Below are 72,089 nucleotides of genomic sequence, written 5' to 3'. Positions count from 1 at the left end.
ACAAGCTTGGGTGGACCAAACTGTGGAAGGATGGTGGTGGGAATCTAGGGAAAGGGGGGCATGGAACACTGAACCATCTGTCAACTCTGCTGAAGCCAGGGACATGGGAACAGCAGGCACCTGCCATCCCAAGTGATGGGAGGAAGACCTGGTTTTTGAAACCTATAGTACTCCAATCTATGGTCTAGCTTTGGTACCCACACTCTGCTTGACAGACCTCTGGCTGAGACTTTGAGGATCTGAGCCATGCCATGGATACATTCAGAAGGGCTGGGAAGAATATGGCAGAGATCAGCTCTTAGTTGGAGCAGAAAATCTCCCATGGGTGGGCAGAAAAAGGTACTACTAGGCCACCTGTTCTTCTGGCAAACCAAATACTACTTGTTTTGTTAAATGATTATAAATCAAGTTCTTTCTTTTATTTCTCCTTTAGGATCATAATTTATTAGCAATTCAGAAGATTTGTGTGGGCTTGGCTTCCCCTGTAAACATTTCCCTTCTTTAATGTATTTCCCCTACTCTACAAATTAAGAGAACTGCCACTTAAAGCCTGTAAAAAATAACCGTGTCAATTAACTTTCAAGGAATCATAGTGATAAAACATTAGCTAGTGCTAGACAGGAATTTGGAGATCCTTTATTGTCACATATAGGGAAATTGAAACCTGTAGAAACGAGTGATTGCCCAAGGTCATGAATGGCAGAAGAAGGGCTAGAACCCAGGGCTGTGGTCTCAGGCCAGAGCTCTGCCCACTCTGGCAGGTTAGCTTTCTTCTCTGATCGTATCCTGCTTTTTATTTTAAGTCCTTAAACTTAAAGACTTTCTTGATTAGCCAAAGATTTTTCATTAACCCTCTAAAGCATGATTTTCCCTTTTCTAGGAAAACACTTTTTTCTCTGGCTAAGAGTTTTGTGACCTAACTTAATTTTAGCAAAAACAAAAACCCAAAATAACAGGGCTGTGCTTCAGGAGTCTATAAAAATGCCATTGCCTCAGAAACTGACAATGGCTAAAGCCTGACATGAACCCTGGAAGGGAGAGAAGGCTGAAGAATCTGAGGGCCCCACATGACCCAGCTTTGTAACTGGAAGAGCTGACATGTTTACTGATGTGGAAGATTCTGGTAGCTGCTTGTCCATAGACTCAGAAACTTCTTTGGGCTGGAAGAAACCTTGACAATTATCTATGAGGAAACAGAGCCTCAGTAAGGAGAAGTCTTGTGACCACGGTCACAGGGCAGAGCTAGAACTGGATCCCACGCCTTCCAGCTCTTAGTCAGATGATTGTCAGTGACAGAATACTATCTAGAGTCCAAGGATGAGGCTTTTAAGAGAAACAAGTGCAAATTAGGAAGTCATGTCAAAAGTCAGAGTTCACTGGCCATGGTAATCACTATTGAGCCCTTATTACATTCCAGGCACTGTCTTGAGGGCTTTGCATGGATTCAGTACTTCTTCACACCAGGCTATGAGTCAACTCTCACCAGGCTATGTCACATCAATACCCCCAGATCTCAGTGGTGTGCAGCGTCAGAGGTTGTGTGTTGGTTGTGATGGGTGAGCCATGCTCCACATGGCTTCTTTAATTTAGGAGCCAGGGTGAATGAGAATACCCTGTTGGAGATATGTCATTCTTGTGGCAGAGAGGAAAGGGCACAATGGCCCTGAAAGCCTCTGTTTAGTGATGGCATGTGTCACTTTCACTCAAATGCTACTGGTCATGGCAAGTCACATGGCTAAGCCTGATGTCAATGAAAGGAACATCTCACATCACACAACAACAGCCAGGGATAGTGCAGTGGACTGAATGTTTGTGTTCCCCCAAATTGATATACTGAAATCCTAACCCCCAATGTATGATATGTTAGTACTAGTATTAGGAGTAGGGCCTTCAGGAGGTGACTAGGTCATGGGGTGGAGCCCTCGTGAATGGGATTAGTGCTTTATAGAAGAGACCCCAGAGTGCTCTCTCCCCCTATTTCTGCTCTGTGAGGACACAATGAAAAGTCAGCAGTCTGCAACCCAGAAGAGGGCCCTCACTCGAACCCATTGTGCTGGCATCACAACCTCAGATTTCCAGCTTCCTGAACTGTGAGAAATACATGTTTGTTGTTTAAGCCACCCAGTATATGGTAATTTGTTATAGCAGCCTGAACTGACTAAGACAGATATATGCCACAGGATTTTTTCTTACAGGGGCTCTGTTTCCTCATAGATATTTTGATATGGTTTGGATATGATCGTCCCCCCAAACTTTGTCCCCCCAAAGCTCATGTTGAACTCTGATCCCCAATGTGGCGGTGTTAGGAGCTGTTTGGGTCATGGGGGCGGATCCCTCATGAATGGATTAATACTCTCTGGTGGGGGAGAGGGGGTAGTGAGTGAGTTCTCGACCTGTTAATTCCCAGGAGAGCTGGTTTAAAAGGATCCTGGCACCTCCCCTCTCTCTTTTTTGCTTCCTCTTGCCATGTGGTCTGCTTGTACCTGCTAGCTGCCTGCCATTTTCCACCGTGAGTATAAGGAGCCTGAGGTCCACACCAGGTGCAGCTGTCCCCGAATTGTGAGCCAAATAAAACTCTGTTCTTTATAAATTACCCAGTCTCAAGTATTCTGTTAGCAACACAAAAACGGACTATCAAAGTTCCTTCCAGCTCAAAGAAGTTTCGTGTGTGTGTGTGTGTGTGTGTGTGTGTGTGTGTGTGTGTGTGTGTGTGTGTGTATTAACATGAAAGGCAGCAACATATGTGAAACTATATTGCAAGCTTCCACAATGGGAATCACCACTTCACATTTATTAGCTCATTTGATCTTTACAGAAAAGCCTATGAGGTGTGTAAAAATATCTTCCGATGTCCAAAGTTTATGCCACAAATAAGACACCGAGCTGGTATCTGAACCTGAGCAGCCTGCCTCAAGACCCACCCTTGATCAGTAGGCCACGCTGCTCTCATGATTTGCTACCTTGCATCTGCTAACCCTCTGACAGCCACAGTCCCCCTCTCCCCAACTCCCTCCACCAGCTGGTAAAGTCAGCCCAATGCCCAGATTTTAGCCATCTGTTATTTTTACCTGCATTGCCACATTTATTTATTCAAAAAATATATATTGAACATCTGTGGGCACAACGTGATAACAAGCAGTAGGCGGAGAGCGGGTACAAAAGATAAATCAGAAATAGATGATGGGCCCTGCCCTCAAAAGCCAATTGAAGACATGTGTAACTAAAATGCATGGAGTGAAATGATAAATCGTAAGCACCTGTGATCCTACAGCTAACTTGCTATGGGGAGGCTGCAGGGGTGAGAGAATTATTGACAGGGAAACCCTAGAAAAGGATGGGAGAGGGGTATGTAGCCTAGTCTTTGAAGGGTAGGTTGGGTATGAAGATGGGCAGATGGAGGGGAAGGAAAGGGCTGTATGAAGAGAGGGCCTGGGGCATGTGGTGGGCAGCAGAGCCCTAGTTCCAGGCCACACATTCAGGAGGGGCCTCAGAAGAGTTTATACTCTGTCTCAGTAATGTAAACACTGGCAAGAGTGAAGACCTTTGTCATTTAAACTGGTGTTTCAATACTGGATCACACTGCCTATAGTGACTAGGAATGAATATTTTCATAAATCCTTTTATTATCTTTGAATAGAGCAATTATATTGCCTTGTGTTTTGTAAATATTGAAAAGCATTAATTTGATAAACATCTTCTAAAATATGTCAAATTAAAAAAATCCTCTTTTGGCTTTTCTTCATTTCTAAAAAAATCCCAGTAGTTTCAAGAAATGAAAGCAGATTTTATGTTTTTCAATATCTCTACAGTAAAATATGGTGGAAAGAGAGTACAATAGTTTTGGCTAGAAAAATTGTTTTATTCATTCATTCATTCAACAAGTACTTAATGAGCACTTACTACACGCAGGGCATAATTGCAGGTGTTGGGGATGCTGCTGTGAACAAGAGGTACTCGTTCTGCCCTCGGGGAGCCTGCATTCCACTGAGTATGCAAAGAGAAGAAGTGAGAACTGAAAAACCCAGTTGCACTTTTATGAGAGAAGCAGACTTTGCCTGCCAGGCTGACTAGTACCATTTTTCTTCTGCAGACAGTGGGGAGTCATTGAAGGCTTTCTGCAGGGACACTATAAGAGCTAGGCTTTAGGGGGTTAATCAGGCAGCATTGTGGCAAGTGGGGGTGAACTAGAAAGGGACTCAAGTAGAAGAAGGGACATCCAGGAAACAGTTCATGCTGATGTCCAGCAGGTGGAAAATTGCTCCCGAACCAGGGAAGTTACCAGAATGATTGCAAAGGCTGGACGGGATGTGAAAGATTCCCATGAGGTGGAACAGCAGGAGAAGAATTTCTGATTGTGTGAATGAGACCAAGGGAGAAGAGAAAATCAAAGTGCCTGGGTTTACAGTCTAGTCTCCAGTAAAGGATAAGGGGTCTAGCCCAGAAGTTTAGCCCAGAGCGGGCTTTGGCATCAGACAACCCTAGCTTCGCAGTATGGTCTGACATTTAGCAGCTGTGAAACTTCGGGCACCTATAATTACCCACCTATAAAAGTGAAAAATGATCTATAACTGCAGGATTAAATACGATAATAAGTATAATGCACAGAACACAGACTAGGCTCTCAGTAGCTTTTTGTTGTGATTATTATGGTTACATAATAAATGAACTGGCTTGGGGCATGCATTTGAAGTAACTGCAGGACATCCAGAAGGAAGAGTTGAGTCACAAAGATGGGAGCCTTAGATGATTCTCTATATCATTAATAGTAACAGTATCTTCCTGCAGGACATCCAAAGAGAGATGTCTAGTGGACAGTCAGAAAGACGGGAGCCTTATATAAGCATCTATCCCGATTAATAATAATGTTAACAATTATTTTTTAAGCATTTAATGTGCTAAATATTAGACAAGGCTTAGCTCAATTAGTCCTCATAACAACTCTATGAAGATATGGTTGTCAATATTCTATTTACAAAGCTATTGAAATTTAGTAATCTTAGCCCAGTCTAAGCCCTTTACTCTAAAACCTATACTCTGGGCTGGCCAGGTAGCTCAGTTGGTTAGAGCACAGCCTTGTAACACCTACGTCAAGGTTTTGGAACCCCATACTGGCCAACTGCCAAAACAAACAAAAAACCCCAAAACTTATACTCTTAAAACCTTCAGGGTTCCAAGGGGCAGACCCGAAGATGGCACTTAATTTAATTTAAGAACTCCAACTCCCCCTGCCCATCCATTCTCAGACACCTCCCACGTGGCTGGCCCCATTCTCCTGCTCTGCTTATGAGGGAATGGGTTCAATCTGAAGGGAACCCCCTTCTGTGGACTGGAGCAGATTTTGCTGCTTCTGCTCAGACACCCACCTATCAGCCTAATCATGGTCCCAGACAGCTCTTTTGGCTCTGGGAAGGTAGCCACTCTCCTTCTAAGTTTACTCTGCCCTACCTGGTAATTCTGAGAAAGCTCCCTGGGCCTGGGAGTTCATGTGATGGAAACACACAAACCCAGGATTCAGTACCCAGGTTCAGTTTGGACCTGCACCACTTGCTGCCTGTGTGATTTTGGGAAAGTCCCTTGTCCTTTTGGAGCTTCTTTCTCTTCTTCATTTGCAAATCAGAAATAATGTCTCGAGGCTCAAACCAAACAGGGAAACGAAGGCAGTCAGCAGAAGGACTATGTAGATGACACAACCAGTGGCTCTCTGTGCAGTACCCTGTCCTATCAGTGCCCAAATGGAGAAAGGCCTGGACTCTTGCTCCCAGAAGATGACAAGGGAGTCACGAGCCACGGAATGCTCCCAAGAGGAACATCTTGCCTGACCCTTTAGTTAGACCACCTTGAACTTCTGTAAAACCTATTTTAATTCTCCTTTTGTTTCCCAAGTGCAGTCATGTTGTCATTTTTCACTCTAGAAAAAGTGTTCCATCCACAGATAGAGCTCTGCCCCTTCTATGTTGATGGTAATTTTAGCATTACCTGTGTGGATTACAGGTTTCTGATCTAAAACAAGCCCTGCTTAGAATAGAATGGAGGCAACTCTCTGACTCACTCAGTTTAATATCATGCGTGTTAATAGCTTTGCCATTTCTCAGTAAACAGATTCTAGCAACAAAGACTACTATGGTGTTCTTTCCTAACAATTTTCTGTGTGTGGATCTGACAAATTGGCTTTCAAATATCGATGGCACAAAGATGGCATTTTCTAGCTAGTATTTGGGAAGAATTTGATATTGTGGGAAGAAAGTGTATGCAAATCCTTCTATATGTATGTTAGGGGAGCTTGACTTTGCTTCTTGTTCTAAAGTGATCCCTTTAGAATATTAACTCATCCCGCCAAGCAATGACCTTCCTTTTTATTAACATTCACTTCTCACTTACACTGCCTCACAAACAGGCATTTTCTTGTTTTTCTTTCCTTTTCCTTTAATGTACGATTTGGCCTGTCTAAGGAGACACCAAAATGCCAGAGCAGTTGAGCAAATAATCGGCATTCACTGTGGGCTCCGCCACATTTTCCAACCAGAAGGACGGCAGAGTTGAATGAGTGGGGGTCTCTTCGCATGTGGCTCTGTGCGGCGGGCCTGCCAAGCATTGCTATTCCAGCCCTTAAACCTGTGCCAGACTGTTAATGTCTTAATGCTTATTCAAGTGTCAGGGAGTGCTGGCAGATGTCAGAGAGAATGGGAGGCTGTCAATAAGGAAATTACTTACATTCACAGGGTGATTGCAGCAGTCTGTCAGGTAGCGTTTGAGAGGATGTCAAGCTGAAAAGAAGGAAGCAGAGAAAAAAAAAAAGAGGAGGGTCCTTTTTTTTAAAAAATAAAATGTTTAGAGATATTTTCTTTTCTTTGTATTTTTAGAGCTAAACTCCAGATACAGCAGTCATAGGTCAAGAAATAAACAAGAAGGTGTTTCTATTTCCTGTTTCTGGAGACCTTAAACATAAGAGCTGGGTGATAGGGGAGAGGGGGTGAGGGGGTTGTTTTTGACACCAGACAAATAATTCAAGCTCTTTCCTGAGAAGGCAGCAGGATTCAGTTCCCTGGTCAACCTGAAACACATATGGTTTTACATATGTTATATATTTCATTCAACAACTACTTACTACCTATCATGTGCTAGCCGTGGTAAATAACATAGAAATGTACACAGGAAATATTTTCTAAAGCACATTTAAATTCTAGGGAGGAAATGGCATCCTCTTTGTTGTGCAGTTTTAAGATTAAGAATTTGAATGACATAGAATCTCACCCATGTCACTTGAACCACGCCTGCCTTCCTTGCCTGTGTGGTGAGGGGACTTGAATGAACTTCTGGAGGGAGAGGCCTGCAGCAACCCTGCCTTTAAAAGCCCCTCTTAGTTCCGGGTTTGCCATGGGGATTCTACTTACTGCCTCCTTATGCCTGTAAAGCTCTATTCCTGTCTCATTTCTATTTGGTCTTTGTACTCCCTACCCCACTCCTCCAGTGCATGTAAGTGTGTGTGTGTGTGTGTGTGTGTGTGTGGGAGAAGAGTGGGCAAAAATGCTGTAGTCAGATGCAATGGTCTAATTAGAAGGGAAACAATGCATGTGTAGTTATAAAACTTACCATTTAAGTGAAAGGTCAGGCCCCTCAGAATCACCCCGGAAACACGAGGCACCGCTAATGTTTATCCCTGACGATGAGAAAAACACCATTGCATTTAGAGGGAGCACGGCAATTCCAGTCGTGGTAGATGGTGGCTTTTTTAGGGCTGTCAACAGTTAATGTTCCACATCTTCTATTATGACATAGCTCTGTTTCATATTTTAGAATTTCTCCCAGAAGGATTAAAAGAGAGGAAAATTTAGGCACATTTGTTAGATAGTTTTAGACTAGACAAGGAAAAGTAAATATTTCACTGATGGAAACTCCAGGGCTAAAGGTGCCCAAGAGTATAGGAATCAGGGACATGGAAACTTTTTACAGGGTACAGGTATGTGCATACATACAGGGTACGTGACAAATGAGTCAACCAAACTCCAGAAAGATGCTGCTGCAATGACTTCTTTCTGGGGATAAAATCAGCTGGATTAAATGGGGGGTAACAGCTAGAGTCCAGACTCAGCTCAGAGAGATTGTCTACCACCTTTCCTGTCCTACACAGTCCTCTGTCCTCCCCTAGATGAAGAGATGTGGAGTTTGGATTCTGGGTAAGAATGTGCTCATGTCCACACCAGCACAGCCCTCCCCTCCCCTCTCCCCCTCACCCCCTGCCCCCCACACCCGTGAGCACCCACCCGCCTACCTGCTGGCCCGACTGTGTGCTCATGAATTTCCAGGCACATACCTCCATTAGCTTAACCCTAGTCATGGGTGAGGCTCCAAGCCTTTTGAAGTGTCCTCTGAACCTTTTAAGTGCTCTTCCCAAGGTGCAATAAGCAAATTTCTGTCGGAAAAATGTAGCTGGACTTAACCCTTCTCCATAGGGATTCTTCCAGATTCACCTCACATTGAAGTGTAAATAAGTTTCTGTGATGACAACTCACAAGCCTTTCCTTTTTCTCACTAAACTGAAGCAGAGAGCAATCAGATTGGAAACTCTCTTGATGCATGTATATTAGATTTGAAGTATCTTTCATCTTTATAGTATAGGTTTTCCGCCCCCACCCCTACTGCCCTTGTATAACCAAGTACAGTCAACTTAACCCCTTCTCCTATACACTGTAATATTAAGCTCTGGGTAAACGACAGAGCACATAAATCAATCAATCCAGGACTAACACCGAAAGAAGTATTTAAAAACACAGAAAAGCATACTATAAGTAGAAATTAATACCAAGACAAAGTCCTGGGGAGGTAAGAAAAACATTAACAAAGCACTAAATTTCCCATATGCATTTATTTTCCCACTTGGATACTTACAATATACTGATCATTTTACTGAATAACTATTTTTTATAATTAAAACCCATTGGAATTACTCTTTTTAAAAAATTAAAATCCATAGTATTTTCAAAATGTTTTCTATTTCTCCCCTTTCCTTTCTAATATTATGACTGCTATTATTCTAAATACATATGTTTCTTTTAGCTATTCTCTAACTGGATAATGGTCAAAGGCAGTGAGAAAAATAATAATAACAAAGCCAATGACGATTTTTTATTAAGTACTTACTAAGTACTGGGATAACCTCTTTGCATTTATCTCACTAAGACTTTATGACAATTCATTACGTCTATTTTACAGGTGGGGATTGAGGTTTAGAAATGTCAAACAACTCAAGGACCCTATATTAGTATTATTACCAGTTCAGTGTAATAATACTAGGAACTGCCACCCTCTGCTAGGACATAATCCTCTTTAAATGCTTTTATAATCTTATAATATTATAACATCTTGTGTCTTTTCTTCATGTAAGAGTTTTTCATTTTACACTTATTTGTATAATTATTTGTAAGTTTTCTCTTATGAGAGTTTGTAATTTTACATTTATTTGTGTGATTATTTGATTTAAGTATATCTCCCCACTAGACTGTAAGTTCTAGGATAGCAAAAACCATGTGTACTTTTGCTATTACTGTGCCTGTTACATAATAGTATTATAATATGAGTACATATTGAATGAATGAAATGGCTTAATAGTTAATTAATTAATAATAAATGATAAATAAATAAATGATCCTCTACCTGTCCAAGTACAGAATTTGAGAGTTTTAGTTTAGGCAGCAAAATTGCTTTTTAAACTAAGTCTGAGGTGAGGGAATGTGCAAAGTGCTATATGACATTAACGCTGAGTAGTGCTAGCCAAACCGCCTGGATGTAAATCCCAGCTCTACCACTTTTTAGCTGTTTGATCTTGAATGCGTGGCTTAACCTCTCTGTGTCTTTGTTTCATTTGCAGAATGGAGGTAATCATAGAACTCACCCCATACAGTCATGAGGATTCACTGAATGTGCAACCTGTCATAACAGTGAATGGTACTTAGAAAGTTCTGTGTATGTGTTGAATCTAGAAACTTGCTATAGAGAAATAAGATATCCCAGGCTAATTTCATCTAGAGACTCCTACATGATAGCTTTTATTTATTGACTCAACTCCCTTCTGGTCCTTCTTATAGGAGGATCCTGAAGGCGTTATATCTTAAAGTAGCCCCAGATCTTTTCACTCCTAAATGGAAAACACCCAGCCTGAGTTCATCTTGAGATTTTTACTAATCTTTTACCCTACAAATTCAGAAAGGAAATATTTAATGAAGATAAGTTATTTTTAAATTTTGAATATATGTTACTAGCATTCCCTAAAAAATCTCTAATACTCTCCCACTGGGCCCACATCCTCTATGATTTTTATCAATAATCGTAGAATGAGGCAGACAGAGCCACACTGTCCTAGAGTTCATCACTTCCGTGCCACCGATTAGCTACTTCCTGTCTTGTTCCCTCAAGTAGAAGACGGAAATGACATTAATTAGACTGTTGGATGGTTAAATGAGGTAAAGCTCTAAAAACGCCGGCAGAAATGTCTCATATGAAGTTTTCTCTAGCACTCCTCCCTTTATATTCCTTTTCACAACCATCCCAACCAAGACTTGGCACCACTTGGCTATCTTTTGTGCCTTCTCTAGTCACTTCCTCAGTGTTCTCCAACCTTCCTATGACTAAGGTCATTCAATGGCCCTTCTTCCTTCTCATGTTCCCTTCTCCTTCATTTTCCATGAGCTCTTGAGGCTCAAGTAATAGAAATAAAGTAGTAAAAAAATGACACATTCAGTCAAAACATCTGAATGGGAATTTGTCTTCACTCTGCTTCTGACTGACTACTGGATTTTGAGCAAGTTATTTAACCTGTCTAGGTTTCCTTTTGTTCATCTCTAAAAATGAGACTAATTCTCTATGAAGCATATTGGGGAATCATTTCTTTTTCCTTCCTCTGTGCTATCTGTTCATACGTGTGTCATAATAGCAGTAACAACATTACTATTTTCAATGGACGCTTTTCAAAATCTTTCACATTTATTGTATTATTTGGTCACCAGGTCAAAATTGTGAGGTAGTCAGGTTAGGCACTGTCACTCCATTTCCAGACAAGAAAATTGAACTAAGACAGGAAAGATACATAACTTGGCAAGATCACAGACACCCTAGAACACAGACATATTTTCTGCGATCTGTCAGACTTTTATGATGCACCTATTGTATGCATTGCACTGGGCAAGGTGCTTGTGGTAGGGTAGCAGTCCCATATATCTAGTTACAGAACACACACACAAAGATATGTAATAACCCAAAGTAGCTGGTGCTAAAAGGCAAATGAGTAAAACACAATTACTTTTCACCTTATCGATTTCCTGTGAAGAAAGAATCTCTTCTTCTTAGAGATAATTTCCCCACTATTCTGTGAGACAGTCCCCCATCTCTTGTGTATTTCATGGAGAGCTTTATGGAGAAAGAGATTAATTTTACTTGGACAGCACTGCTTTAATGTGATAGCCTTGAGGTGGATATCTTTCAACAATGGTCTCTTTGGACTTTAACTCTACATAGTACATGTTTAAATGTGATCTAAAACTTTGAAATTCTGCAGAACAACAAAAATCAGGATTTGAAATTATCATGAGAGGTTTTTCCCTGAGTCCATGTTTTAGGACTGGGTGTATGAGAAGTATGCAGAGTTTCAGTTTCAGTTTTAGTGAAACTGGAAATTAACAGAATTGATTCTGAAACTCCACAAGAAGAATAAGGGCTATTAGCATATCTGGGATACTTTCTATTTTAAACAAAACATTTCCCAGCACTATTGGGGGGGGCTTTTAAGAAATATTTAAACTGTCAAATATGTGATGTGTTCACACAGCTCAAACATGATAGTATGAAAATGTGTCTTGTGAATGTCTTGTGAAAAGTTTCCTTCCTGTCACTCCCTCCCACGTCTTCTACCCACCAAGTTTCCATCTCCTCCCACAAATAGTTAACAATTTACCAGTTCCTTATTTATCTGCCCAAAGATTTTTTTGTGTATAAAATAATACAGTACAAATATATGTTCCTTCCTGTTTCCTCTTTTTATATATGTATTGTAGAATACATAATGTTCTGTGCCTTTTTTTATTAAACATATGTACATTCCCTATCAGTACATAGTTTCCTTGTTATTTTCAATTATACCTGCCAAGTGTTTGATTCTATGAGTGTATCAAAACTTATTTATCTAGTTCTCTAATGATAGATACTTAGTTACTTCTAATCTTTCACCATGAGGAAGTAACTTTGTTCATGTTATTTCACATAATGAGTGGAGTTTATCTGTAGAATAGTTTTCCTGAGCTGGAATTGCTTGAACAAAAGCATATATATTTGTAATCCTCCACAATACAGTGTATTTTCACTAATCTAATGAGTTAAAGAAAAAGATATCTCAATAGAGTTTCAATTTACATTTTTGTTATGTGTGAGCGTGAGCATTTTTCATCTGTGTAAAAGCCCTTCAGATGCCAACGGTGTGTTCATGTCCTTCACTGATTTTCTGTTGGGTTGTTAATTTTCATTTAGTAGCAGTACAGTAAATAAATATATGAGGGTACTTCAAAAAGTTCACAGAAAAATAGAATTAAAAAATAGTACAAATCTTTTCATGAACTTTTTGAAGACCCCTTGAATATTTGCATTTCCGAAGTTTGCTGTGATATAGGCTTCTTCCTTAGGAGAGAATGGCCATTCTTATACCCTTTTTATTTGAAGCTACAGGTGGTTAGTTGTGGCAAATGCTAAACCCCTTTTTATTCCATTTTTAAGATGTGTCCAAACTTGAATTTGAACAAATAGAAGCATAACTATACCTAAAGTCATTCTCTCTCTATAGCACTCCTCCATGTGGTTGGAATTCACTCAATATGTTTGAAAAAAATAACAATTACAACGAAGACAAACTCTCTGTCTTTCTTCCTCTTTAAATAATGTAATCACTGGTGAAATGATTTAAAATTAAGAACTGGAAGAACTGGTAATGTGAAAAGAAAAAAGAGAGAGAGTTGTCAGCAACAGAATTGATCTAATACTACAGCTAAATGATTGTTTGCTCTTTTTTCCTTCTTTCAGATGCTAGAAAATGATTCTTTTTCAATCAATATATAGCTTTCAGAAATTTAGAAAATTGTGGCCTTATTTCTCTAAACATGCTATAAAGTTAACCTATTGGCTTCATAGTGCACCATTTAGTAAAAAAGGAAAAGGAGGAATGAGATTATCTATATGCTGAATTAATTAATTGTTAATTAATTAATTAACATACTGTATTACTGTGCAGTAATTATGAGCCAGGCATTGTGCCGAACACTGACTATATGTAGTAGTAAATCAGAAAGGCGTGCCCCTTACCTTCTCAGGCTTATATTCTAAACCAATCGCTCTTTACCTAGGTTACACGTGAGAATCACTTCAGGGATGTTTACAAAAATATCAATGCCATTGCCCAAGTCAAGAATCTCTCTCTGGGGTGTAACTCAGGAAAAATTATTTTTAAAAACTCCCCATGTGATTCTAAGTGAAGCCAGAGTTGAAAACCACTGGTCTAGCCATACCCTGGAGATAGCTAGGAAACCACAAAATATTTTGAAGAGGAAGTGGTTGTGGAAATTTGGGTACAACATAGTATGAACTACATTAACATTGTCTTTGAAGCGTTTCTGCCATGTTTATCTTAAAAGCAATAAAGCCTTAAGACCTTCCAATTTATAGATAGCACAGAGAATAGAGGAATAAGTTAAAGGCACCTTGAGGAAAAATATCAGACAAATCAAGAAAGCGGTACTTTCTCCAACACAAATGGCCTGGTTTCTTTAAAAAGGGCAATGTCAAGAAAAGTTGAAGAGGGTTGAGAGTGGGGTAGGGACTGCTACAGACTAAATGAAAATAATTTAAAAAAACCCAAAACACCAACCAAATATAACACATAAACCTGATTGCATTCTGGTTCAAACTATCCTTGGGGACAATTTAGGAAATTTAAGTATGCACTAGAAATTAGATGATATGAGGAAATACTGTTGATTTTTCTTAGGTAACTTTGATATCATAATCAATGTATGAGAATGTTCATATAATGGCTGGCTGGTTAGCACAGTTGGTTAGAGCACAGCCTTATAACCTCAAGGTCAGAGGTTTGGATCCCTGTACTGGTCAGCCACAAAAAACAAAACAAAAAAAGAATGTTCATATTTTTAATAGATGCACACTAAAGTATTTTAAAAGGTGTCTGGAACTTTCGAATGGTTCTTCAACAACACAAAATTAAATCCCAAATATAGAGAAGTAAATACAGTCACACTCTTTAAAGGAGTTTGGAAGAGGCGGTGGTATTAAGGATGAAAGAGGCTGCTGAATATTGATAAAATTAACTATTTATTGAGTTAGTTCTGTTCCGGATACTGTGTTAATGTCTTTATAGGCATGATTTAATTTCATTTTTAAAACAAACATTATTATTTTAATCTTACACATGAGAAAACTGAAGCTGAGGATGATTCAACAACTTGTTCAAGTTCACACTGAGCCAAGAATTAAACCAAGTTATTCCTGTTTCCTTTAAGGGTGATCTTGACCATTATGCAGACGTGCTCCCACCCCAAACCATAACATAACCACTTACAAGGCAATGGAAAGCACACAAGCTTTGGATTTACTTCAGTCACAACACTTATTACAATGCAGGTCCATCTAATTGTTTATGTGCCTGTTCTATAGATTGTGTCCTCCTTGTCATACAAAGAGCACAGTCTTTGGAGTTCAACCCAGCTGGGTCCAAATCTTGGCTCTGTCATTTATTAGATGTTTGTTCTTAAGCAATTTTTAAAACCTTCTCTCAGCTTCAGTTTCCTCTTCTATGAAGATGGAGATAACATTAAGTGCTTTATAGGATTGTTATGCAGATTAAATAAATATATATATAGAAAGCACTTAGCACAATCCCTGGCACATAGTAAATGCTCAATAAATTTTAGTCACCTCTCCCTTCCCCCGCCTTCCCTTAAATTTAATTTGGATGGCCACAAATGATTTTTTCTTAAACAGAAAAACTCCTGATATTTAAAGTGATTGCAAATGGTGGATCCCTCAATCACATCCATTCACCATCAATTTGTAGCTGGGACCATGGCTTTGAATTCCTAAAACCTACAACAGCATTCGACTAGTGTTCAGATATATGGGTTTGTTAATGTTAAATCGTCAGTATGATGGTCATTATATTTATTTATTAAGGCTGTGCCAAGTATTAAAAGTTTTCTCCAGGAACTTAAAATGAGTTTTTTAAACCCAGGCAGAAACAGTTATTAGTAATCTATTTGGGGACTATGAAAGTTTATTCCAGATAGATGGAACGTTAGAAGGAAAGTCATAGAGATGGGAAGACTTAGGTTGTTTTTTCCCCAAAGATAGACAGTTCCCTCAACTGGATTATTGTGTGCGTAAATAGGAGATACGACTCGAAAGTTTGGTTGAGGACTTTGATTAAATATGGCAAACCACTGTCAGTTTTCAGAGCAAATGAGCAATTCAAGTTCCTGACATAGCACATATCAGAGGTAGTCTAATCTAGCAGTATGTTGTATGTGTATCTCTGTGTGTGGCAATCAGGTGGTCATTTCTCTAATCTGAATGCAGTGGGATCAAAAATGTCAAGGGAAAGGGAGGAGAATTTGAGGAGTACAAGTCAAGAGCATATACCTGATGACTGGATGTGGGCACAAGCTTGAGTGAGGAAGTCAAGCAGGCTCTGAGGTTTCAAATTTGAGCTGCTAGGAGAATAAGTGGAAGAGAAAGTCATAAAGGGGAGCTGGTTTGGGAGAGGTGAGAAATTTCCTGATGAAAATGATGAGTTTGTTAGATCTTATCTCTGTGCCTTTTTTTTTTTTTAAATTAGTCACACTACAACTCACCTTTAGATGCAGGTAATCATAAAGCTGATGGCTTAAAACTATGAGATTTATCTCTTCTTGACTAGGTAGCAGAACACCTAACATCTTATGAGTCAATACATAGGCACAGAGCAAAGGAAAGGGCTTAAAAAGTCTGTCTTTGGGCTAGTAGGCACAGAATGGCCCAGAAAACCCCTAGCCCAAAGCCATGGGTGTTCCTCAGCCCATGGGATCTATAATTCTATCTGCTCTTTGGTAGTCTGGTTGAGAAAAGGGGAATAATTCAGGGAATGGAAGTTTGAGGGAGGTACGTAGTAGATCAAAATGTTTTCACTCATTTATTTGTTCAATAGATATTGAACACCTACGATGTACCAAGTATTATTATGCATTATAGCAAAAGTACAGGCTTTGTGAAACTGTACTTTTTATTCTAATTATTCTATTAGAATTTTTATTCTAAGTCTAATTCTAATACTAAGTATGTATAGATAAAATGTATTCTTGAAGTGACTCCTCATTCTTAAAATTGACGTAGAACTAACCTGTCCTGGACACATTCATGGCTGAGCCCTTGTTATACTCAGGTCTTAATTTAAGAGAAACAAGTCCTCACAGCTATTCTCCGTGCCAGTAATGATCATTATCTGTAACCCCTGGTTGTTTTTATTCCTTTGTATAATGTCTGTCTTGCCTTCCTGGATGGCGGCCCCGTCACGGCAAGAACCTTGTCTGTTTTGTTCTTATTGGATTTGCAATGCCTTTTCCAGGGCCCAGCCCATAGAAGGGTTTGAATAAATATCTGGAATTAGGGTGATCAACCATCCTGGTTTGTATTAAAACAAGGTACATCCTGGCATTCAGTACTAAAACCAGGCTGGTCCTGGGCAAATCAGCACAGTTAGTCACCCTGTATAAAATGCAGATCCACTGGATAAGAACTTAGTCCTAGAAATAGACCTTCCGTCACTGAAGTTGAGTCTCATAGACCCAGATGAGAGGTGTTACTATGCCACGGTACGTTTAGTCATAGCCACTGCCTCTAGTGTGCGCCTGAACCTTAGAGAAAAGTGAGAGCAGATCCCCAAGGGATCCTTCACAGTATCACAAATACCAGTAGAATAATGCAGACATTGAGCACCAAGGAAAAGGTATGCCCATAATCTCTAACTTCAGTGGGGTTGGGTCAAATCTGTCACTTCCGGGCCTCTTCAAGCCTTTCGGCTGCTGAGGTATCCACATGGAACCTATCTAAAAACAGACAATTAGAAAAAGCCTTAATGTGAGGTGGCATTTGACAGCTAGAAGGCACCTCTGAAATCATGTAGTCCAATCCCCTCACTTTACAGTTGGGGACACTAAGAATCTGAGATATTAGCTTCTCCAACAGCAAACCCAGTGCTATAGGATCCTCTTTATTTGTCCCTGCCCAGACTAGCTTCCCAAGGCTCTTGCTCCAAAAGTGAGACAATAATTCCCTTCCATTGTTTGCTCTCAGCAGTGTGTCCTGTTTTGCCATTTCCTCCCTCATTCTGGGTGCTCTGCAAGTTCTGCTAGCCTTTTTGCAAATGACTTATTTCAATATGCTGTTTGTTTCTCCCTAAAAGAATGTCTGTTTATCAGGTTCAAACATTTCCTATTCCCTGGAGCATGGGTTGATTACACCTAGATTTGGAGTAAGCAATTTTCACCTTTATTGAGTTTGCAGATCGAAAGAGAGAGAGAGACAGAGAGACAGAGAAAGAGAGAAAGAGAGAGAAACCCCAAAACTTCTGTAAAAATTTATGAAGCCTAACAGGCACTTTGCTTGTCAGGTGAGATGTTCTCAAGTGTATGCCATTGTGATAAACATTAAAGGGTTTGTGCTGGCAGTATATACGGTTCTTTTCTTATCAATGGGAAGACACAGGACAAAATTCATGGTTTTTTTTTTGTTGTTGTTGTTGGGTGTTTTGAATCAAAAGATGATAGTATGTCTGCCATTAGCTTTAATACAAGAGCAGATACGGAATAATCAAAATTGCACCTATTTAGAGATATTTTCAAAACAGTATGTTCTAGTTCAACTATTCTGGGGAAAAATACAGCTTGTTGTTAGTATTTTGGAAGTTAGAAAGTTTGGGTTCATGAGTACTTTTCGTAACAGCTGGTGTTTGACTTTTTAACTTAGGAAGGCAGAACATTTAAAAAAGTCATGAGTTCTTAAAAAAACAACAAACAGAACTTAAGATGAATGTTTTATCTATCTGTGGAACTTTATCCAGATTGAGACATTTTATTTTGCCCTTGGCTATGAATTTCTTGCTGTGAGAGGTATTAAATTTATATCTCTGTAGAGAAGGACTTGGTCTGTCTTAGACTTATTTCTTTACATACTTAAGAGATAATCTCTTTTAAATCATTGAGCCAGACTGGTCAGAAATTTCCTTTTTTCTTTTCTTCCAACTCTTCCCAAACTCCACTTCTACAAGCAACACCCCATCCTTCCATCCCATCTTTTCACCAAATACATCCCTAAACACATTCCACGACTCTCACAACAGACTAGAGTAAATGGACCAGTCCACTAATAGGGAGACATACCCATATATTCAGCTTCCACTTTCCTTTAGTTCTTGACCACTCTTCAGTGACAGCTAATTGGAGACAATTATCTGGATAACTGTAGATTCTAAAATTATCACTGGTTAATTTCAGGCCCTGGAAACATTAATCATATGCTAATAGTGTTAGTCTGTGGGAGATTTGACTTTAAAGCAGGTTTCAGTCAAGACTCAAAGCTCATTTGTGTGTTAACTATGTGTCACAATGCACATCACTATTTGAGATGGGACACACACAATCACATCAAAAAGCAAGAGGGGGGCTAATTTGATAAACTATGTGAGATGTGTAGCATTCTTTAACAAACTTTCCATCATACATAATTTTGTACAGTGGGACCAAATGAAATTCTCTGGACTTGATTGACAGTTACAGTTTATAAATGAGATTAATCAGTGAGCAGAAAAAGGTAAAACAATAACTTTATTAGTACATATTGCCTTAAAATGTAAGCTTTAGATATAGGAGTTTTGGGTTATGTAGTATAGCTAGGTAAATATCAAATTTTGGTTATAAAATTCTTTCCGATTTTTGGAGAAATTTACAAAATAAAAAAGTATAAACACCTGTATACCCACAACCTACAAATGATAATAATGAACATTTTGTTGTATTTGCTTTATTTCTTTCTTTATGAAAGAAATCAAATACTACAGATAAAGTTGAAGTCTCCTTTGTCTCCCATTCCCAGTTCCACCTCTGCCATTTTCCAGAGATAGTCATTCTCTCTAATTCTAACTGCATGATCTGTTGCATTTGTTTTTGTGTAGAAAATGCATTTACATTATGCTTTTTTGTAACAACTCAATATATTGCACAGAAATGCTGGTTACTATTGAAATAATTATCCATGCATCAAAATAAATGTTTGGACATTTCACAAATTTAAACTTCACAGAATCATCCAGAAATCACAACAGTACTTTAGAGATAAGCTCTAATATTTTTAAAAGATGATATAGTCTTGTGAAAATCATTTACTTTATTATATGAAAAAGAAAATACCTTAGTTATATGCTTTCATGATGACAAATAGTACATACTAATTAGAGAAGATTTTTTGATTGACATAATTTCTTGAATATACTTTCTGAAGTGTGATTCATAATCCAGATCATAGTTACTTGCATGATAAAGCAACCAAAGAGTTTACTATTTTACTATCTTAAATATTAAATAAGATAATAAATAGTATGAACAGAATTTAGAGAATTCTTATAAAATGCATTAGCAATATCTCCTAATATATTAGGAGAACATAGATTCTCCTTTATCATTTTATCAAGAGGAATTTAATAGGGAATATTTGTTATATGTGAAAACAAATTGTACTTCTGTGATGTCAAAGTAGCTCCATGGATTTATTCATGTAGGAATAATTAGGAAGTAAAATCATATAGTGTTTGAAGTCCTGGTTTTATTATGTGGGCTCTTTGGTGTAACTTTGCTATTATCTTGTTGGGCTTGGATAGATCATTTAATCCCTCTGGGACTCAATTTTGTCATCTCAAAAATGCCTTGGTTGGTGGCATGTGGCTGGGAAAAGATTAAAAGATATGATCATTAGTATTTCTCCTGGCTCTACAATTTTATTATTCTATTATTCATTTTCTTCCTTCTCTCTTCCCACTCAGTGTTCTAAAGACATAAATTGTTAATTAGCTAAAACTGAAGGGATCTTCCAGAAAAATAATCACATTTAACATTAAAGGGCACAAGAATCTGAAATAGAAAAACCTTTTTTAAATTCATTATTAGATCAACTCTTTCAGGAGAAACCAGACAAAAACTTCTAGAGAGATAAATTACAAATTGAGGCATATATTTATATTTATTAATCACCACAAAGGCTTTATAGGGTGAAGAATATTTATCTAAATAAACTCATGTTGAACATAGTTGAATTTCTACTAAAACAGTGAGGAGCCAAAATGATGCATGTTTAAGACTATTAAATATTTCTTTGTCAGTGCAGAAAATATAAATTACTATGCATTATATAATGCACGAAGAAAGTGACTGTCTCATGAGCTTGTGATCAGACCAAGTTATATTATTTCTTAATTATCAATATCCCTCCTGAGGATGTTGCAAATAATTACTTTGTAAGAGTAAATAAGAATTGATAAAGGAGTGAAATAATAATGCTTATTAAAGGAAAAATAGTAAAGTTGCCTTTCAACAGTTCTTGTCTGTAAATGAAGATGTAGTAGTAATTTTTTACGTCTTCTTAGAGGACTTGAAAACCTGTTGTGGAATTTCCCATGCAGTCGTTACATTCTTTTGTACAACATTAGAGCCTGGGAGATAAAAAGTGACAGTGATAAAGAATCACCTGGATATGCAGAATAGACTTCCTGAAATTCTTTTCTAGTCAATTCACTTCTATTTAGAAGTATCATCTTAGCAAGTTTAAGTGGATGGCTATCTATATTATTTTTAGTGATCCCAGAAAAGAAAAATATATGTCTTCTTTAATGACCACTGTCAGCAGTGAGGGACCCTTACAGACATAGTGTTCTCCCTAAATGAGATAATGAATGTGAAAGAACAGCGTAAACTATAACAAATGTTGGAAAATATTATTAAGATGACCTAATCACTTGTTTCATAATGGAAATTCCTTCTAAGTGGCAGGGTTTATTTTATAGTCATGAAAGGATTGCTGGCACTGGGCAGGGACTCAGGATCTTTAATATTTAAAAATTCATGTTCTGCCTTGGTCACCCTTCTCATCAGATTCCAGGGATGTGTATATATATGTACAGAGTTCAATGCCAAATCTGTGCACTTTTTAGTACCATGAAATTTCCACAACCCCTAGTAAGGTAGGTTGTGTTGACCTATGGACAGACTTCTTTTTACTCAGGCTAGAAGCATATAGAGGGCATGAAACCAAAGCAAGCCAAGTGGACTCCTTCCCCTTTTGCTCTAGGGAAGTTGAGGAAAAACATACCAGATAGCAAGGGGAAAATAAGGGATTTTTCTCTAAGGTCTGGAGCTGGGCTGGTCTAATTGGCTTGTCCATCACCTAGCATAGTAAATCATCTTTCCATTGCAGCCACATGGGAAAGAGAATCCAAAGAGAGAGGATCCCAAGAAGTGGGACTCTCCAATATTTGACTCTCCAATATCTTTGACTTAACTTGGCCGCGCCACTACAGTATTTCCTCCTCTGTGAATGGGGTAGGGGTAGAATAGTCAAATTTTCTTCCTTTTTCTTAAAATCTATTCTCTGTGAAATAACAATTACTTTTTTTTTCTTTAACATAAAATAAATAGTTTGGTATCTGTGCAGTACTCTAGGTATCATAGGTTTATTTTTTATTTCTTACCTGTTCAAAAAAAAAAAAAAAATTGGGTTTGTGTGTTCCAGAGAAGCTGTTACTACTTTCAGACATACTACAGGACAAGTTAACAAGCTACAAAGTTATATTAACATAACTTGCTTAGGAACTGTTAAATGATTCTCAAAATTGCATCTGATCATTCTTCATGTTTTTGTTTTATAAAATTCTCATCATCTTTTTTCAACATACAAGAGAGACAATGTACATCATACTTATCAAAAATGGGTTTGTCTTCCTTGGCTTTGGAAGCAAGAAGACCTAGGCTGTGGTCTAGGTTAACTGTTGATAGGTAGTGTGACTGATGCCTTTGATTTCTTCCATGTACAAACTGGGACTAAGATTCTTTATTCTTGGGCTGTTCACTCCCCTATTCCAGAGTGACATGGAGAAAAGAAATGAAAGAGAAAATATGAAAGTGTTTTGGGAAGCTACCTGGCCATTTCACAATAAGATCCGGAGAGAGGAAATTCAATGCTGAAAAAAGACTACCATTCCACTTCTGACATTGTTAATGTTTTTCTTACATTGAAGCTATAATCCCTTCCCTTTTACCTTTTTCTCTTTAGCCCAATTTAATATTCTGGTATCTAATTCCTTTTTAACATGACATGTATATATCTGAAGACAGTTATGCTTTTTGAGATTTTCATTTAAGGTGCAAAGTTTTAAGGAAATCATAAGCCACAAATAATGGTATTAAACTTTTATTTATGAAAAAAAACCTTGTATCTTTGAGACAAATAACATAGCTTTACAAGAAAACACGTGTTCTCTAATTTAAATATACATATCTATGATTTTTAAACATCATTTCATAAATCTTACAGTAGGTAATTAAATCAATTTTATGGAATGGGAAGACAGGAGCATTGAAATCAGAGATAAATGAATTTAATTCATGGTTTCTCCAGTTGTGTCACCTTGGCAAGTTATTTACCTTCCTAAGCCTCATTCATTCATCTCAGAAATGGAAATAATAGTACCTATCTCTCAGCGTTTTGGTGAGGATTCAAGATAATGCAAGTAAAAAATTTAACACAGATATAGTGAAACACTCAATAGTGGCTAACAGGAGTTAACAACATCAATCTGTATCAACACAAACTGATGATCAAAAGCCTACGTTGGGGGGAAAATGACAAACAGAATGAGACAGATTGCACAGTAACATTTAGGTAAATATACTCATGTGGTGCTCACATAAACCAACACCATCACTGTTCATGAAAGGTGGATTGAAAAACTTACACTCAGTGTAGTGTGGTGAAAACTAGGATTTTAGATGGGAAATGAAAGGTACTAAAATAAAAGAGGGCTGAACATGAATTAGTCATTATGATTGCTCTAATTTTGTGCACCTGAGGTACCGTAGAAGAGAAAATAAAAACAATGCTTAGCACAGAGCCTGCCATATGGCAGAAACTCAATACAGGTGGCTAGCTTTTAATACTGGAGTGAGGTACTCACAGGGCTTTATTTGCATCAGTTTGACTGACATTATATAACTTATCGACATTTACAGGGACAGGACTTGAGACAAAAGACCAGAAAGAAACTATGAGAAGTAGAGAATGTAAAGAATATTTTTTCATGATAGAAAATAGAGACATAATAATAGCAGCCATTATTTATTGAGTGCTTACCATATGCTAGGCATTCACTCACTTATTTATTCATCTATTCAACCAACATATATTTACTGAATGCTTATTATGTGCCAGACATTGTTCTAGACTTTGGAAATAGAGCAAGAAAACAACAACTACGATGACAACCACCACCACAAACCATGCTCTTATGGAGCTTATATTCTAGTGAGGGGAAAGAAGCAAAAATAAGTAAAACATACAAGTACAGTATATTAAATGATGGTAAGTCCTATGGAGAAGACTACACCAGCAAAGCAAGGAAGGGCTATATGGACTGGGGATGATTGCAATTTTAAATAGGGAGATCAGAGAAGTCTTCTCTGAGGAATATTATTTCCAACCCATGTCATGTATTTTCTCTTTTAATCTTCTCAACACCCTATGAAGAAGTTATTTTGATGCTATTTTTCAGTTGAGTAAACTAAGTCCCAGAGCCCTTCAGTGCCTTTCTAAGGTTTTACAGGTGGCTACATGACAGAGACAGAATTACGTGCAGGGTGTCCATTGCCTCCTTATGTAACACTTCTCATAGAGGGAGCTAGAAGGGGCCCTGAGGGACCTGCCAGAATGGGGAGCAGGAATGTGGTTTGGAAAAAGATTCAATCAGTATTATCCTGGCATCCATTTTACATTTTGAGGATCTAACATAAGCATCTTTTGTTGGGAGGTGGGTGGGAAATTTTAGAAGGTAAAACTGGACACAATTTTCTGGGATGATGGTTCTATCCAGAGATTACATAGCATATGTCGGATATTTCCATTAAGAAATCCTGATGTAGTTTAACTCTTTTAATTTATTTCTACAGGACTAGTAATCTCAAGAGTGTAAGTGACTTGCCCAACATCAAATGGCCTGTTTTTTTTTTTCAAAACTAGGATGGAAAAATGAGCTTGAGAAAACAACCAACCAGCACAACCACAACTGCTGGGCTGGACCACCCAAGCCTCACTGTACTCTCCTTGGAGGGCTCCCACCGAGCTCTGTTGGCTGTATGGCTTCTCATTTGAACCACAGGAAACCACAGTTAAGTCAAAGGCTCAGAAAGGTGAGAGTGAATTACTGAGTCAGGGGAGTCCCACTTACAGAAGTAAGGAGGAGGTATGATAAAGAGAAAGAGAAGTAAGACGAGGTATAAATGAAGGAAATGAGGGAAGGAATCGGCTAAGAATAGGCAAGGTGAGATTCAAGATGGCTCTTTCCACCCCAGGAAGGAGGAGGGTCTCCATGGAGCAAGGACAAAAAGGATTCCTCAATCTCAGTCATTCTAACTATAGCCTTATAGGACAGGTATGAATAGTGTTCTTTTTGTATACTGTTTCATATATAAACTTAAGTTCAGAAAAGCTATTTTACTTATTCAAGATCACATAGCTGGCAAGAGTCTCCCAATCCTGTAATTTTTTTCTTTCTGTGGGTCTCTTTCTTTCCTTTTTCCCCATCATGTCTTCCCTCGCCTCCTTTTATTTGTACAAGGTGAAGTACTGAGGGTTTTAGCTTTTTTCTAAAATGGTTATCAGGTATCCAGTGATGGGGTATGTGGTTACCCTGACAACACAGCCTTTACTGAGGACTAGCCTCCCCGCCTTGCCTCCAGAATCATATTTCACAGAATAGGTTCCTGTCCTTTGTGGAACTTCCAACAGCTCTAACTTTACATTTTGCTTGGGTGATTATTTGTTTAACGTTTGTCCTCCACTAGACTGTAATCTTCACAATGGCAGGGGCCAGCCTACATTTGCCACCAGTGCGCCCCCAGCGTTTTGCACAATGCCTAGCTAGCAGTGAGGCTCTCCGTAAATATTTGCTGAGCAAACGTTCTGTGGTTCCCCTTACCTCTCTTCTGAAAGTTACATGGACGGTATCCTTTAGCTCATAATTATGTTAATAGATACTGTACAACAAGTCGGGCCGGTATATACAGGTAGCACACAGGTAAATGAGTACACACACACGTCTGCACACACAGCCCCGGGTAGATGCACTGAGAAGGAAACGCGAGCCGTGTGGGCGAGCCCGGCTAGTGCTGCTAAACACCGCTGCGCTAGCCCGGGCGGTCACCGCAGCGTAGGAGGTGACCCGGAGAACCGCGGCGGGAGTCCCCGGCCCACTGGCGCTCGCTGGCGGGTCCCGGGACTGCGGGGGCGGGGCGGCGGTGTGGGCGGAGAGCTGCGCCGTGATTGGTCCGCGCCTCCGGGGCGGGGCGGGGCTGGCGCGGGAGGCGGGGCCTCGGAGCTAAGGGGTGTGCGCCGGAGCCGGGGCCGGAGTTTCAGTATAAACAAGGAACCCGACTGGTTAGGCGGATTTTTTCTTTCCTTCTTCCCGCGCGCTTTTTCGGTCACTGTCCTTTGGTATCGTTAGTGGGCGCGCGGCAAACAGCCGGGAGGCGGAGGACCCGGGGTCCACCTGCGGGTAGGTTGTTCCTTTGCGGTGCTGTTCTCTTGGGCGGGACCGGAGCCCGGAGGCGGGAACGCGCGACTGCGCTGCGCGCTGCGCTCTCCCTGGAGACCGGGAGCGGAGCGGGGCGCGAGCGGGGCTCCCAGACTGAGCCCCGGCGGCCGCTGCGCTCCGAGGCGGCGGGAGATCCCGGGGCGGGCGAGCGCCGGCGGACAGCGCCAGGTGAAAGCCAGGGGAGTCCCCCTGCCCCGCCGCCGTGGGCACCTGGGGCCGCCCAGGTCCCAACAGGTGCGAGGCCGAGCCGCTGGGACCCGGGCAGGGACAGGCTTGGGTTGTCCCTTGCTTCTCTCTCTCCGATCTCGCAGCCAGGCCTTCTGTTTGGAGATCTGGGTAGTTTTTGAGGATTCGAGTTCTGGTGGCGTTCATCCTTTTGTCATCCCTTCTTCCTTTCCTGTGCATACATGGGTTGTTTCCTTCTACTTCTTGACTAGTCTTCTCGTGCGTGCGTGTGTGCGCGCGCGCGCGTGTGTGTGTGTGTGAGTGTGTGTGGGGGGGTTATTTTTGTCGATGCCATATAATCTAAGGTCTGACAGAATCGGGCAAGGGAACAGAAGTCATGTACTTCCCACAGTTGAGGTGATGTTCTTTCGTCTCTCGGTTCACCTGGCCAACTTGGGGAGACACCGAGTCGCCTTGCTTTTTGCCTGGGCTCAGGTGAGTCGCCACCTGTCTGGGTGACAGTAATATGAGCTAGGGGAGCCTCTGCCAAAGGAAGAGGGTCCTCCTTTTAGGGGAGCCGTGGGAACAACTTCAGTGCTCTACAAGAGAAGAGGACGAAACAGGGGGGCTGGGTACACGCTCCTGTGTGTGCGTGTACGTATCATTTGAGTATTGCTTCCCACCTTACCCCAACCCAATTGGCGCAGTTCAGGCGAAAGCAACGTAGCTAAGTCCCTGACAGTGCACGGAGTGGCACAAGTGTGGTACATAGCACAAGGAGATCGTCTAGGCAGGGGTTTTCTGTTCTGAATGTAGATGTATCCGTCTTCGCTGATGAATTCGGTGGATGTAGTGTGCATAGATGAATATGCACACAAATTTGTGTATGTGTGTTTGGGCCGAACGCGTCTCCAAGGAGTCCTTCGTCAGCAGCACCATGTGACGTTGGTCAGGAACTGCTGGTGTGCGCAGATCTATATTTAGCCCAGATGATCTCTGATGTCTGAGGGAGGGTCTCTGAACTGGGTGCATAAAGGGGAAGAGTCCAGGGATCAAGGTGTTGCACTCTTGAATGATGTCTGGCACAGTCAGACTCAGATGAGATGAATAGTTATTCTTTCCTTCTGAAAACAGTAGTTAGCCTTGGCATGTGATGGCTGTGTCTTAATTTAAAACATGGCTGGACTATGGTGGTAAGCCTATGCTAAGAAACACGGAGGTTTACAATTAAGCACAGCATATATCTGACTGGAGATTTGGGCGGAAATATCTTGTCAAATGAGGCTTAGAGCAGATGTGGAATTGATTTCTAAAAAAGAAATAAAAGTAAAAATTCTTGGCTGTTAAGATTTTCATAACAAAAAAAAAAAAAAGAAAAATGACACTTTGTTAAACCCTATCGTTAATGGTAATTTTATTTTGGGGGCTGGGGGACAGTGTTTGAGCCAATGAGGACTTTTGACAAAAATCAGGATTCACAAGCAGTGTTATACTATGTCTTTCAAGCATATTTTTGGAGAGGATAAGATCAGCCACTGATTAGCTAGGTTCTTGTTGGCATTCTTCCACTGCATGGCGGTCAATCCTTTGTTTTCCTAGAGGTGGCAGCATTTCTGGCTATTAAGCATACTGGGCTTGTACTTTCCAGTTGTCTAATGGAGTATTAAATCTTAAAATTTGTTTTTCCCTTAGTGCATTTTCAGTTTATGTGTTCCACTAGACATTTTATCTGATACTACCACACCTGATACCTGGGGATTATACTGTCTTTTAGAGAAGACAATTACCAGAAAGCATTTATAGTTATGGTCTTTCCTCCCTCAGCTTAACATCTAAGCTAATACATTCTTAGGCATATAACACTAAATATTTGTAAGTATTTATTAGTTATCATAATGATGCATATTTCTTATACTATTTCTAACATTTTATTCTTATCTAAAATTAACTACTGGCTAATAGAGAGCAATAGACCAAATAAAACCAATTTGAATATCACCCATGTAGGGGAGAGAGAAATGGTAAGAGGATTGAAGGGGAGAAGCTGGGGAGGGGGCAGTGCCCATGCATGCTAGGTAAGATCCATAGTATGGCACAGGAAGTGGTGGGATCAGCTTTATCAGTCTCCAAAGGCTACCTGGAAGAACTGGACTTGGGAGGAATATTTGGATGGCCACAAAGAGAGTACCTCTTTGGAAAGAAGATTCTGGAATTCCTGAAGCAGGAATTGAGAGTCTTGATTCTGATGCCACAGATAGTAAATGGAAAAGCTATGATAACATTTTATGGAGTCTCAAAGAGGCATATTGTACTGCTAAAAATACTGCTTAAGATTTACGGGATTTTTGTTGTTAGTAGTTGAATTCAGGTATTGCCTCTCCACCTTTTCACTTTTACTGAACTATATAGTCTTTTTCGGTTCTCCAGTTAAATCTACAAAAATTACATCTGTGCAGTTCTTTATTATCCTAAAATGACAGAAGTTGTAGCCTAGTGCAGTGGTTAGATTTCTGCCCTGGAAATAAGGAGACTTGGGTTCTGGCCAATCTGGAGCCCTACAAATTATTTATCCTCTCCCTGCAATACCTATGTAACGGACATGGCGTGTTGAACTAGATGGTTTATGGGTACCCTTTAGTTGGGTCATAACTGCTTTATTTAATTATACTGTCATTTCATGCACTTGCATTGTGTGTTAGGGTGGATGAATACAGGATGAGGTGATCTGCAGTTACATGTTCAGCTAATTTCTGAGTATATGGAAATGAAGAGAGGAGAGTGAAATTTCTTTTGTTTTTGGCAGCTGGCCGGTACAAGGATCGAACCCTGGACCTTGGTGTTAACAGCACCACGCCCTAACCAACTGAGGTAACCTGCCAGCCTCTTTTTTATTGACAGATTTATGCAGAAATTTAATATTTTCTTGAACTTCTTTTTGCTTTTGTTTTTCTCCTTCAAGTATGAGTATTAAAAATTACTAATTATCAAGAAGGTGGAGTAAGAAATTTTTTTGGCCTATTAAGTCAATGTGACTATCTACTAAAATTTTAATTTCTTTTGACCAATTATTTTTTCTTAGGTTTATATATTATTTCATTTTACAGTATGTCTATATCTAGAAATCATTTAATTGATTCAGATTTTATTAGGAAACCCTGGAATGAAAATTAGTTTAACACAGAGAAAGTACAAATTAGCCTTGTAAGAAAGGAAAACACTTTATGATGACCTGTATCTTTCTATTTCTCTAAAAGAGAAGATGGGGGATAGGAGGGGCCAGTGATAAGGGTAGTTTTTCCAGAACTTGCAGCCAAAAAATAAAATTATCCTAGTAATCATGTTACTTAATAAGATACAAAATGCTACTTCTTAATAAATACTCTCACTTATTATCATATCATTTTCCTGCTGAGGTGAATCAGGTGTAGAAAAATAAAACTTTTTGATAAAGGATGCTCCTCCCCGTTTGATATTCTATAGTCTGCCCTGAGATCTGTCATGTATAAAGGATGATTCAGCTACTTATATCTGTGCTGTTCAGTATGGTAGCCATTAGCCACACGGAGATATTTAAAGTTGTTTATTTAAATTAAACAAAATTAAAAATTTAGTTTCTCAGTTGTTCTAGTTGCAATTAAGTGCCCAGTAGTCACTTGTGTCTAATAGCTACCTTATTGGTTAGTGTAGAAGAGGAACATTTTCAGTATCTCAGAAAGTTCTTTCTGACAGCACTTGACTAGATAATAATGACTTTGATTATCCAGAAGATCCTTTTTTTTCCTCTGGGGAAATGAAATAATTAATTCTCCTCGTAGATGGGCACCTAAGACATAAGGAAATACGACCTACTGGTGCTATCAGCCAGTATATGTCTTCATCTGTACAGCATGAGCAATGCTATTTTCTGAAGTTTAGTAAGATGCCAAGATCACAAACACCAGTTCCTCAATATTTTCTCCAGAATTCTAGTTGCCCTTGTTTTGCTTTGCCTTTCTGAACCAGCACCAACTGTTAACTGTTGGAAAGCACCAACCCTTTCAAAGACAGGGAACGAGGAGCCATCTACTGTTAAGCTCAGGAACTGCAAGGAAGTTGTAGGTGATTTAAAAACAGTTAATGCATCAAGAATGTCAACATGTTCTGGGTTCAGGTACCGCACAATAAACCTTTAGCACATAGGAAAGTTTTAAATGACTCTCCGGGCCTATTTAGAGTTGCCATGGACTGAGACGTCATTTTGAGTTTTAATAAACTGCTACCAGCATAACCCACAAAAGATGACAAATCTTAGCTTTGGTTTTCTTCCAGGGAAACCAAAGATAATAACTATTTGAGTCAGAATACCCTTCCTCCATCAATTAGGAATTAGTAAAGAATTTTTTAAGTAGCATCTAGGACATATCAAGCAAAATGCAAATACGTTTTTTGTATGGATGCTTATACCTCAAATCAGGAAATAACATCAACATTTCACTGAGAGAAATAAGATCTTCCTTCATGAAGAATGCTGATTTTTCTTCCTCAATTGTGAAATCTACTAAGGATTTGGGACTCACTTCCAAAGAATGTACTTATCTTGGAGTTACTTTCCTTCTGTTCACACGCTGTGTTGTTTGCCTTGTAAACACAGTACCGCTTTTTTTTTTTTTCAAGGAAGTTAGCAGAGCTCTGTAGCATTTTTACAGTTTCCAGAGGTGCTATTAGAAATCTCTGCTTTCAGGACTTCCTCTGATTGAGGAAAGAAATGAGGAGATAATCTTCTAGACATTTTCAAGTGCAAAATAAGTCATGTTTTAGATAGTGTCAGAAACTTGACTTTTGCTTTTTGCCCTGTTAGATACCGTCTATGAGTCTGCAGTCAGTCTTTGTATTCTAAGATCTAGCAATGCCAAAGGGAAGCTAACAGTACTTGAAATACAGGCTGGAGTAAAGTTGCAATATGTGAACTCTTTCTAATTCAGATCTCTGCAACTTTGAATGAAAAAAGAAAAAAGTTGTTGAAAATGCATCTGACCAAAGTGCAAAGTTCCTTTGTAATCTTGATGGGTATTGAGGAACCAGTAATTCCAGGATATTAAATTAAGCCTCTCCCCACTGAACAAATATGCTTTCAAAGTTCAGCTGTGATAGGGAGGCCTTCGTCTACTTCAGTGTTTTTCTTTTTTTTTTTTTTTCTTTTAATTGGGACACATGCCCAGCATTTGAACAGAAGCTAAATTATTGTGATCAACATAAAGACACTGCAATTATTAATATTTCACTGAAGAACTTTATAATGAAATAGGGATTGAAAGAAAAACTTTTTTTCTTTGATTCCCACATTTTCTGTCTCATTCACATGAGTGTAAAGGAAATGCTGACTTGACATTCTGGTAGAGATTTACAAAGCTCCTATAGCAAATGTTGTTGAGGGATAGCTTTTGATTTAGTTACCACACCCATCTTTTCCTCAACCTCTTTTCCAATTTGCATTGTCACCTGAAACTACCTTATCCTGGTGCACCTGCTTCATCATAAATAACATTGTGCAAAAGCTGTCGCTAATTCAAACACAGTCTGCTGTTTAGAAAAGGCAGCTTTTCATCTGGTGCTTTAGTTGGCTTGAAACCATTAGGCATGCCTTTCAAATCCATTCATCCCGTAAATCACCCAGAGCTAGCTTCCTTGCTGCTGGATCAATGTCAGGCTGAACTTTTTCAGGGTCCTTGGAAGAACATGATCTATCTTTGTGGCTGAATTAGCTGCCCCTGTAAGATGTCTTATCTGTCAACTAACTCTTCAGCTTACCAAATTAGTTTGAGGAAAGAACATTCATCTTGTATACCTGGGTTGGGTATATCTTTATGTTCTGTTGCAGTTTTCCAGCATAACCTATAATCTATATGCTAATTTTGGTTCCTCGAAACCTTCTTTTAGCCTGGATCATGGTTTTAAAAACCAAAATCTGTTTCCCGTTGTCTAACTGCATGTCCTCTCACCCCACAGTACTGCCTCAATTTACAGGGGAAATAAGAGTGCATTAGGCCTCTTCAAATGGCTCTACCCAAACCAGAAGAATTGCCCTTCCTTTATTTTCTTTAATTCAATTTGATTGGTACTCCCTGAAAATACAAGGATTCCTTGTTTACAAAGAGCCAGTCTTGAATTTGTTAGACCAAGACTCCCCTTCAGAGCCACTATGTTCTCCTTCTTTGGGACAGAGAAATAATATCTAGGTTCTGTACAGGCCAGCACATGGCTTCTTAGTCTGGAGTCTGTGAACTCCCTGAAAATATATGCAAACTCGTTAGTACATTTCTCTGGGGGCAGGGGGTGGAGTGTGGGGAGAGGTTTGTGATCTCCCTAAAAATTTAAGAGCCACTGGCTAAATAGAGTATATTTTGAGTTGTGAGGAACTGGCTTACAAATGCAACTTTGTAAAGTGAGACTTGCTTGCGAGATTAACTTGCCCTCTCCTTTATGTATTATTGGTAGGATTTGAATACAGTCAGCAGATTTTTCATGTGTCTCATACAATTCTCTCTTTTCCAAAGGAAGCTACTGCTTTGGAGTTTGACTTAATCAGTAAATTAATGCCAGTGTTTAACTTACTCCTCTGCCACACATTCTAATTTTGGAAAAAAGTCAGTTTTTCCTAAACAGATTTTTGGTTAGCAGGTCCCTATTGATACGTATATTGGGCTGGGCAAAATTTGGGCTAAAGAAAGATGACAGACAGTGGAGAGGCTGGTTTTGAGATAATGTTGGAAAGTATAGACAGGAGTGAATTAAAAGCTTACAGGACCCCAAAACAGAAAATATTAGTTGTGGAAGATGAAAGAAGGTTTGCTGCAGTTAAGGAGGCATCAGAAGTACACTGATATTAAAAACTGAATGGAAGCTATGGGTTAAGAGCAACCTCACACTTAGCCTTTCTTCCCCTAGAGAAATCATTAGCAAGTGATTTCTGGACTTAATAGTCCAGGGATAAAAGCTTCTCTGGATTCTAATGTCTCATACGTTGAATATTGGATTTATTTTGTTAGTAAGAACTACACCAATATTTAATATTCTGGGCCTCACGTTTCAATTCCAGAAGCAGGTAGAACTGAAGACCTAGCCAGCAGATCTGAGTAGTACTGAGCAAACAGTACCTTTTGATGCAGGCAATAGCAATGAAGATACTTGAGAGAAAACAAACTACTATGTTTTTATCTTCTTAGGTATTTAAAATATGTTTCACAAACAGTACTTTCTGTACCATTCTGCTGACTGTTTTTCATGTTTATCAAATGCATCTATTACACAGGCAGTTGATCCTTCAGAAAACAGTTAGAGTGGCCACTTGTTAGAGATTGTCCAAAAATAAGTGATGAATACTATGACCTATGATTTTTCTTTTGATCATTCGTCTCATTAAATTTTTTTGCTGGAAGTCTATAAAGTATGTATGAGCCAATATTACTGTATTTCATTGAATCTAAGATGCCATCCATTGTAAGATGCTGTGTTATCTCCTATATTGCTTAAAAAACTGTCATTTAGTATGTTTTCTTATCATGTGACAGTTTACAGGCATCCCAGTTTTAAAGACACAAAAATATTTTTTAAAGTGCGTAATAGAATCTCAAATCTCTGTGTCTAGATGCGACTTTGCTTTGATTGCAAAGGTCAATAGCCTAAATTCTGCTGTTGACAGTGTGAGTTTTTAATAAGGGTAACTAATGGTGTTACTGTGTCTTTGGAGCAAAGATTTATGCAGAACATGTAAAACATATGAATTATTCTAATAACCTACCATTTGGGATAGACTGAGAGGCTTTTCATTTTATGGTTAAACATTAGAAGTTCAAAGAAGACCAAACAGTATAACATGATGTAGTGTAATAAATTTTGAACCTGAAATCTGAAGACCCAGGTTTGAAACCCTACCCTACCTGTCCCTTACTCTGTGTGTAACACCAAACAAGTTATAGTTTTTCTAAACCTCAGCTTCTTATGAAATCAAAAAAAGACGAGGGTGCCAGATGGAGTAGCTATAAACTCCAGAAAGGCATTTGTAGTTAGTAAACCATTACACAAATGGAAGCTGATGAAATTCTCAGAGGCTTGCACACCATGGATCTCAGGAGAAGGACCTTGAGAGGGAATTCAGAGAAGTCGAGGCCTGTGGAATGTGAGGGCCTTCTCCGGCACACAGGATCACACAGTGAGATGAGTGTACAGCTGACGAAGGGAGAAGGCTTCAGGAATTGAAAAGATGCTGTCTTGAGTAGGCAAGGTAGAAAAATATGACCATTGTGCATAAGTAAGTGCTGGAGTCTTTTGCAGTGACTTGAATCTTAGCAGTTGGTTGTTGCTGTGTGCAAGTTCAACAATTAGGGTAGCTCATGGGAAAATGAAATCAATTGATGAGCAAGCAACATAACTTTGGGGTAATTAAAAGACAAAAAAATGGCCTGTGACACACTCTTCCTACAATTTATTTTTAAGTACAATAAGCTATAATCCCAATTAATTCACCTTGATTTGGTTTCCATTGCTTTTGCGGTAAGTGCCGTATTGGAGGGAATTTTCTAAGTGTTCATATTTTGTACCTCTTTAAAGAAATCCTGTGAGTGATACATTTCCAAGGAATAATACGAAAACCTTTTGCCATTGCTCTAACAATAATGCTCTGAGAAGAAATTTGCTGTAAAGAAGATAGGTAGTTTTGTTATAATTTAGGATTTTGGAAGAGATGAGCAAAACTGGAAAAAAATTAACAGATGAACAACATACCTGGGGATGGGGGGTGGGGGTACCAGAATTAGGACTTCATTAAATCTGAATCTTTGTCCAGATCTGATTCCTTGTCCACTCTACATTAAGTACAAAGGGAACTCTGAGTGACCCATGACCATTTTGTGGGTTAGTGCTTACTGCTAATAAGCCCAAGTCAGCAGGGGTACAAGATTTAGGGGCGTTCCACCTGACTCACTTTGTGCTAGGCCCCGTTGCTGTGTCTTCTTAGCCTGGCCACTTCATTTCACTTCCCTGGGTCTCAGTTTGCACGTTTATAACAAGAATGGACCAGATTGTGATGACATATGGGCTTTGGCTTCTTCCAAGACGGTCTTGCAGTCATTGCCAATCCCTTAGGACACACAGCCTCCAAATCTTTCTCATTCATCCTCAGGCCCCTAGGCAGCCACTTGTACTTGACTGCAGTTAGAAAGTGAAATGAACTCTATTTTCCATATCATGGACCACATGATTTCTGTGGTCCTCTTGAATGTTTATCATTTTCAGATTTTCTAGAATTCCTAAATCCTGGCCAGCCATCTCCCAAAAGCACTTTATTAGAATAGTTTCAATAGCTGTGAGGAAGTGGGAGAAGTTGAGGAAAATTCATGGTTCCTGGCAGAAAAACAATCTCGACTGCAAGGGCATAATAGAGTGCGTTCCACTCCTCATTCTGTATGTGAGGGACACTATGCAGTTATAACATCTACAGCTTTTTAAATCAGAGGCAACCAAATCCAGGCAGCAGGCTGAGGGTTTCTTCAGGGTTATCTATCACAAGTAACTTTTAGGTGCTTCATCTCAGGTCCTGGCCTCCCAGTGTGGGGACATTCTGAGTTTCTCAGGGCAAGGGTAGATTGGCTGTTTTTGTTCCAAACAAGGACAACCCATTTGCAACGATTATATTGCTCATGAATTGTACTGATAGAAAACTGGCAATCTGGAGAAGAAAGAAATGTGCTTTGTCCATTGCCTTATTTAATATTAACATTGAGTTTTTCATTTAACCACAGTTCCTGTGTGTGAGGTCTCACCAACTAAGGCGGTGTGCAGAGCATTTATGTTAATGTTAGATCCCATGTATCCTGATCCTTTGGCTGTTACGATTGTGTCCTACCTAAGTGAGAGACATGATGATGATGACGCTGGTAGTGACAAATCCCCCTGGATAAAGTGGTTCTCAGTAATAGCTGTCTTCCCATTTGCGGTTATTTTTTCATGGATCCCTTTAAATTCTTCATCAGCACTGGTTTATGGATGGGATAGAGTACACAGGGATGAAACTTTTTTCTATTTATTTTTCTTGGTGCTTGCTTTCCTGAATGCCATTTTCACCTTTCAGGTTGGCTTTATAATGGATTTGTTCCCACCACTCCACTCCTGGCTGCCTCCTGCCAAAGCACGTGTACATGTTGTGTTACTCTGTGCCTCCATGAGCTGTAGCTGGATCAGATGTCGGCGGAGTGACTGTGTGACTCCTCAGACAGGGCTCCAAACCCCTCCCCCATTCAGATGCACATATCCTTTGGCTTCTTGAAAAGAAGGATTAGCCCAGGTTGTGTCCTCCTGCAACCTCCCCATGCCCTGTCCCTGTCAGTCCAATGTCTGGAACTGGGCTTCCTCATTGTTTGCCTTCGAAACCCTGGTCTCGGCAGCTGTTGAATGCCTCCATTGTCCAGACATGCTGCCAGAACTTGAGCCCAGCCCTCTGTCCCTAGGAATCCAAGTAATAACTTAATAGCCTCTGGCTTCTACCTGGCACTCTCTCACAAGAGCATTGTGAGTTGCAAAACACCCAGATAGAGAGGAGCAACTTATCTTGGGACTGTCACAGTACTCCTTGTTCCTGAATCAGGTGCCTTCTCAGCCTGCATGTTTACTGAGAACTGAGGCTTTAGACAACCCTCCTCACCTCCACCCCATGGAGAATTTGACACAAAGGGGTGAAAATCAACAGCATCTGATCTTCCAGTGAAAGCTGGGGAGTCAGCATTAAATCTGTTGATACATATGCACATGTATAAACACACGTATGTTGTCCTTTAACTCTGGGCCTCTTTCACAAATTAGTTTTCTCAACTTCAGTTTGGGTTGTCTCCCATTATGTCCAAAGCTAGTTGATATCTCTTAAGTGTTTTGTAATTTTTCCCAACCAAATTTGAAGGCTTACACGTTTTCACTTTAGGAAAATACCTGACTTGGTGGCAAAGCAATCCAAACTCAGTTCCCCTGGCCCTTTCACAACCAAGTGTGAGGAGTGATACCTAAATATGACAGCCAGAGACTTGAATTAAGTCCAGATTGTATTCTTGGGTCTAAGCATTTTATGGTATTTGATTGAATGAGATTGGTACTCAAGTATGCACACATGTGGTACTCAAAGAGCAATTAGGTTTTGTATGGGTTCTGATATTGTGTCAGAACCTAAACTATTTTTTTTTAAATTCCCTGTTTCCTCATTAGTATTAATTAAAGTTTAGTACCTATTAAAGCTTACTTTTCATTTCCTACATGTTACTGACCATGTTTTCTTTTTTATTTCTTTTAGGAAAGCATGCCTCAGACTCCTCCCTTTTCAGCAATGTTTGACAGTAGTGGTTACAACCGAAACCTCTATCAGTCTGCAGAGGACAGCTGTGGAGGGTTGTATTACCATGACAACAACCTCCTCTCCGGATCTCTGGAAGCACTCATCCAGCACTTAGTACCTAATGTGGATTACTATCCAGATGTAGGTATTCATGTTCCTCTGAAACACATCCTTAGTATTGAGCAGAAATTATAATATAGTAGGCAGGGACTGTAGATACTACAGAATTGTATCTGGGTTGCTAGGAATTTTTCTAATAAGAAATTGCATATTGATTATTAAGTACTTTGAGATCAGATCGAGCCTGGGTATGGATTGAATCTTGGTGTAGTCTGCATATCAGTTTCTTTTCAGGTTAGGTACAACATTGTAAGGCAGTCTGATACCATATAAATGAAGTGTCTGTAGCGTTGATTCATGCATGTACCTTGGTCCTTAAATGGAAATGTCAGAGAACATTGGATGCTCCCAGAATATTTAATGTCTTTTTTGTTTTCAAGACCATCACTATGCTGAGAAAAATGAATGTAGCCAGGGAAAGTACAGGGAAGAGAGAGCAAGATTTATATTCAAAATGAAAATCTTTATTGGTTGGACGTCAGATGACATGTTTGCTTTTATTCTAACTTGACGACTTATATTTGTATAGATAGTACTTTCTAACCTAGGGAATTTGTTATATATTTCTCAGTCTTTACAGTAATTCCAAGAGGGTAGAGAGGAGAAAACCAAAATTCAGAGTGTTGAGTATTTGCTCACAGTTTCATTCCCAACATCAACAACCAAAACAGGTTTTCTTTCTCAGGCAGGTGATTTTTTCCCCCTTCCCTGTGCTACAGCTGCCCCTGTGGCATTCAGCTTACAACAAGATTTACTGAGCAGCTGGTTATTGATAAAGATTTCATGAACATATCTAGAGACTGCATTTATTTGTCTTTAATAATCTTGGTGTGCAAAGGATAGTCTGTGCTTGGCACTGTAATTCACCATAATGTTTCTTACTGAGTTATCTCTCTGTGTGTGATTTGTTACGTAGCATTTTCAAATGTGTTGCCACACAGGGAAAACTTGTAATCAAAAGTAAAAGGAATCCCTTGTTTAGCCCAATAAGTGTTTATGAGCTACTAAAGGCGCCTAAGGAAAAAATAAAACCACATGGAATTTCTCTTTTCATTGGAAGTCTGAAACTATTGTAACACATAAGCACTACTTCATTACTGGCTTCTTGGGAGACAATGTGGTTAAAGAAAAGTATATAGTGTTGTATTGTGCTTTATCAAATGACTTAGCCCTTGAGCAAGTAAATAGGTTACTTGAAAGCCTGCCTTTGAATGTTCTGACACAAACACTTCAGTGTACCACACTGGATACTGGAGAATTCTTGAGCTGAATGTGGGTAGGGGAAAGGGAGTCGCACACGTGCGTGTGTGCGTGCGTGCGTGTGTGTGTGTGTGTGTGTGTCCTTCATTGAGTTACCATAATATTTGAACACAGAACCAGATTCTGTATGGGTGGTATATTTAAGTTAGATTTATCTCTCTGGAGTAAATTTCATTCTTCTTTACTAGAGTGACTTATGTGCCCTGGTATCCTGGCTCCCTGAGGATGGATGTGAAAATGTGCTCTGAGTAATTTCAGGAGCCAAATTTATCCTGGACTTCTGTTGTTTTTAATATTGTTTAAGGGAAAAGATACATTAGAAGGTAAAGGAGAAATCCACCTTACACTGTTTTACTGCTAATAGGCATTACTTTTGAAACAGCAGCATATTAACTTTGATCAAGAGAACTTAATGTAATAAGATATATATTATATAGGGAAGATATTAATTTCAGAGAGAATGTAACCCTGATGACTTTTTCTCTTGCCACAGAGAACGTACATATTTACTTTCCTACTCAGCTCTCGGTTATTTATGCATCCATATGAACTAATGGCCAAAGTTTGCCACTTATGTGTTGAGCACCAGAGACTAAGTGATCCTGATGGTGACAAGGTAATGGTACATTTTGAACTTTACAGTTTTTTTTTATTAGTTATGCTAAATCTATGGCTTAGATTTTATGAAGTTGGTTTTCTTAAGTAACCCTAGCTTATCATACCCGGGCTGAAGCACAAAACTAGCATCATGGCTGTGTAGGTAGTTGAGAATGGTATAAGAACACAGCATAAACTGAATGTCTTGGAGGGTCCCTAGATCCTGCCTTAAGTTGATGGCACTTGGCATTTGAGAGGGAGGTCGGAGGGGCTGGAGCTTCCTCAACCCCAAAGACTTTGCACTAGAAGTTTATCAGTGACATTGTTTGTAATTATTTGATATAGTCTGTGGAGATAGATATCACTGAATTTGATTTGCTTTTTCTCTCTAGAACCAGATAAGAAAAATTGCACCTAAAATCCTTCAACTCCTGACAGAATGGACGGAAACATTTCCTTATGATTTTCGGGATGAAAGAATGATGAGAAACTTAAAAGATCTGGCTCACCGTATAGCCAGTGGTGAGGAGGTTGGTAACCTGACTTTTGCATAGCCACTGGAATTCTCAGGCATAGCCTCGGTAGGAGAAGGTGCTGAATTATGCATCAGGATCTCCATTGCTTTCTTTCTGTTTTGCCTTTGGGCAAGCCCTCTACATAGCATATTGGTCTGTTTGGTATGTCAGATGGAGATGATTATATCATCCCACTCGAAAGGATGATCTAGAGTTTTATGAAATTGATTTGAGGGCGTGTTCATGTCAGTCCGTGTACAGGATTCGTGCACATGTTGCACATGTATTTTAACCTTACTTCACTTACACCTTTCTTCCTTCCTTCTAAAAGCACTTGACACAGTTAGTTAGATAATAAGTAGCACATTAATAAATATAAACACTAGTAGATAAAGTTAACAGATGATAAGTAGTATATTAATAAATCATAACTAGAAATAGACTATCTGGGCCATGAAAAACGGAAAAGAAATATGCTGATGTTGAGAGCCAATAGAATAGGACAGGACTGCTGTGGTTTTAATTTAAGTTCCAGGTAAAAGGGAAATACAGTTGGCTATATAATTCTCAGAAAAAGAAAGCACACTTTACTCTTTAGGGGCATAAAATGAAAATTTAAAGAACTTTCTTATGAGGGACTTTTTACAGGGGCACAAATGAGGTCATGGAAACTCCTCTGTATAGTGTTTACAACAAATGCTCCTTGATAAAAGCTGAGGCCATAAATTAATGTGTAAATTAGCAAAGGAAATTCTTTGGGGGAGGAGGAAAAGTCAGAGAAAATAATCCAAGTTTTCTGGTGCCCGGAAATTGATTCAAGAGTAGGACCTAGTGTAGGAGGAGCTTAAAAGTAAGTATCTTAGATAATCTTCCATAAATATCACTTCCCTCAATTGAGCCTTTGATAAGAGCTAACTAGCTGTGACAAATTCATGGTTATCTTCTTTGAAGCAGGCCTGGAGGGCTGGTAGTCTGTGTTGAGGCTTGTTAGGCAAGGATGTCTCTGTAGTTTCTATGTTGCTGGTAAGCTTCTGGCAACAAGTTACTTAGGCACAGATACAGCATTTTCACATAGAAAAAGGTAGACAAAACATTTGGCAGTTGCAGTGATGTCTTGCTTCATTCATCTTAAAAAATGCATTTTCTCGTTATGAATAACCTTTCTTGGGTTATTCACTCATTCACTGGTGTGCTGTACAGATAATGTAACAAGATACCCTATCTATTCTGCCTAATTCTTGTGAATACATTTTAATGCCATTCCCCCTACTCAAAAAACTCAGACTAAAATTATATGGTTAGCACTTGAAAAATTTGTACCTGGCTTTCCTGTATTATATTCTGCTCATGAAAAATGGAATTAACCCTTTTACTGTTACTTTATGACGTTATATTGAACCCCGGTGCTCATTATTTCTACAAGGATGAATGAGTTAACTGTTTCCTGAGTTATTTTGCAAGGTATGACTGTTATAATCATTTTGTCAGTTTGTCTGTTATAGGTTCTAGTCAGGTGAGAAAGAATTGATAGGTTCTCACTCACAAAGGCAAAAGTTAAGCATCATGTTGCAGTTTTGTAGCAAATCTTGTATTAGAGATGTTAGCTATTGGGGTACTTGGCAGGGTCAGTACTGGCTCAGTGACCACGGTTTATGACAAGCTGCTCAAAAGATTAGTGACATCATAAGGGCTTTTTCTTGTATGAGGGCTGAGACCTGAGTCAGTCAGTTCTTTATTTCAGTTGAGTTGTATGTAGCTGCTTAATGTCTTGTGTCAGTCAGTTCACCCTCCCTCTATTGCCTTTTTAAAAGAGAAATTATAACTTGGTTCTTTTCAGAAGAAACACCTTACAATCTTTTTTCTTTTTAGATAAAATGCTAGTGTTTTGAAAATGCCAATTGGATAGCTTTTGGTTCTTCTTTTCATGGGAGTCAAAGGGGGAGATCAGTTGTCTTTGTTTTTGGTCAGAAATCTGATCTTTCCATTTAACAGGATCAAGCCATTCAAGAGTTGGGTAGAACTGAGCAAAGGGCCACACAGCCTTCTAACCCTGGCTTCTTATCACCACTCCTGTGTTAATAACATATTCTTGATAAACCTTGAGAAGTTCAGATGGTTTTGAGCATTTAAGGTGGAGATGAGAAGATAAGCCAAGTCTGTCTGAGGAGCTGATTCAACTAAGAGTTGGGTGGAGAGATGTCACCTGCCTTGATCAGGTTGGATTTTACAGGGCAATGTTTCCTTGTCTGCTTCTATCCCTTATTCAGAAATCAGGTTCACAGTTGGCAGCTGGTTGATCTGAGTGTGCTTTGGCAGGTCCGCTAAATTCCTTGCTCCTTTCTCATCTCTATAAATTATAGAGGTAACTGCCCTGTGTTAATGCTCCTTTTAGCTCTAAAATTGTGTGACGGATACTCTTTCCCCAGTTTTTTGCTTGTCAGCCTCCTTATCTGTCACGTGCTTAAGTGTCTCTCAGAGAGACCTTCCCTCACCACCCCAGCTATGACTACACTCTCCTCCTATTCTTTTCACTACACTTGCCTTCATAGCACTCTGTGATTAGTAATTACTTGTTTTTTGATTGCTTGTTTTCCCCCACTAGACTCCATGGTGTGCTGTCTTTGCTCCCCATGGTATCCTTAACTCCTGGCTCAGTGCCTGACATTTAATAGGCTCTCAGTAGTGTTTGAATGAATATATGAATGAATGAATGAATGAATGAAGTCAGTTACTGGAATAGGGAAAAATTATTTCCCTCCACTGGAAGGAGTGTGGTCTTGGGATAGGATTTGTTGCTTCTTGCCTGGGACTTTAGGGATTTTTCTTTCTTTTTTTTTTTTCTTTTTGGCAGTCCAGGTGTGTCCTATATATAATTCAGTCAGGTTCTTCTGAATCTGCTAGGACAGTTCCACATAATTTGGCTTAATATGTTTCCTTCCATGGATTTGCCCAAAATGAGATAGTTTATTAGGACTTCTGCAAGAAACATGAAATAAAACTAATGATTGAATTACATGACAAATGACTATAGTGGGGAGAATGCAATTTTCTCTTGCTTAAGGGGCTGGTCTTTATAATAAGAACTTCTGTCTTTATTTGCCAGGTAATTACTGTCACTGGCATTTGAAGTTATAAAAAAGAATAAGTACATATTTAGCAATTCATGACTCAGTGAGGAATCATTCTTAACAACACAAAGCTTGATTTCTCAAATGGAGTCAATGGCAGCAGGAAACTTTTAAAAGAGGTCACACATACATTCTGTCTGTCTCTGTGTCTCCCTGTCTCACACACACACTAGTTGTTATTTGAATAGCTTTCTCCCGTGTTGTGTACAGTTTTTCCCTTATATTTTGCTGTTGCTTTTTTCTCAGTAGCAACCTGACTGTACATTTCTCCACTTCCTTTAAAAAACCATTTCTTTACAAGGCAGAATAAAAATCTTTCACCAGATAAGCTAGTAGAGCATTGGTTTTCTCACATCGCTGTGTATGAGAATCACCTGAGGAGCGTTTGCATCATGTTACCCAGGCTGCACCTCAAAGCAATTCTATCAGAATCTCTGGGGTGGGACCCAGGTCGCAGGCTGTCCCCGTCCGGTTGTTTCTTGCGCACATTGCTTCTCAGCTGGTACCCTCAGTTGGGGACCTGAAGAGAAGTGGTAATTTCTGATTAAAGTATTTTCTGTGGAGATCCTAGGAAGGGGTGGGGAAAAGAGACATAATGGGGGAATGATAACATGTGTGGAATAGCTGCTGAGACATAGAATAACAGATGTTTTAAAATGAGCTGCTGCTGGCTTTGAGTGAAAAGAACTTTCTTACATGTCTCCTACCTATGTTATCCAAGAAATCCCATTCTGTGGGAAAGTTTTTAAAAGTTTTATTTTTAATAAATTAAGTAATATAGGAATATATTCTCATTTTTTAAAAAAAATCACACAAAGCAGAAGTTACTCAAAACTTCCATCAATCCTACTTCTCTCTTAAAAGTAACAATGGTCATCAGTTTTGTGTATATCCTTCCAGAGCTGCTGCTTTGTCTATATGTATTCATGCACATAACACACACACATCCATAAGAGTAGTATATACAGTTTGTGCATGTGTGTGCTGACCTAGTGTTCTTTATCTTGCTTTTTTTCACTCAGTGGTATGCCCTGGCAACCTTTCTATGTCAGTGCAGATAACAGTATCTTCTTTCAGCTGCTGCACAATAGTCCAGTTTGGATTGGGCCAGGTGGGTTTTGTTTGTTTGTTTGTGTTTTAAAGACTATTCTCTTGGAAGCAAACAAGTCAATTGTTTGTGCAGAAAATTCAGGAATTTTCTCAGAAAATAACATAGAAGATAAGTTCCTATCCACATCAAACTATGTTTAATAAAGTAGTAACATAATGACAGTTGTGGGTTACTCTTGTAAAGAGTCTTTGATAATTGTGAAACTTCATCTTTATAACATGTATTTTCTACTCTGGATAGTACATGCTGTAACTAAATACCTTCAAGAGGTGTTTATTAAATATTCTGCATCATACACTGGGAAATATTTGCATAATTTTTAGAAGTAGTGTCTAAGTGATACAGGCATTTGTGATGAGGTTTGGGACAGAAGGAAGACTGAAGAAAACATTTTAAGTTCATAGATTTTTAATGTAACTCAAGGCTATGAATGTAGAATAGGCAGGGGAATAGGGATGAGGGATTTAAAAAACAGCCCTCAGCTTAGCCTTGAACAGTTTGGAATCCTGAAGAAAAAGGTATTTTCCTTGAGTGACAAGCATATTATCAAATAGATAGTGTCTTCTAAACCGATAGTGCTGTGTGGAAGATAGGCTTTTTGAAGGTTCAGTTTTTTAACTCTTAGGTATTTCATTAGAGATTTTAAGGTGGGCTGTGAATGTAGAGAAAAAGAAAAATCATTCGATGGGCCCGTTTAAAGAACTTCAGTGGAGTATATATGGACAAGTAGAGAAGAAGACAAGAAAAAGGAGGCTTTGTATGCTTTTATGCCTTGTGAGAATTAACCATGTACAGATGTGTTGTAATTTTCCTCATATGCAAATATCTCTTCATTTAGGTTTTTGTGATATGCTCTGTTAAACCAGATTGCCTCTGTAAAATGTGTGTGTGTGTGTGAGTGTGTGTGTGTGTGTGTGTGTGTGTGTGTGTGTGTGTGGTTCTTATACTTGTAGGTAAATGCTACTTAATTTTCAGATAATTAACCTCAGAAATTATATTGTGGTACCTTTTTAAAAAGGCAGTGAAACATAAACTTAGGCCTTTCTACATCTGCAAATTGACTGGGACTGGGACTCTCCTCCATTGGAACTGTTAACCTAAGTCCCCTGTTAGCATTGGATCAGCCTGAGTGCCTTTCTCTGACACAGACATTATAATTCACCTACAAGGATTGTTGTTGTTTGGGAATTTTCGGCTAGAAAATTTCTTTGCCCTAAGTGTTTTAAAAGTCAAGAGGTTGACTCTTCTCTATAATACATGCAATGCTTTTAAACCAGTTTCTCTTAAGAATGTGGCTGTGGCCTAATGAAGTGGTGAGCAAGATGGCACTTGCTGGTAGCATTCTGGGGAGAATTGCCATATGGCAGAGTTTGGTTGTGAACGTTAGCATTGACTCATGAATGCAAAAGAAACTGATGTGAGCCAAGTGGAGGTCAGATGCCAAAAATGAATATCCACTGCTTCCTCATGATAGCCCATGTTATATGTGGAAGTCAGGAAGGTCGTTGGGGGGTGAGTTAGAATAATGGTGTATTTCTGTTAGGTAGTTGTCTTATGTCCTTAGACTAATCAGGGGGGGAAATGATAGGAATGGAGAAATAGAGAAAGATGCCCTAAAGAAAAAGTGTTAGGAAAAGGATACTTTGATTTGAAATGAATGTATTTTAACCCACCAAAAGTAAACAGCTACATTTATATGCCAGCCCAGAAAACATTTAGTTATGTGTGGTACTTATTATATTGTATTCTCTCAATAGCTAACCTGACACCATTGCAGTGTGTTCATGGTCCAGCCTGAATTGTACTCTTACTAGCAACCTGAGAAAAGAACTAAGCCTTACAGGTCTGAAAAGACACCTTATACATATGTGTGTCTTTTGGTATGTGTCTCTTTTAAACTATGAGGGCTAGCTGCCATGAACCAAGTTGATTCTCCAGTGTCAAGGTAAAATCATGTAAGGACATAGTCTCTGAATTTGCATCGTGGTGGAAACAGACCTTCAGAGCGAGGATGAAATGCTTCACTTATTCTCTAGCAGACATACCGGAAGAACGTCCAGCAGATGATGCAGTGTCTGATCCGCAAGCTTGCTGCTCTCAGCCAGTACGAGGAAGTCCTGGCAAAAATCAGCTCCTCATCCACAGATAGGCTCACAGTTCTCAAGACCAAGCCACAGTCCATACAAAGGGATATCATTACCGTCTGCAGTGACCCCTACACATTGGCCCAGCAGCTGACTCACATCGAGCTGGTAAGGCTGCTGTCATCCTTGTCCTTTCCAACTACAGATCTGGTTTGCTCTGACAACCACACAATGTATTTGTCAGCAGTAATGTCACCCGAGAGGTCAGAATAACCCAAATGGGAAATAATCTACAAATAGCCACAACGTGCTTTGTTTAGGCATTTGAATGTGAATGCTTTTCATATTCTGGAAATTCACTTGTAAATAAATACTAATCAAAACTGAAGAGCAAAGAGTTTATTAACCTTCTTCATCTTCCGTCTCTAATTAATTTTTCTGTAACTCGCTCAGTCTTTTACTATTTTGTAGAACACTGACCTAAACAGAAAGTTGACTGTTCAGACCTTGAAGATGAATTTGGGATTAAAGGCTTATTTTTATAGTCTGCATTTAAAAATGAGGGTGATACCAAAAGTCAGTAGAAGGAGGTGACAGTCCATTTCTTTTCATTTTCTTTAGTAATGTTGACCTGTTGGATTTGTGTTTCAGGAAAGGCTCAATTATATTGGGCCAGAGGAATTTGTTCAGGCATTTGTGCAGAAGGACCCTTTGGACAATGACAAGGTAATGGGTCTACCCAGAGGTCAGCTCTGAAACAATTCTGTTTTAGGTTTTCAAGTCAGAATTTTTTTTTTTTTTTCGTTAGCCATGTCTGATTCACTGCAGTCTTTCTTGAGCTAGGTCTCTGTGCCTTTACAGTACTCTTACCCCATCGCTAATTTTAGCCTCTCCTTCCTCCTTATTGGGAAATTTAATAAGACTTTTGCAGCAAGTAGATGCAGGCATTTGTGGTGATGAAGGTAGGAGATAAAAGCATAATGGTTTTAGCAGATTAAGTCAGAAAGACAATAAAAGAGAATGCTCTGCTCATGATTCAACAATAGCAGGGCAGGAAAGACAGGATGCACATCCAGCTTGCTGAGCAAGGGTCTTGACTGCTTTGCCTCTTGTTTTAAGGTGAATCCCTTATATGACAGGTTTATTGCCTGGGTGAAGCCCATATGTAAAGAAAATAATACTGGGCATCGACTGTAAAATCAGTGTACACATATAAGAATTTTTTTCACCAGTGACCTCTAGAAGTATTTTGAATTGTTAGGCAAAGACTGCTTCACCCACTGATGAAAGCCCCCCTCTGGGAGTAGGGGCAACAGCTGTTTTCCGGCCTTAGAATAGTTTCTCTCATTACGGGAAGTGAAGAATATGTTTTGCAATAGAGGCTAGTGGACATTTTTGTTTGTTTCTTTTGGAAGGAAGGAAAGAGGGGTATAATTAACCTCTTCAAGCTTGGCCTTGAACTCCAGGATGAGATTAACTTGCTTTTGAACAGTGTGTCACTCACCCTACCAAAAACTTTGATGGTGTAGACTTCCATTTATCTACCTAGGAAGATATTTAGTTTCTTGCTACATGATGCTCCAAAATTTTGTCCTATGACTTAATTTTAGGAGAAAGTGTCTGGTCCTCTGCACTCTTAGCCTCTCCTTGCTGTGTTGATGGCAACTGGTATTTGCACTGCATTAATCAGTTAAGATTGTTGTAGAATGCAGCAAAAACCCTTCCTTTGAATTGTGCTTTTGAGGACAGGTCCCACCGAGAGTAACTTAGTTTCCTGGGAAGGGAGAGAAGGGCACGTTTACTAATGCATCAGAGTACATTCTGGGCCTCAGGGGTTTCACTGGACTACTCTAAGAGATTTTGATATTTCTGTAAGGATAATCAGGAATGTTCATGGTTCTCGCTCTCCCTTCCCCCCCCCCCTCATTCTAGAAAGATTTCCTAATCCATGAATTAAGAGTATAGGCCTGTATTGGATGAAATGAGAGCCTAATACGTTCTTTTTTTCTCCAACTCATCTGTTCCCTTTGCTTTCTCTATAGAGTTGCTACAGTGAACGGAAAAAAACACGAAACTTAGAAGCTTATGTGGAATGGTTTAATCGCCTCAGCTACTTGGTTGCTACAGAAATCTGCATGGTGGGACAATGAATTTTCTATGCCTCCTAGATTTCAATAATATTTTTTCATACTTATTTTACAACTGTTGGGCCTACGTGCTGGGTAACTGCCCTTTATTGTCTTTTTCTATGTAGCCTGTAAAGAAGAAACACCGAGCAAGAATGATTGAGTATTTCATTGATGTAGCTCGGGAGTGTTTTAACATTGGCAACTTTAATTCCTTGATGGCGATAATCTGTGAGTATTTTCTGGTGGATACATGTCCTTTAGTTTCATGAGTCCTGTGAAATGGGTTCACTGAAAATATGCAAATAGTATGGTTTTCTTAATAAAAACTGTACTTCTTAATCCTGAGTTATTTCAGAATGTTCAGAATGCGTTAGTCAAATTGGTGCAAGTGAGTGTAATCTTTCTTAAGTATGCAAGAATTCATGGCATGCTTTTAATTTATCCTTAGATAAATATTAGTGTATAAAAGCTTATGAGTGAGATATTTGTCAAAATAAAGGGTTTTTAACATATTGGGGCAGCTTGTGTATCAAGCATTATAGAAATACATGGTCTGAGACCACATTAAATGATTCCATCAGCATGAACAATATTTCTAAGAAAATGGAATATTTTCTGACTGTCCTTGCTCTTACTACTTATCACCTGCAGACCTTATTACTCTAGTATACAAACTTGCTCCTCTGTATCACGGGAATATTAACCTGAGACCCTGTTTATTTCCATTCATTCTATAAACATAGGGCGTGTGATAACAATATCTCTTGGTTGTCCCAGATTATACCTGTTGTCTAGACATAATCATTGATAATAATGGCTTTTTTATTAAAAAGTGTCTTAGTTTATGTGACAAATAATTGTAGGCGCTCAGTAAACATTGAATAAAAGAATGAAAAAAATAGTCGGGGTCAGTTTGAAGCTAGAGAATCTATCAAATTTAATTCAATAATCTTGATTCTTATAAATCTCCCCTTTCACCAAGTCCTTTTTCCATTTTGTTTGCATATCATTTCCTCTTTGTCTCCCCCATAAAAATACTGGCCAAGTTTCAACTCATTATTTAACTGACTCCATGAAAACAGTGAACAGAAAGATCATCAAAATTAGGGATCTGAAAGGCCCACTGTCTAGGTAATAGAAGATTACTTAATTTCTGTCTTAATTCCATTAAGAAAATGTCAAGGCAAGCCATAGCGTGGGAGAAAATATTTGTGATTTAGCTGACAAAGAATTTGTATCCAGAAACTACAAAGAGTTCCACAAATCAATCGGAAGACAAATAATCCCATGAAAGTAAGGGCAAAAGACTTGAACAGATACTTCACAAAAGAAGACATGCTAATGGATAATTAGTATATAAAGTGGTGCTCCACATCATTAGTCATCAGAGAAATACAAATTAAAATTGCAGTGAAATACCGTTTCACACAGTGGAATGACTGAAATGAAAAAGACTGGTTACACCAAATATTGCTGAGAATGTGGAGCAAGTGGAACTCTTATACATTATTGTTGAGCGTATCAAATGGTACTACTACTTTGGAAAACCATTTGGCAGTTTATAAAAATAAAGTTAGACATATACCTACCCTGTAATCCAGAAATTCCACACACCTACATATTTACCCCACAGAAATGTAAACATATCCACAGAAAGATTTGCACAAGAATGTATATAAGCAGCTTTATTCATAATAGCCCCAAACTGGAAACAACCCAAATGCCCCTTTACAAGTGAATGGCTAAAGGAATTGTGATATATTCATACAGTGTAATACTATTCAGCAATAAAAATGAACAATTGATACATATAAATAGCATGGATAATTTAAAAATCATTATGTTGAGCAAAAGAAGCCAGACACAAAAGAGTGTATACAGTATGATTCCATTTATATGATGTTCTAGAACAGACAAAACTAATCTGTGGTGACAGGTAACCACTGTTCTGATTTCTCTGGGGAATGGAGATTGACCACAAGAGGGTCCAAGGGAACTTTCTGGGATGATGGAATGTTTTACTGTATCTTGATTAGGGTTGTGATACCTGGACTTATGCATTTGTTAACATTCATCTAATTGTATATTTAAGATCTCTGTATTTTTCTAAATGTAAATTTTACCTCAAGTTGAAAGAAGTCTCCCTTTTCTGGTCCTTAAAATGTGAATGTTGGTTGCATGGAATTAATATATATATGGACTCATTTAGGGTGGGGTGGACTCTTTTTCTCTATGAACAGCCACGGTAATATTTTTCCAAATAACTGTAGTATGTAAAGTATCATTGAGGGGAGGTGGCACGGTGTGCTGGAATGAGTGTGGGTTATGGAATCAAATCAGTATGAGCATCTATCTCTGTTATTTGTTAGCTGGTTGACCTTGGGAAAATTTCTTACCCCCTAGAACTTCAGCTTATTCTTGTAAGAGTGCTGAAGGAATATATGAGATAGTATAGGCAAAGCATGAATGACACCTTAAGCTCTAGTTTAAGGGTTTAGGAAACTACAACCTCAGGGCCACATCTGGCTCACCACTGGTTACTTTCTGGCTAGTGAGCTAAGAATAGTTTTTATATTTTTAAGTGATTTAAAAAATGAAAAATAATGATATTTCTAACGTGAACATAATATTAATTCAAATTTCAGTGCCCATAGATAAAGTTTTACTGGAACACATCCACACTCATTTTTTTATGTAGTTATCTACATAATTAGGTTATGGCTGCTTCTGCACCACAATGACAATGTTTTGTGGTTGTGACACAAACCATGTGGCCTGCAAAGCCTAAAATGTTTACTGTATTCCCCTTTACAGAAAAAATCTGCTCACCTCTGCTCAAAGTAACTGATAGTAGTTATGCTGTTTCTGGGCTTAGGGAGAATTTGCAAAAAGAAAGTTGTAGAATTTGAGTTTATTACTAATAATTTGTAGAACTCTTACCCTTAGTAATGAACACTTTTTTTTAGGCGTATAAGTTAGGTTCTTATTTCTCTACTTCAATTTTCTTTTTTTCTCTCCCTCTGTTTTAATGGGAAGCTGGCATGAATATGAGCCCAGTCTCTCGACTAAAAAAAACTTGGGCCAAAGTGAAGACTGCGAAGTTTGACATTCTTGAGGTATGTGAAGCTGGTGTTTTGCTGTTAAGCCACATTTTACACCTGAAAGTGGAATTCCTCTGTGTGATCTTGCCTCTCGATCAGGCAGAAGAAGCCATCTATCTTTCCAGACCCAGGGAAAGGAAAGGGATTAGTGTTGGAGGAAGGGGAGATAAATCAGGTTGTAAACTAGTCCTTTTATAGAGAGAGGTGTCCATTTTGGATTGACTAGGGCAATGGTGACCTGTCAGTCACATCACATTGTATGCCAGAATGGAAACTGGGTCCTGAACAGTTGAGTTTTACTTCCCTGTGTGTCTTCTAGCTCCCTTTATCTTACACTGTCCCAGGGGAGGAGGTCCCCATCCTTACAGAAACATTTACTCACAATCCTTGCAGCAAATTTACCTAACCTGTGAAAAAGCCCTTCCCATGTAATTCTGAGGATGGTAGGAATTGTGCGCAAGGCCATGTGTGTTTGCATCATAATCAATTCAGTATCACCTTGGTGGGTTGGTGCTTTGAATCTACTATCTTTGGACATAATAAGAAAGTGTTCTTTCCCAAGTTTTCTCCCAAATTAGAAATTATCATTAGATGTATTATGTAATGCTTTATTCAAATTATCTAATTTTTTTTCCTTCTTGAAAAGCAGTATGCTTTCAATTATTTGTGCATGATTTGTTACCAAATGCAAAGAATAAGTTTACTACAAAGTGCTGGATCACTATACATCGCTTAGCATCACCCGGCCCACTGACCATCAGATGAAACCAGGAATTTTTCTAGTGCTGTTTTTGGCTTAGTTTTCAGATTTAGGTCTAATCCCAATAAGTAGTCTAGAAAGAATTTGGTTTACGTTTAACATTATAGAAGCTGACATCAGCTTGTATAAATAAACTAAACCTTAGGAAGGTAAACATTTGTGTTTTAATGTGTTTTATGTACACGAGTGTGTATGAAAAGAGATATAAATCACATTCCTAATGTGTTCCCTAATTTATTTTGAATTTTTATGCATAATTAAATATGTGATCTTGTATACTTGCTATAGTTGAGAAGTAAATAATATCTTCTCTCTTATCTCCAGCATCAGATGGACCCTTCCAGCAATTTCTATAATTATCGAACAGCTCTTCGTGGGGCAGCACAAAGGTCTTTAACTGCTCACAGTAGCAGAGAGAAGGTATGTACTTAAAGTAATGTGTTATTCATGGTAGAGTTGCCATGTTTTACACTGAAATGCAGTGTGAACTACTACACTGAGCTGCTTTTACCTGTTCAGATCTAAGATAGAGACATAGAAATTTTATCACTTGCCACATAGGAAGGAGAATGCTACAGGAAAATTGAGCCATGGAAAGGGAAAGGTGACCTGGTGTAGAACTTTGCAAATGTATATTACCATGTTATTACCTCACCTAAAGATTATTCGGTAATGCGACTTAGTTGTGTTTCAAGCAGTAAATTAAGTCATATGTTATGATGACTAAGAGCATTATTAGAGAGTAATTTGGTTTCATGGAAAATAGACATTTAAGTTCTACACAAGGTAACTGACTTAATGTAACCTTTCCTCTTAAAAGAATTAGCTTGCCTCCCATGGTTAAGTCATTTATTTTCTGAAAGTAGGTTAGTTACTATAGCATTAGACCTGCTATTACTAATTGGATGTGCGGGTGGCAGAACAAGTACAGGGGTGATATCTGAGAAATTAATGATCCTTATTCACTCTCCCTTACTCTTAAACAAGTTAATACTTTCCTGGATCTATCATTCTGTAGACTCTGAGGGTCCCTTTTTGGCACATTTTAGTGTCATATGTTTTTACAGAGGAAGGATAAGTTGTTTTGACCTTTGGTGATTCTGTTATTTGAGAATAAATAACTGGTTATGGTAAATGGGCTTATGAACACTACTTGATGGAGGTTATTTTCAGTTTTGATTCTGTCCCTCTTTTAACTTAAACTGTATCTTCAACGAATAAAGGAAAATGAGGGTAAAAAAATATTTCATGGCATCTCAGTCACTTCCCCCCCAAAAGCTTTAGCCTCAGTGATCTAAAATGAAAAGAAACACAAAATCAAACATTTAAAAAATGCTAAATTTGTTTTCAGCCAAAATATCAGTTCTGAGAATGTTTGAGAGAGATCGTCAATACATTAACTTTTTTTTTTTTAATAAAGAAATTTACGAGGTCAGCGAGAGGATATAACAGAGATAATCATCTCTTTTTCTGCCTGGTAGAGTTTACCAGCTTATAAATTTTACTTGCCTAAATCCCAGTATTCCTGTGACTAGACTGAGAAACTATCTAATCTGAGGTTTTTTTAAGCTTCAGAAAATCAGCACATGCATGGGAGGATCCCAACCCCATTAAGTGCAAGGAGACATTGGAAACTGCACATGGGCTCATCCACCTCTCTCTGTGTTGGATGCAGGGCTCTGTATGGCTCTCAGTGACAGTTTGGTAGGCTCTACCCCTGCGAGGAGGCCGTAGAATCGTATCTTTTAGGAGGGGGCTGCAGCATTGGCCAAATCGTTCTGAAGTCCAGCCTTCCAGAAACATCTCACTTGCAGGACTCTAACAGGTTATTCTAGAAAAAGTCCCAAGTATTTACCGTTCACATCATTTATAAATTCTGTCTGCTTTAATTTTGTTATTTTTTAAAACCAGTTCTATGTGAGCATATGAATTGTACTCTGTAGTTCATAAAACAAATTGAAATCATAACCACTTTTTAAAAAATGCTGTTTCTTTTTCACGATTGGTCTCAAAGTCTTCAAAATGAAAACATTTCTGGTTAAATCCATCTTTTATTCAAGAAAGTTGGGATTCTTTTTCCTTTTTTGAGATGAGGGGAAATTTTCTTTATTCCAAAGTAATTTCCTATTTTACAATCTTCGTGGCAACATAACCAAAGTAATAGGATCTTTGATATTTTCTCAAATCTCAAGTTTGCATGGTCAAAGTGGCACATCTCTAGTACCTATTACAGAACAAATCAAATCTGTTTTCTACACAGGAACCCTTAAATGTTCTTTAAGTAGCTATTTTCTTCTGTGGGTATTCATGTCTCTAGGTTTTTAACCATTCCTCACATGATTGTGTTGTTTTCAATCCTTTTGCCATTCTGATTCTGTTCCTGTGAACTTGTCCCTGATCATCAGCATTCATTTCTAGGTGTGGAACTGATAATACCTTTAAGGTATAGTTGCTGAATCTCTGAATTAAGAATATTTTGAAAGGGAATTGGAAAACACAATTACTTGAGAAATCTTCTCACTTGAGACATCATTGGCAAGACCTTCTAAGAACCAGATTTTTACTCTCTTCTACTAGTAACCTGTATATTTACTTAGCTCATGGAATTCCTAAGTCCTTATAATCTTCTGATTTTTACCATGTTAGATTTGTATAGGGGCTGTGGATCTGAAGGGAATTATCTGTTAGTGAATGAGAAATTGAAGAAGCATGTGAGACTTCTTCCTTGCATAATGAACAGAGAAGTAAAGCATCCTAAGTGAGATTGGTTATATTTCTATTTCCTTTGAACAATGCTTCAGACAATTAATAGCAGAGCATCTTGCAGGCACCAGTGAATGCGCAAATCTCATGAAGTGTAGTCAGAATTTATAATCTAGCTAGAGGCACATGACATGAACATATGAAGAGTTGAAGTATCAGTGTGAAACAGTACATGATCCGCACCACATAATCTCACGTCCCAGCACCAAAGAAGAGAGCACAGAAATAAAAGTTCTTGCTTAAAAGCTGTTACACTATACAAAGCTGTTACACTATTACATCTTGATTATAATTTTGTACTTATTTCTCTGGGGCTATCTTATGATGATATATCCTTATTATCTTGTAAGCACATACTTAACTTGGATATAATAGCATGCAAGCAGACAGACATAGTATGTTGATGAATGAGCACGGCTGTGTCCAGTAAAGCTCTATGGCCATTGTAATTTGAATTTCATATAATTTTCATGCTTCACAAAATATTATTCTTTTTATTTTTTTCTGACCACTTAAAAATGTAGAATGTGTGGTTCCAAAGGCCATACAAGAAAAGCCCACCGGTCACATTTTGCCAACTCCTAGTTTATACCACTAGTAAATTGTGGAGCCACATTTTAAATTGATGTCTGACAGAGTCCAGAGCCCAGCACTTCCCACTCATAAGTAGTCTTTCAAAGAGGCTAAGTTAAGGTGTACTTTTATCATTGTTACTATGGCTACTTAGTTCTAATGTAATAGAGAAATAGCCAATAACATTAGGAGAGGAAATGAAATCTTTACAAATTTGGCTCTAGAGATTTCCACAGACATAAATGATAAAGTATATTCAAGTGCGCTGTTGAAACTGAAGATTCACTTTGGTTATTTTATTTTCAGAGATCAGTGAAACAAATAATCAAACTTTTTTTTTTTAATGACTTTAGGGGAAATCTGAATTTCTCTGTAGAAGTAAATTGATAGTTAAGTATTTTTATTTTGTGTGTGTGAGCCAAAAAGTATGTTTGCCCATTCATTTAGTATAGAAGTGCCACATGAGTCATAGGCTGAGGAAATTTCAAAAACCTGAACTTGGGGAACCAAGATAGACCTACAGTCTGTGTTTGGTGCATTATTTGCATTGTAGAAAGTTTAGAATCTTAAAAAATAATGATGGCATTTGAGAGAAAGTGAAAGTTACTGTAGCTGAGCCTTGTTCCCTGTTCATTATGGGTTTAGGAGGACTTAGAGTACTTTCTTAGAGAGTGTTATTTTATATTAATTAATTTAATATCATCTCATCAAACCAAAGAGTTGAGAGGCAAGAAAGTATTATTAAGGAAAGTTTATTGTTTCTTAAACAACCATTAATTTTAATGTACACATTTATATTCCTCCTTCACTTGGGGCACAGCTATCTTACAACATATTGTGCAAGGTACTTCTTAGGTGATTTCCCATGAGAGCAGGTGCTAACTCGTCAAACACAGGCCAGGTTTACTCAATAGGAAGTTTGTAGCAACTATGGCCTAAAACCCTGAGCTCTCACATTATCTTGAGCAATGTCTTCAAGGGTAAGATAAAATTGTTCATCTAAAAAAAAGTTCATCTAAAATGTAGACATCTAAATGATATGGCAGTATAGATTCTAGCAGGGAGATGGGTCACACATCTTAACATCTTGATACCTGTAGTGATAGGTATTCTATGAATATTTTGCTCTAAGGAAGGGGTTGCTAAATGAAAAACAAAAGTTCTTTTAGGTATTTTTCCTTTTATCATCGCTAAAATTTTCAGATTTTATTATGTGCTCATGAATTGAGAAAAACAGGAAAAAAAACTGAAGGAAAAGCACTAACCGATCCACTTCCCAATGCCACTAGTCCTTGCTATGTTTTGGTTATTAATAGCATTTGCATCTTAAGCAAAATTATGGAAGGGAGGAAAATGCCCTCATGTAAGGTAAACAGAATATTGTACCTTAATTCATTGTGGCCTTTCGTGTAATCCAAAATTAATGTTGTTCATTAATCTCTTGAACTATTTGACAAGAGGCTAAATGTTTATTTGCCCAGACAGACCAGACTCTTCTGTTTTATCTAGATTGTGATACCATTCTTCAGTCTCTTAATCAAAGATATCTATTTCCTCAATGAGGGCTGTGCCAACCGCCTTCCAAACGGCCACGTCAATTTTGAGGTGAGTGTGATAAAGGAACATACAAAAATCCGAGCACAGGGAGAGGAGCAGCTTCTCCAACCTTGCATCCCAGACCAGGCAGCCAGCGCTGATTCTGCACTTTCAGAACAAATTTTCTCTTTCCCTACTATTTTGTAAGAAATTAACAATACCTAGTAGAAGAGAGTAGCTGTACCATTATTATTTGAGGGAACCTGAGTACGTTTTTTATAGTTTTTATTTTCTTTAAATTAAAAAATGTATTTAATTCAGAAGATGAAAGACCAGAAGGAAGCATTTTAAATGGAATTGTTTCTTCCAAGCTCATAATTTTTGATGACTGCCTTTAAATTCTTTTTTATTCTCTTGCAGAAATTTTGGGAACTGGCCAAACAAGTGAGTGAATTTATGACATGGAAACAAGTGGAGTGTCCATTTGAGAGGGACCGGAAGATCCTGCAGTATCTGCTCACAGTGCCAGTGTTCAGTGAAGATGGTGAGGCCATTTAGTTGGAGCTGCCACCAGTGTCCCCAAATCCCATATTTATGAAATTAGTATATAAATGCTTAGTGCTTGTGAAGAAAGAACTTTTTAAGCTAGCCGTAGTAACGCCATTTTGCAAGGCACAAAACATTACCCTGGTTAAAAGTCCCTAGCATAGGAAAAGTACAGCCTGAGGTTGAGACCAGATAACGAACAGGATATCTGTGGTTATGCACCTGGGCCCCGGCCCGAGGCAAAGGGCGGATAGTTCCCAGAAATAGACAAGTCAGTTAAAGTTTCAAGAGTGCCCCTCAGCTGTTTCAAGGACTCCCAACAGTTTCCAGGGTGCCCCTCAGCTGTTTCAAGGACTCCCAACAGTTTCCAGGGTGCCCCTCAGCTGTTTCAAGGACTCCCAACAGTTTCCAGGGTGCCCCTCAGCTGTTTCAAGGACTCCCAACAGTTTCCAGGGTGCCCCTCAGCTGTTTCAAGGACTCCCAACAGTTTCCAGGGTGCCCCTCAGCTGTTTCAAGGACTCCCACCAGTTTCCAGGGTGCCCCTCAGCTGTTTCAAGGACTCCCACTTGACCGAAGTTCACCCCTGGCTTGATTTAAACTAACCAATTAAACTTGCTTCTCGCTTCTGTACCCGCGCTTATTTGAACTGACCAATTAAACTCGCTTCTCGCTTCTGTACCCGCGCTTTTTGCTATAAAAAGGACCCAGGAGCTTCACTCGGCGCGCCAGTCTTCCAAAAGACTGTGTCGCCCGGGTACCCGTGTGTTCAAATAAACCTCTTGCTGTTTGCATCCGTCTTCGTGGTCTCGCTGTTCCTTGGGAGGGTCTCCCTGAACTGACTGACTACCCACTTTGGGAGTCTTTCATTTGGGGGCTCGTCCGGGATCGGAGACCCCCACCCAGGGACCACCGACCCACCAACGGGAGGTAAGCTGGCCAGCAGTCGTTCTGTGTCTCGTTTCTGTGTCTCGTTTCTGTGTCTAATCCTGTGACTCTGACTGTCTTTCTGAGTGCGCGCATTTTGGTTTCAGTTTGTTCCGGGTTAGTCGCTCTGGGAGCGAAGTGCGGGTAGCGAACAGACGTGTTCGGGGGCTCGCCACCCGGCAATCCTGGGAGACGTCCCAGGATCAGGGGAGGACCAGGGACGCCTGGTGGACCCCTTGGCAGAGGATTATTGTGTTTTGGTCTCACCGCGTCTCGGGAGGCGCGCTCTGCCATCGGACTCTTTCTTCTATTTCTACGGCACTCGGTCTCGTCGCCGTTTCTGGTTTCTTTTTGTCTTAGTTGTGATAGGTCTTTGCGTCGTCGTTCCCCTATTGGAAATTTTCGAGATGGGGCAAAGTGCCCTTACGCCCCTCTCCCTTACTCTAGATCATTGGAAAGATGTCAAAGCCAGGGCTCACAATCTGTCCATGGAGATCAAAAAAGGAAAATGGCAGACTTTCTGTTCGTCTGAGTGGCCCACATTCGGCGTAGGTTGGCCGCCAGAGGGAACCTTTGATCTTACTGTCATTTTTGCAGTTAAAAAGATTGTTTTTCAGGAGACCGGAGGACACCCGGACCAGGTTGCCTGTGTCGTGGTATGGCAAGACCTCGCCCAGAATCCCCCTCCCTGGGTGCCACCCTCCAGCAAAGTCGCTGTTGTTTCGGGATCAGAAAATACTCAAAGGCCACCTACAAGGAAGCCTTCCGCCCCTCCCCAACCCCCCGTCCTCCCGACACCAGATGACCTATTTTCTCTCTCTGAAACCCCACCTTACCCGGCGGCCCCGCTGCCCCCTCTGGCCCCTCAGGGAAACAGATCGGCACCAGGCCGAGCGCCCGGTGATCCTAGCCCTGAGGGACCGGCTGCGGGGACTAGGAGCCGCCAACCTCGCAGTCCGAGAGACGGCTCCGGTCCTGACTCCACCGTAGCTTTGCCCCTCCGAGCCATAGGGCCCCCAGCTGAGCCTAATGGCTTGGTCCCTCTACAGTATTGGCCTTTTTCCTCAGCAGATCTTTACAATTGGAAGTCTAACCACCCGTCTTTTTCTGAAAAACCAGCAGGACTCACGGGACTTCTTGAGTCCCTTATGTTCTCTCACCAGCCCACTTGGGACGATTGCCAACAGCTACTCCAGATCCTCTTCACCACTGAAGAGCGAGAAAGGATTCTTCTGGAGGCCCGCAAGAACGTTCTCGGGGACAACGGGGCCCCTACACAACTCGAGAACCTCATTAATGAGGCCTTCCCCCTCAATCGACCTCAATGGGATTACAACACGGCCGAAGGTAGGGAGCGTCTTCTGGTCTACCGCCGGACTCTAGTGGCAGGTCTCAAAGGGGCAGCCCGGCGCCCCACCAATTTGGCTAAGGTAAGAGAGGTCTTGCAGGGACCGGTAGAACCCCCCTCGGTTTTCTTGGAACGCCTGATGGAGGCATATAGGAGATACACTCCGTTTGACCCCTCTTCTGAGGGACAGCAGGCGGCAGTTGCCATGGCCTTTATCGGCCAGTCAGCCCCAGATATCAAGAAAAAGTTACAAAGACTAGAGGGGCTCCAAGACTTTTCCTTACAAGACTTAGTAAAGGAGGCAGAAAAGGTGTACCACAAGAGAGAAACAGAAGAAGAAAGACAGGAAAGAGAAAAAAAAGAGACAGAAGAGAGAGAGAGGCGGCGTGATAAACGCCAAGAAAAAAATTTAACTAGGATTTTGGCCACAGTAGTAAGTGATAAAGGGTTTACAGATAAGCAGAAAGGGACCCTGAGCAACCGGGCAAGACCGACACCTAGGGACAAAAGGCCTCCTCTCGACAGGGACCAGTGCGCCTACTGCAAAGAGAAAGGCCACTGGGCAAGGGAATGCCCCCGAAAAAAGAAAAACGACAAAAAAGCTAGGGTTCTATCCCTAGACGACTAGGGGAGTCAAGGTTCGGACCCCCTCCCCGAACCTAGGGTAACATTGACAGTGGAGGGGACCCCCATCGAGTTTCTGGTCGATACCGGGGCTGAACATTCGGTACTGACCCAACCCATGGGGAAGGTAGGGTCCAGGCGGACAGTCGTAGTAGGAGCGACCGGCAGCAAAGTCTACCCCTGGACCACACAGAGACTTTTAAGGGTCGGACATAAGCAAGTGACCCATTCCTTTTTGGTCATACCTGAGTGCCCTACTCCTCTGTTGGGCCGGGACATCCTGACCAAACTAAAAGCTCAAATCCAGTTTTCTACAGAGGGCCCACAAGTAACATGGGGAGATCACTCTACCATGTGCCTGGTCCTAAACCTAGAAGAAGAATACCGGCTGTATGAAAAGCCGGCCTCTCCCTCCATCGACCCATCCTGGCTCCAACTTTTTCCCACCGTATGGGCAGAAAAGACAGGTATGGGACTGGCCAATAACGTCCCACCAGTAGTAGTAGAGCTGAAATCGGGTGCCTCACCGGTGGCCGTCCGACAGTATCCAATGACTAAAGAAGCCCGGGAAGGCATCAGACCCCACATCCAAAGGTTCTTAGACCTAGGGGTCTTAGTGCCCTGCCAGTCGCCCTGGAACACCCCTCTGCTACCAGTAAAAAAGCCAGGGACCAATGACTATCGGCCAGTCCAAGACTTGAGAGAAATTAACAAAAGGGTGCAAGACATTCATCCCTCAGTCCCAAACCCATACAGCCTCCTGAGTTCCCTTCCGCCTAGTCACACTTGGTACTCAGTCTTGGATCTCAAGGATGCCTTTTTTTGCCTCAGACTACACCCCAACAGCCAGCCACTGTTCGCGTCCGAGTGGAGAGACCCAGAAAAAGGTAACACAGGTCAGCTGACCTGGACACGGCTGCCACAGGGGTTCAAAAATTCTCCCACTCTCTTCGACGAGGCCCTCCACCGAGATTTAGCTCCTTTTAGGGCTCTCAACCCCCAGGTCATATTACTCCAATATGTGGACGACCTCCTAGTGGCAGCTCCCACATATGAAGGCTGCAAAAGAGGGACACAAAAGCTCTTGCAGGAACTGAGTAAGTTGGGGTACCGGGTATCAGCTAAAAAGGCCCAGTTATGCCAGAAAGAGGTCACCTATTTGGGGTACCTGCTCAAAGGGGGAAAAAGATGGCTGACCCCGGCCCGGAAAGCTACAGTTATGAAGATCCCTACTCCCACAACCCCCAGGCAGGTCCGCGAATTTCTGGGTACTGCCGGATTCTGCAGGCTCTGGATTCCTGGGTTTGCTTCCCTGGCTGCACCCTTGTACCCCCTGACAAGGGAAAACATTCCTTTTACCTGGACTGAGGAGCATCAAAAGGCTTTTGACCACATAAAAAAAGCCTTGCTGTCTGCCCCCGCCTTGGCTCTCCCAGACCTCACCAAATCATTTACTCTGTACGTAGATGAAAGAGCCGGTGTAGCCCGAGGAGTGCTTACTCAGACCCTAGGACCATGGCGACGGCCAGTAGCTTATCTATCAAAAAAACTGGATCCAGTGGCCAGTGGGTGGCCAACCTGCCTAAAAGCGGTTGCTGCAGTGGCACTCCTCCTCAAAGACGCTGATAAGTTAACCTTGGGGCAAAATGTGACTGTGATTGCTTCCCACAGCCTCGAAAGTATCGTGCGGCAGCCCCCCAATCGGTGGATGACCAATGCCAGAATGACTCATTACCAGAGTTTGCTGCTAAACGAAAGAATATCTTTCGCGCCCCCTGCTGTCCTGAACCCAGCTACCCTACTACCAGTCGAGTCAGAATCCACCCCAGTACACCAATGCTCAGAAATCCTTGCTGAAGAAGCTGGGACTCGACGGGACCTGAAGGACCAGCCATTGCCCGGAGTGCCTGCCTGGTATACAGACGGTAGCAGCTTCATTGCGGAAGGTAAGAAGAAAGCAGGGGCCGCCATCGTAGATGGCAAACGGACGGTATGGGCAAGCAGCCTGCCAGAAGGGACATCAGCCCAGAAGGCCGAGCTAATAGCCTTGACGCAGGCATTACGCCTAGCCGAAGGAAAAAACATCAACATCTATACGGACAGCAGGTATGCTTTTGCCACTGCTCACATTCATGGGGCAATATATAAACAGAGGGGACTGCTCACTTCTGCTGGAAAAGACATTAAAAATAAACAAGAAATTCTGGCTCTGCTAGAGGCCATTTACCTCCCTAAGCAGGTCGCCATTATCCACTGCCCGGGCCACCAGAGAGGAAATAACCCTGTGGCGGCCGGGAACCGGAGGGCCGACGAGGCTGCAAAACAAGCCGCCCTGTCGGTCAGGGTGCTAGCAGAAACTATAAAGCTTCAAGAGCCAATCGAGCCTGCTCAAGCTAGGACCAAGCCAAGAGAGCTCACTCCTGACCAGGGAAAAGAATTCATTCAGCGGTTACATCAGCTAACACACTTAGGACCAGAAAAGCTCCTTCAACTGGCAAGCCGCACCAGCCTCTCCATCCCGAACCTCCGGTCCACTGTTCAAGAAGTCGCCAATCGGTGTCCAGCTTGCGCCATGACTAATGCGGCTACCACCTACCGAGAGACCGGAAAAAGACAACGGGGAGATCGACCCGGCGTATACTGGGAAGTAGACTTTACAGAGGTAAAGCCTGGCCGGTATGGGAACAGGTATCTGCTAGTATTTGTAGATACTTTCTCTGGATGGGTAGAAGCTTTTCCTACCAAAACGGAAACGGCCCTGACTGTATGTAAAAAGATACTAGAAGAAATCCTGCCCCGTTTCGGGATCCCTAAGGTGATCGGGTCAGATAATGGCCCAGCCTTTGTTGCTCAGGTAAGCCAGGGACTAGCCACACAACTGGGGATAAATTGGAAATTACATTGTGCGTATAGGCCCCAGAGCTCAGGTCAAGTAGAGAGAATGAATAGAACCATCAAAGAGACCTTAACTAAATTGGCCTTAGAGACCGGTGGAAAAGACTGGGTGGCCCTCCTTCCCTTAGCGCTGTTCAGAGCCAGGAATACCCCTGGCCAGTTCGGTCTAACTCCCTATGAAATCCTCTACGGGGGACCCCCCCCCATACTTGAGTTGGGAGAAACACTGGGTCCCGATGATAATTTTCTCCCTGTCTTATTTACCCACTTAAAGGCTCTAGAAGTTGTGAAGACCCAGATTTGGGACCAGATCAAAGAGACATATCAGCCCGGTACCATAGCTGTCCCCCACCCGTTCCAGGTCGGAGACCGAGTGCTGGTCAGACGCCATCGACCCAGCAACCTTGAGCCTCGGTGGAAAGGCCCGTATCTGGTATTGCTGACCACCCCGACCGCAGTAAAAGTTGATGGCATCGCTGCCTGGGTCCATGCTTCCCATCTCAAGCCTGCACCACCCCCGGCACCAAACGAGACCTGGGAGCTGGAAAGGACTGATCATCCTCTTAAGCTGCGTATTCGGCGGCGGAAAAATGAGTCCACCGGGTAAGAACCCCCACCGGCCTGTGATCCTCACCTGGAAGGTACTGTCCCAAACTGGAGAAGTTGTCTGGACCAAACAGGCTACCCAGCCGCCTTGGACTTGGTGGCCCGATCTTAAACCTGATGTATGTGCCCTGGCGGCGGGTATTGAAACCTGGGATATCCCGGGATCCAGTGTATCGGCCTCCAAGGCCCAGATCAGACCCCCTGACTCAGACTATACAAAAGCTTATAATCAGATCACCTGGGGGGTCCCAGGGTGCAGCTATCCCCGAGCTAGAAACAGGCTTGCCGCTTCCCCCTTCTACGTGTGCCCCCGGGATGGCCGGACCCTTTCAGAAGCTAGAAGGTGCGGAGGGCTGGAATCCCTATATTGCAAAGAATGGGGTTGTGAAACCACGGGGACAGTCTACTGGGGACCTAGTTCCTCATGGGACCTCATAACTGTAGAACGTAACGGTAGCAGTAAAAGCTGTGACAACTCCGGCTGGTGTAACCCCCTTAAAATAAAATTCACAGAGAAAGGAAAAAATTCCAGAGATTGGGCACAAGGAAGAACCTGGGGACTAAGGTTCTATTTGACGGGAAACGATCCAGGTGTACTGTTCACCATTCGCCTAGATATCACCAATATGCCAACTGTGGCAGTGGGCCCCGACCCCGTCCTTGCAGAACAGGGACCTCCTAGCAACAAGCTGTTCCCAATGACTAGCAGGCAACCCCCCGCGGCACAAAGGAGCACGGCTACACAGAGCCTCCTATCACCAGGCACTCTACCCCCCACCACGGGTGACAGGCTCTTTGGTCTTGTACAGGGGGCCTTCCTAGCTCTAAATGCCACCAACCCGAACGCCACAGAGCATTGCTGGCTCTGTCTGGCCATAAGCCCCCCCTACTATGAAGGAATAGCCTTTTTGGGAGAGGCCAATTATACCAGCGCCGAGAGTTGCCGTTGGGGGACCCAGGGAAAGCTTACTCTCACAGAGGTCACAGGACAAGGGTTATGTATAGGAACAATACCTTCTACCCATCAACATCTTTGCAACCAGACCCTATCCATCAATTCCTCCGGGGACCATCAGTACCTTCTCCCCTCCAACCATAGCTGGTGGGCTTGCAGCACCGGTCTCACCCCTTGCGTTTCCCTCTCAGTTTTTAATCAGTCTAAGGATTTCTGTGTCCAGGTTCAGCTGATTCCTCGCATCTATTACCATCCTGAAGAAACTTTGTTGCAGGCCTATGACAACCCTCATCCCAGGTTTAAGAGAGAACCTCTCACACTTACCCTAGCTGTCCTACTGGGAATTGTGGCAGGTATAGGTACCGGCTCGGCTGCTCTGATTAAAGGACCTATAGACCTCCAGCGGGGCCTAACCGAGCTCCAGACTGCCATGGACACTGACCTCCGGGCCCTCCAGGATTCAGTCAGCAAGTTAGAGGACTCATTGACTTCTCTATCTGAGGTAGTACTCCAAAATAGGCGAGGCCTTGACTTACTGTTTTTAAGAGAGGGAGGCCTCTGCGCGGCCCTCAGAGAGGAGTGCTGTTTTTATGTAGACCATTCAGGTGTGATACGAGACACCATGGCCAAACTCAAACAAAGACTAGATAAAAGACAGTTAGAGCGCCAAAAAGATCAAAACTGGTTTGAAGGTTGGTTCAATAGCTCCCCTTGGTTCACTACCCTACTATCAACCATCGCCGGGCCCCTAGTACTCCTTCTTCTGTTGCTCATTCTGGGGCCCTGTGTCATCAACAGGTTAGTCCAATTCATCAATGATAAGATGAGTACAATTAAGGTCCTGGTTCTTAGACAAAAATATCAGACTATAGATAATGAAAATAACTTTTAACTCCGCTCTAAGATTAGAGCTATCCACAAAAGAAATGGGGGAATGAAGAAAGAACTTTTTAAGCTAGCCGTAGTAACGCCATTTTGCAAGGCACAAAACATTACCCTGGTTAAAAGTCCCTAGCATAGGAAAAGTACAGCCTGAGGTTGAGACCAGATAACGAACAGGATATCTGTGGTTATGCACCTGGGCCCCGGCCCGAGGCAAAGGGCGGATAGTTCCCAGAAATAGACAAGTCAGTTAAAGTTTCAAGAGTGCCCCTCAGCTGTTTCAAGGACTCCCAACAGTTTCCAGGGTGCCCCTCAGCTGTTTCAAGGACTCCCAACAGTTTCCAGGGTGCCCCTCAGCTGTTTCAAGGACTCCCAACAGTTTCCAGGGTGCCCCTCAGCTGTTTCAAGGACTCCCAACAGTTTCCAGGGTGCCCCTCAGCTGTTTCAAGGACTCCCAACAGTTTCCAGGGTGCCCCTCAGCTGTTTCAAGGACTCCCACCAGTTTCCAGGGTGCCCCTCAGCTGTTTCAAGGACTCCCACTTGACCGAAGTTCACCCCTGGCTTGATTTAAACTAACCAATTAAACTTGCTTCTCGCTTCTGTACCCGCGCTTATTTGAACTGACCAATTAAACTCGCTTCTCGCTTCTGTACCCGCGCTTTTTGCTATAAAAAGGACCCAGGAGCTTCACTCGGCGCGCCAGTCTTCCAAAAGACTGTGTCGCCCGGGTACCCGTGTGTTCAAATAAACCTCTTGCTGTTTGCATCCGTCTTCGTGGTCTCGCTGTTCCTTGGGAGGGTCTCCCTGAACTGACTGACTACCCACTTTGGGAGTCTTTCACTTGCTTCCTCAAGTAGTATGAGGCCTGTCCTCTGATCCGTTCCATCGAAAAAGTTTTCTGTTGCACAGAAAAACCTTATGATTTATCTCTAAAATATTTCCACTTAATATTCACCCATACACAGTGTGTTTCTGTGTTTAAACATATTTTACAATACAAGATCTGTGAAGTTTTTAGCACAAATGGAAAGTTATTAAAGGATTTTTTTTTTTCTTGATTGGGCTTGCTTCAGTGGAGATAAAGATTTTTTGTAGTATATTGGTAGTTAAAGTAAGTTCAGGAAGAAAAACCAAAACTGTACATTGCTACCCCCTGCTGTTTAAAAAAGTAGTGTAAAGTCTTGACCTGTTAAACATTAGGGAAACTGAGGCAGAAAAAGTGATTGAATATGTGTACAAAAAATTCACCAGAAGAGAGAGTTAGAGTTTGTAAAAGATTTGGGCATTTATTCTATTGATTTATTATATCCTAATATTATAGGAATCAATAGCACCTATTAACTAACAATTTCTCATAGTAGGTTGGTACTAGTAGATTGATAGTTTACAGTAATGACTGAAGAATATTTTGAATTGATATTATCTATTCCAGAGGGGACTTGGTTGTTTTAAATCTCTGTAAATAGGATTCATAACAAGTTTTTACATTTTTAGATGAAGATTCTTTCTGATTTAAAAAGGAAGAAAAAAAATACTAGAAAGGTGGGAAATTGGCCTAGAAAATCTGGCATTTTACTTACTAAGAATTTTTTTAAAACTAGGAAAGGACCTCACCTCTCTCTTTTTAGAGAACATAACTATGAGCGTATGACAGTATCATATGGCTTGCAAAAAAGGCTTGTAAGCCTTTCGTCTCGTAAATTCTTAGTTAATTAAATGCCTGTCTGGCTAGAGGCCCCTGCGGTTTTTGTTGAGATGGGAAATCAGATGCAAAGTGATATTCTGTGTTCTTCATGAAACAGTTAAGCTTCTCAGTTATAATTTTTTTGTTGTTTGTTTATTTTTTACAATGTAGTTGATTTTTGTGGCCCTTTACCAATATAATTTTATATTTTAAAGACTGTGTTTTGCTGTAGGGTTTTGCTCATCTTGAACAGGGGATGGACGGTGGTGGGTAATATTTCGGGAGATGGCTTCAGTGTTAACGCATTCTTTCTTTTGGTTGACTGCAGCTCTCTACTTGGCTTCTTATGAGAGTGAAGGACCTGAAAATCATGTAGAGAAAGACAGATGGAAGTCTTTAAGGTGGGTCTCATCGCTGTACAAATCTAAAGAAAATGTTGGTTCTACTTGAAGAAAGCCACATGGCTTTCTATGGGAGGCCCTGGACTACCTGTTCCAGGTCCTCTTTACCTTATCTCCTGTTAACCAAATCTTTGTGGCTTAGAATTCTCATTGCCATCATTTGGTTTTATTGCTTTTCATTTTTTTTTATAATGGCAATATATAGTGACTCAGTTTTTTCTCTCTCTCATTATTTAATGGAATGAGGAACTGAAATTACCCCATGGCATGGTTAAAAAAAAAAAAAAAACCATCAGCTAGTAAGTTCAGACCTTATTTCTGAATAGTTCTTCTAACACTAAAATTTTATTTGACCTAAGATTAAAAAAAGAACTAAGTACCAGTTGGCTCAGTAAAGTTGGGTGTATCACATACCAACCAGATGTCATCAGTCCCCTCTTTGGTCTGACAGAGAGAGTTGGGACTTTAAACATAATATGGAGTTTCTTCAAATTTAAAAATTTCGCTATTCTATTAGTATTTTCAAACATTACTAGGATGCGTAAATTTGTATTTTAAGCATCTGAGATACTTTAATAGGCATAAGCAGCCCAAGATATAGTAAAATATAATCAAAATTGCTGTCATAGTGTTTCTACTAAGAAACTCTGGAAATGTATACCTTTTTGCATTGGGGTTGACAAGCACATTTTCTCATCTTCCTTTTGTGGTCCCAGAGTCATTTGTGAGCCATCATTATACTCGAAATTAAGCTAGATTTCATGACCAGGATATCTAAGATATACTTGGTTTTGTGTGATTGTGTTTGTTACAAAGGAAAATTTAGGCCTTCTTCTTTGTACCTCTCAGGGAGGAGGCATGAGGTTCAGAGGCACTGGAATTGTTATCCTTAGAGCCAGTGCTGGGTAAAGGATTGGAGATGTTTTTTGTATCCCCAGACACTAACACAGAGAAGGTATGGCCAATGCTTGGAGGCATGGGAAGATCACAGACTTGCCGGGCTCAAGCCCAAATCTATTTTTTTTAGATTTTGTGCCTGCCAATAGCACATTTCAATTAAAAATTTATATTCCATTGTGTTTGTATTAAAAGATATTTATTGTACTCCTTAGTATTATTCATGTGCAAAACATGAGCCTCAAAGTGTACATCTTGTTGAATAAAAGATTTAGGAATTGCTCCTTTATATTGCCCTTTTTAGATGAATTTTGCCTTCCATATTTCTCCTTTCTAATCTCCCTTTCTATTTTTAAGAAATAGTAAGTTTGGTGAGGTACCTGGGTATAGTTTAGCTATTATTATTTCTCTTGTAGATTTTTAAAAATATTGGTAAGCAAATTGGCTATGCATAAATGATACCTGCTATCAGCATTACCCATGACATCCAGACATATTAAAATAATTCAGACCTAGCTACAATTCTTTTCTAATTGTCTAGTTTTTTTAAATATCATATTCCTATTGATTATTGATTAGACTGGAAACGTTTGAAGGTCAAAAGTTTGATAGTAAAAGCTAAAGCCTGAATTGTGTAATCTCTTCCCATATCTGTATGTACTATACTCACATCATACAACAGCACTTAACATTTGATTGGTTGAAATGTGACCAAAGAAATGTAGTGGAGAATTTGGAAATAGGAGGTGAAAAAGAGAGTGTACTGGCTTAAATTGAGACACGAATCCATGAACCTACCTGCAGTTGTCCTCCACTCAGAAGTGCTCGGTAGTGATGCTGCTGCTAAGAACTGCTTGGGGGACTAGCAGTGGCCCAAGTAAAAGGAATGGTGTATAAGCAAATATGTGTGTAAACACAGTGAAGATATATTCTTTGGTATAAAAGACTATAGTTTCCATGTTAAAGTTGTTTTTTAAAGACCCTTCAAGGGGCCGACCCCGTGGCGCACTCGGGAGAGTGCGGCGCTGGGAGCTCTGCAGTGCTCCTGCCGCGGGTTCGGATCCTATATAAGGACGGCCAGTGCGCTCACTGGCTGAGCGCGGTGCGGCCGGTCCCAAAAAGACAAAAAAAAAAAAAAGAAAGAAACAAAGAAACTAACCTGTGGCTCACTCGGGAGAGTGTGGCTTGGCACCGCCAAGCAGCGGTTCGGATCCTATATAGGGATGGCCGCTGCGGTGCGGCCAGTCACAAAAAAAGACAAAAAAAAAAAAAAAAAGACCCTTCAAGAACAAACTCTCCTTCATGTCTGTGTGTAAGCCATGCATGCCCTGCCCTCTGCCTTTTCCACATCCTGTCTATTCTCCTGACACAGCTCCAGTGCCTCCCCCATCGCTGGCCATCTCCATCCAGGATAAGTCCCTGGGTCAGACAGACACTCCTAGGCCCGGTCTTCCTCCTGCGGCCAGGCAGGTGTTGTTTGTGTAGTGCATGTGGTTCTTTTCCCAGCTACAGCATGAGCCCCCGGAGGGTGGGCACAGGGCCTTCCCCTCTCCTCTGCCCCAGCAGTGGCCGGCGTCCACGCACCGCTGCTCTGCCACCATGCTCCTGCAGTGCTGCAGCATGACACCACCTTACTGCAGGTGTGGGCCCAGCATAGCAACAGCAATGAGGAGAAAGAAAATAGGTTATTTAAATTTGCAAAACCATATATTTTAAGTGGATACTAATACTAAGTATTCTAGAATGATAGTACCTACCTGAAAACTGGTATATATACATTAGCTTTGAAGGCAATAAGATATTTTTACATGGATGTTTTTCCTGCTGGCCCAGAGCCATTCATTGGAGACACTTAGATTCATCAATGGCAATGACAGTACACCTCTGAGGGCAGACACCTTTCTTGTCAACTACTATTTAAATGCTCCCAATGGTCATGGAATATGTTGTTGAAGATGCTTGTATCTTCAACAAGTAAACCCATCTGATGAGACTGGCCTTTTATCTAAAACTTTTTATCATGAATGATCTTTTATTTGGGGTTTTTGTTTTAAAATAAACCCACTCAAGATATAGATTAATCTTAATCTATAAACAAAACTTTTGCCATCTCCCTTAATAAATATTTGTTTTAAGTGACTAGCAATTTTCCCAAAGAACTGGTAGGACTCCAAAGCTTGATTTATTTATTTTTCTTCCTGGTTTTAACTATCTAAATCAAACTTAAAAGTGTAGGAAAGATAAAATTTGTATTAGGCAGGGTATTTTAATCCTGGTTCAAATAGTCTGTCACATCCTGTCTTACCCTGTTTGTTTTACTTCTCAGGTCCAGCCTCCTCGGCAGAGTTTAACACACGGGAGCTGATTGCTGCCACTGCTGCTGCTTCTGCCACCGTCACTGCACCTCATGCACATCATTGAGGGGCTGGCCTTTGTTTTCTGGCATCTCATACTAGGAAAAATCATGAAGACCCCGCAGTCATCGGAGTGCTCTGGTCCACAAAGCAAGCAAGCTCACTCGAGCAGATGGGGAACTTATTTCCCACAATGACAGATTGACTCAGATTTTGTGAGACTGAAATGCTCGCTGAAGACACTTGAGAAAGAATCCTCTAAAGATCCCGGCTCTGCACATGATTCATCTCCTGGAATTTCCATGTGAATCACAACTCTGCACCTGGATGGAGTTTTCTTTTGTGTGTGCGTTTTTTTATTTGGTTGAACATTTGCTGCTAATGGGACTTGCCCAGCTGAGTGCTGGCTCTTAGGAAGCCCATGTTTCTTTGTTAACTTAAATGAAAAAGGGAGAGGAGGGAGGGGATTTCAAAACCCCCCATTTAGACCCCACACCTCAGCTCAATCAGTATTGCCAGAAGTAGAGGAGACTGGTTGGATGCTGACTGCGGACTTTGTTTCCCTCTAGTTTGTGCTGTGTTGTAAATTCCTCTCCTCCCTCTTCCTATAAGGTTTTGAGTTGGCTGCTGGTTAGCAAACTCCTTTTTACCCTTATGTAAGTTATTTAATATAATAATGAAGCTCAACACTGTGGTAGGAAAATAGCCACTAGGGGGGAAAAAAAGGCAGAGTTTGTCACTGGACTGCTGGACATGTTAGAAGGACTTGTTTCTTTGCCCTTCTGAGCTGTTTACAACTGACCACTGCATTCTACAGATGTATTTTTCAGTAGTTTTTTGTTACTTAGTTT

At 40.4% G+C, this 72,089-nt stretch overlaps 1 protein-coding gene across 3 annotated transcripts; it reads left to right on the top strand.

The window, feature by feature from the left end:
* The first annotated feature begins 37,409 nt into the window (after nt 1–37,409).
* On the top strand, nt 37,410–71,279 carry RASGEF1B (RasGEF domain family member 1B). 3 transcript variants are annotated; one of them, XM_063107884.1, is made up of 13 exons: nt 37,410–37,586; nt 39,319–39,441; nt 39,815–39,952; nt 46,216–46,428; nt 46,912–46,986; nt 48,303–48,398; nt 48,515–48,617; nt 51,426–51,505; nt 52,575–52,670; nt 57,096–57,191; nt 57,543–57,666; nt 67,915–67,987; nt 71,211–71,279. In XM_063107884.1, the coding sequence occupies exons 1-13, from the start codon at nt 37,410–37,412 to the stop codon at nt 71,233–71,235; spliced, it is 1,419 nt and encodes a 472-aa protein (XP_062963954.1). In that variant the 3' UTR covers nt 71,236–71,279. The 3 variants fall into 3 exon arrangements, with proteins under 3 accessions (XP_062963954.1, XP_062963955.1, XP_062963956.1); XM_063107885.1 differs by having other exon boundaries at nt 46,213–46,428; XM_063107886.1 differs by lacking the exon at nt 39,319–39,441.
* The last annotated feature ends 810 nt before the right edge of the window (nt 71,280–72,089 follow it).

This window comes from Cynocephalus volans, chromosome 9 (assembly GCF_027409185.1).
Source record: "Cynocephalus volans isolate mCynVol1 chromosome 9, mCynVol1.pri, whole genome shotgun sequence".
NCBI classification, from domain to species: domain Eukaryota; kingdom Metazoa; phylum Chordata; class Mammalia; order Dermoptera; family Cynocephalidae; genus Cynocephalus; species Cynocephalus volans.
This window is presented reverse-complemented; position numbering and strand designations above follow the sequence as displayed.

Excerpts from the sequence above, each read along its gene's own strand:
- RASGEF1B (XM_063107885.1), top strand. The coding sequence starts at position 37,410 with ATGCCTCAGACTCCTCCCTTTTCAGCAATGTTTGACAGTAGTGGTTAC. Across the intron at positions 39,442-39,814 it reads GTGATCCTGATGGTGACAAG|AACCAGATAAGAAAAATTGC; the intron begins GTAATGGTACAT and ends TTTTCTCTCTAG. Across the intron at positions 67,988-71,210 it reads GACAGATGGAAGTCTTTAAG|GTCCAGCCTCCTCGGCAGAG; the intron begins GTGGGTCTCATC and ends TTTACTTCTCAG.